The sequence below is a fragment of the Lipophrys pholis genome, assembly GCF_963383615.2.
Source record: "Lipophrys pholis genome assembly, chromosome: 18".
Taxonomy (NCBI): domain Eukaryota; kingdom Metazoa; phylum Chordata; class Actinopteri; order Blenniiformes; family Blenniidae; genus Lipophrys; species Lipophrys pholis.
Window position 1 is genome coordinate 18,918,492 of NC_137646.1, and position 72,089 is coordinate 18,990,580.

Genomic DNA, 72,089 nt, shown 5'->3' on the forward strand with positions numbered 1-72,089 from the left:
TCTTGTCAAGAATGCTTGAATGGAGCCATTATGAGACCCAGATCCAACTCGGACGGGACAGTTTAAATAACAAGAATAGAATTGAGATGGCTCGCCTTACGTTCCCTAAGTGATGGACTGGAACCTCATGAGAGGCCGCGAGGTTAAAAATGAGAGCGAATCTCTCAGAGAAAGTTTGTGGAATTTTAATAATCTATGTTCAGGTGAAAATGTTGTTGACGTGTGTCAATTAAACAAACCATCCGGTAATATTTACAAGGACAAACATGATTTAGATCTACTGATCAAAGAAGTAAACGTATTTAACAAGCTATGTACTCAAACAGAGCTGTAAGACACACAGGTCTTGTGCTATTTTTAGTTTGCACTGCTTGGTGTTGTTAATCCACTCTGCAACAGACTGTAAATGACCTATTTGTATGAAGGAAATAAGCATATTTGATTTGTCAGTATTTTGAATGAAGTCATTAAGTACTGAAGTCATGGAAATTATGCTAATTGTTATTGATGCTATTCCATGATTGCCAAATAATTACCGATGATATGCTGCTCACATCATCACATTTACATGCTGCTCTCTACATCGGCTCGTTAGCGGCAGCGTCGTGATGCCGGGCACATCAGGATCCACTCTCGGCACCTGCACACTCGGGAGTCTCGGAGCGATGGGGACGGAGTCTCCACAGGGGGCCGATGCAGCGCCGGCCCCAAAGCGCACCATTGCAGCCTTGTCACGTCCACTCAATCTGCCTCGTCTCTCTTCTGTCTCTATATTTCTTTCTTCTTTTTTTCTGGTCAGGTGATGGCGCACTGAAAAAGCCCTAACGCTCTCTGTCAGCTGGCTGTCCCCGCGGTCACACTGGAGATTCATCTTTCTGCTGACGTCCCTCCTGTGTGGCAGACAGTTGCCAGCCCTAGCAATTCTTAAAGGCCCGCCATGGCCTGGAGCCACGTGGAGGCAGGTAAACCCTGTGTGTCAAGGCTACACTGATCTGTTGGTATATGATCAAAAGGCCAAGTCACCAAATAATTGCTTTCGAACTTCTCCCCATGTGAATCCATCCTCGGAATCTATATGAACACCCACTCCTCATCACTGCCACTAAAACACTGGTTTCCCTTTTTTGTTTTTCTAATTAATACGCCACGTCTCGGGCACACTCGAGGTAATTAACATTGTTTTTTGCCAGCAACACACACCAGATGGTGATTGAAAATAGAGGGATGAGTCGCTCAATCAACCACCATTTGTCTGTAGCCATTAATTATCTAGCGAAGAATACATTCAGTCCCCAAAGTTGATAGTTTGGGGGGAAGAAGAATACTGTCCTTCTGTTCCTCATTACTCTTTAACAGCAAAAACTGCTGAAACTAGAATGCCGGATAGGGAGATTGCGATTTTAATAGCGCTGTCATTATCGTCTCCCATAAGGTGCCATACGATGGAAAGCTTGTAGGAAAAAAAACTGGTGCTAACAAAGATGCATTTCAATAATTGAAAGTCGAGCAACATCTTGTGGTTCATCGTGCTTAGATTCATCAAAGACCACTTTCAGAAATGATGGGAACAAAAGGGCTTTTTTATTTGCGACGATGGCTCCAGAGAAGGCTGCGGGAAATGTTTTTTCCTGATGATGAAATTAGAGCCAGTGGGTCACACGACTGCTGCACGAGAGCACCGCGGGCCATGTGACGGAACCTATCGCTCTGTTCGGTTCATACATGCGCCCTGACTGGAATGGAGGCCTCTTGCCAGCAGCTATTGCAGTCATGATATCATGACGTCTCAGAAAACAACTTCTCCTCCTACTTCTGGCAAAGTCTGGTCGACTTCTGCCTGGCAACTGATTAATATGACGCAGTCGGCTTTGAAATCCTCTAAAAATAATGATAATAAAAATAAAAAAAAAGGGGGGGGATGGAGAGAAAGAGGGCAGGGGCGGAACGCAGAGAGAGAAAAGAGGAGTTGGGGGGGGGGGGGGGGGGGGGGTTGAGCAAACCTTGAAGGGACTCTAGATGCAAAAACTCAGCGACACAGCAACACATCCAGGCGTCACATCTTTGATCTTTCTTTTTGCCAACAACTCCCTAATCCCATGTCTTTGGCACACTTTAATCTTGTTGTTATTCTCTCTGCCAGCTTTTTAGTCAGAGAGAATCAGTGTCAGCGAACTTTAATTATAGTGATGGAATCTTTGATAAATGTTGTTTCAATGTCACTTGTTGTGTATTCATACAGAAGGAAATGTGTTGCTCTTGATGTGGCTTGCAGAAGGCTTGAGAATGAAAAGAGAAAGACTTCTTAATAGTAAATTACCAGTAGGACCGCTCATGTTCCACCCCACAGGCTTTAATTAACTAGTCTCAGGTAGTCTAATCTTATAATCGAAGACTGCTTTTCCCACACCCAGACCTGCGTACATGATGCCGTGACAGAGCGGGGGAAGGAAAAATGACAGGAGGAGAAGGATATCCCCACAAAACCGTGCAGGGCTGTCTCTTTTTGAAAACACCACATAAAAGCACAAACCGTTTTCTCATTCTCGCCGCATTTGCTGGAGACAAAAAAGGGGGCTGTACAGCGAGTGCCATTTTCTAGATTTCAACAGCATCCGACACAGCAGCCGCAGCCAGATGCCAAATAAAATAGAGCTGCACAACTCAGCGGCAACATCCCAGTGTTTGTCCCACAGAGAGCCCAGCCCCATCAAACCCCATTATCTCAAAGGCTACCACTTACTTCCAACTGGAGCCGAGATAGCTGCTTATCTACTGGTTAATAATAAAAAAAGACACATAACAGATAAAAAAAAAAAAAGAAAAAAAAAAAGAGCCATCCTATCGTGATGGAAAGAGAGAGGTGGGGAAAGAAAAAAAAAAAAAAAAGGCCAACAGGGAGCGGAGAGATTTCCAGGGACAGTTTCATTCTGTGGAAAGGGCAAGCAGAAGGAGACCTCCCGCTGTAATGCGGCAGCCAAGCTGAAATGAAAGCCAGCCGCTCTCTTCTCCGGGGCTAAACAGCGGCCTTAATAAAAAACACAATCAGACCCCCAACCTTAAAGTTTAATGCACATTCTTCCCATATTTCTCTTTGCACCAGTAGAAAAAGGACATGGCGGAAGCTCCCGGTGTGATCCCAGCACTTCGGCTTGAGAGAGAGTGTGTGCGTGTGTGTGTGTGTGTGCGCTGGGAAAAAAAAAAAAGAGAGAGAGGGAGGTGGGGGCTGTTATAGTCATAATGAAGCCCCATTGAATATCAAGCACACCATCAACTCGCTATGGCTCTCCATCGTGTTAATGAAATTGTTCCCCCTAACTTTTTAATTAACTTGCATACTCGCGGTGTGGAGTCAAGTTGTGGACACAGACAAAGACGATAGTTTTCTCGCCAAGGTGATGTGAATTTCAAAGAGGAAAGCAACTCCGAAACAAGCAGAGTTTTCCTGATTAGGAGAGAAACTTCAGAGAGGCAGATGTGCCGAGGACGGGCTGGTGTCATTTCTCCCGTGACTCTCAGCTTTCATTTAATACTTTGATACGGAGGCACGTGAGCAACAGCGAGGAGGAAGGATGTGGGGTGGGGTGGGGGTACGTTTATTGTGAATCCATTGTTTTCAGAACTTTTTAAATATACCCCCCTTCAAAGAAAAGTCTGTGTCTCCTTGACGGCAATCAGAAGACCGCACAAATCATAATCATTCGTCAGCGGTCAGATGAAAGTAGTACAACAGCGCTTGATGAGGAGACATTCATCACAAAGAAGGGAAGATAATAGGTGAGCCACTAAAAGAATGAAAATTGTTTTTTTTTCAAACACATTTCCCTTTATTGGCATGGTGAGGCTGATGAGAATTGCACATAAAAAATAAAATTCACAACAAAGTCGTACAATAGGTAGAACCACAAAGGCATTGGTAAGGACTTGGCAGAAGGCAACGTGGATAGGACACAAACAGGTAACAACCCATAACGAACCCCACCCCACCCCAAGAGACACACACACGCACACACACACACACACACGCGCACACACACACACACGCACACACACACACACACACACCTGCCTAAATCCACAAACTCACACAGACATACGTACATTTGCCGATAAACATATTGTCCTTCCAAAAGAAACATGATTACCCAACAAACGTTTAAGCAGTGGCAAAGTCCTCAGTAGGTCATATTATTAAAAAGTCTGCCACAGTTGAAATTTGAACCATAAGGTGTTATAATATATTGCTACTCTAGGCAATTTACAAAGCATTTTTTTTCTCAGTATTATTACAATGATTAAAGCCACATCTATCAAATGGGACACGACACCATTACCCAAACGCTACACAGACAGCAAAAAAAAGAAAAAAAAAAAAGGTAAAAAAAAATGTCTCAAAACACAGGTAAAGGGCTTTTTTTTCATATCCTTCTCTCGACCAATTTTTGTCTCTTTGCATCATAAAAATTAGCCAATTCTTGTCTCCATAGTCAAACTCCATGAAAGGAAGCCTGTGATCAGCAAAGCTTTTCTACAAAAGATTTTTCCTTCCTGTGATGGAGGCTGGTTCTCTCATTACTTGGCTCGCGCTCGAAACGGGATATTAATTGAACCAGAAACCGCAAGGTTACCTTTTATGTCATGTCGACGGCGCTGTGATATCAGGGCTGTGAGTGGGGTTGGGGTAGAGTGGGGGGGGGGGCGGGGGGGGGGGGGGGGGGGGGAGTGGGGTTGGTGCCGGGTGTTGATGGAAAGTGGCGCGGCATGCGATACGTCGTTGAGTAGTTTTTCTCCGGGCTTAGAGAGAATGTCATTTAAAATCTGCCAAGTTAAGACAGCTGAGAGGCAGAGATCCAAAGTGGTGCACACTGTCGTCCCTGGAATAGCCATGCACTACACAACAAACAGTTTCAACTCGACACGTTTTTACACACACACGGGGTGGAGTTCGGAGTCGGCCACGTTTTGCACAGATGTCACAAGGTAATGCGTGCAGTACAATCACATAGACTCAATTACATCCTAAAGGGAGGAGCGGGTGGGGGCGGGGACGGGGACGGACATTCAAGTGGTTTTACTGCACGGGGGTCACGTCATGGTGATGAAATGCCAAGATACTGGAATGAAGTCATCCTAGCAACCAGCGACTGGGTAATGGGTCAAGTCCAAAAATCACACAACAATAGGAGCTAAAATACAACTCTGAAAAATAATTTATTGCTTTTTATATAGTTTTTTTTTCTCCTTTCATTTATATTATCATCATCATTATTAATAATCATCTTGTAATTATTGTGAATAATATTAGTAGTATATATATTTTGTACATCAAATACAAGATCTTTAAAAAATTCAGGAAAAGGAAATTGTAAACTTTTGTTTGGCATTCACATAATCAAGCGTGAGTGGAGCGGTGAGACAACATGTCGTGTTTACAGTGGTTACAACAAAATTCCTGCAAAAATCATTTTATTGCTTCATGTTCTGCTTTTGCATGGGGAAGAGCAAATGTTACTCGCTGCAGACGGGACAGATAGTGGAGACAAATTAGGAAAAAAAAAAAAAAGATGAGGGGCTGCTGGACTGATTAGCTGGATGTTTTGATTGTTTCGGAAAGGCATAGAAGGTAATATTATCCCCACCAAACCATATATTGTACACCCTGTCTAGTGATTGCAAGTTAAATAGCATCAAATCGAAGGACATAACATAAATAGCAAAGAAATTTCATGAGGTACGCCACGTGAAATGGAGCACATAAATATTTTGTTGATTGAGATATCAAAATAAATAGATAAATATGTGTTTGTCGTGATTGAAAAGATTCAAATGCAGTTTGCGCTCTCACAGAAGGTAATGAAAAAGCAAAAAAATTTGAGAGAATATATATATATATATATATATATATATATATATATATATATATATATATATATACATACACACACACAATGATTGCTTCAGAAAAAAAATCAATAAAAAAAAAATGGGGTAACTTTTTCACAATCATGAAAAACACGTTAAAAATGCATTTTACACTGGTTGTATAAGCAAAAACACTGATTGAGAAACTTTTTAAACCGAGAAAACTATACATGGTTTACTGCCCTCCCCCCCCTTAAAATAACTTAAAAAAAGACATTTGTTCACATGCTCCCTCAAAATGAGCAATCAGACACATCTTTTTTTCCTTTTTTACAATCATATCATGTCTTCTAAACATCATGTAGGTGTACAATATGCTTTACAGTATTGTAATTACTACAGATCGACATTCTGAATTAAGAAATTTTCTCCGCATTTTAAAAAAGGCTGCGTTTTACAGTGCATAGCTGTAACAAATAAAGAACTTCGATATGTACATAAAATAAAAATATTCCTTTTTATAGTATTTGTAAATACACGGCTACATTTCTCCTTAAAATGTAGACGATGATGTTACCTAGAGAATTTTATCTTCAAGATACAATTCCCTATACTATTGTTTGTAATGTAACACCAGATCCAAACACCAGATTTCAAAGAAAGAAGAGAGAAAATCAACAGCAAAAGAAGAAAAAAAAAATCTTGCTTGAACAAGCTGCATGTTTTCAGCCCCAAAGACTTGTGGGCATTGTAGTGCTTGGAGACCCCCCCACCCCACCCCATCCCTGCCCCTCCCAAAAAAAGATGAAAGTTTTTTTTTTTTTCTTCTTCTTCCTTCACTGATGGTTGTACAGCAGTAGTAGAGGTGCACCAAACTTGTGCACCAGATTCTGAGGGTTCACTGGCTTTCCCAGAATGCAATGTCTCTTCCCAGCTCTTCAGCAGCTATGTTCATGTAAACTTCATTTTTGATATATTCATTTATATTGATATAGGTCTATAGACTTAATCTTATATACTCTATGACAGAGTGTAAAACTTGTGGTAGTCTCGTCGTCAAAGGAGCGAGAAACAACAGTGAGGTATCAGAAGTCCCACTTTGCGGCGGACTGCGGGCGCCACTGAACTGGTTACCTTCTCAGGCTGCGCTGGGCCTCCCTCAGCAAGCTGTCAAAATCCAAGGAGTCATACTTGCTTTTTGTGGAGGCCGGGTCAAAGTCGTCCGAATGAGAGTCTGAAACGGGGACAAGCAGAATCGCGAGTTAGTGCCTTCGCATCAATACTGCACGGCCATATGTAGCTCCGGCGTTAATCCGACTTCTCTGCATTTCTCTGCATCTTGTTGAAAATGCAACATTTACACAAGACATCAAGAATAACTGGACATAATGTACAAGTTAATACAAAACCTGATGTATACCTTCACTCAGACGCAAGGTAAAGATTTACCAGGTGTGTTACATGCTACACTGCTTCACGGCCGCCTGCAGTAAACAGTTAACAAAAAAAACCCAACAATGTCTCAATCTATAACCACACGATCCAGTACCAAAGAATTTAAGCCTGAAAGGGACGAGCAATGTCTCCCCCCCCCCCCTCACAGAGGCAACAAGCCTGTCCATCTCTCGAACGTCCTGTTTTTCTCGATCAACCTGATAATACATAAAGACCATCTTATCTGTGCCGACAGACAGCTTCACAAATGGGGCCCCCAAAGGGCCCAGCAAGCACACTCCAAGAGCTTTGAGAAATGGGAATGACCGCGCCAGCTAAGAGACGGCGGTTGTGATCTAATGCAGTGGCCGAGGGCTGGATTGTGTCACGCTGCACACCTTGAGGGATGAAAAATACCCAGGTGTTCTACTTAAAACTAATGGAAAGTGTCTCTGGAAAAAAAAAAAAAAAAAAAAAGGAGTTGAAGAGAGTATGGGGGTTCGGATACCACACTATTAAAAGAATCCTCCGTCCTCTCCATCTCTTTATCCGCAGCTATCAATATAGGGACAATCAAAATAGCCCGTTTCTTGACAAAGAGGTGGTTGAATGAAGGCCTTTCCATTTCAGTAGACTGATTAGTCAATCTCAGTATAATGTCTGTCCTCAAGGCTTCAGGATTAGCAACTGTTTCTCTGTGTGACATGGACTCTTCTGAAAGGCCGATGGCTTCAAGCATGTGCTTTGAAATTGTAAAGTAACTGCTTCATTTACTAGGAAAAGTGCTCTTTTTCTCTAAAGTGACCCCTTGACCCTCGTGCAGCGGGAGTATTTTACATTCCCGACCTCAATCAATACCTATCTTACATGTCATCTTCAAAGAGAAGAGATGCTCCTTTGTGGATGTGCAGTATTTAACATAATGGGGCAGATCTCACTTATATTTCACCATGGGTGACTTGAATTGTTGTCGTCTTTATGATTGTGCAGCCAACAACGCAGAAGAAAGTGCCTTTTCTTTCCTGCATATGTCAAACGTAGGGCATCACGGCGAAAGTCGAGGCCTTGATTTCACTGATAACGTGAATTATTTATCATACGCGTCATTCAACCTTCGACTGTATCCATTCCTGTGTGAGATTTCTTCTTTAAGGGTTTTTGTATCGGACCGATACAGGAACTGCGCGCTCACTCCGAAGAGTCCCTTTTGTCAGATACATTTTGCTACACCGCATCTCCTCCGACTCCCTGCACACGCAGTCCAGACGCAGGACGTACGCGGCGGCAGAAGAATCCAGCTCGCAGATTGGCCGTTCCCCTTTATGTAAATGACTTGCTCCTAACCTGCCACATCAAGGCTGCGCCTTGTTTCAGCGCCACAACAGCTGGCAACAGATGGGCCAACTCTGGCGGGAGGAGGGAGGGTTGCTGGGACTTAACCTTGCTCCCACCTTCCTCTTTTTTAACTCATCTCTTTTCTTGTTTTTTTTCTTTCTTTTTCCTCCTCTCTCTTGGTAATGTCATCTCTACTCCTGCTTTTAAAAGGGATTCCCACACACCCCCGCACACGCACGCATCGGCACATGGAAGACACGCCAAGCGCACAGCTGCGCACATGCTTTTAAGGGCCATCATTCCTTCTAATGCCTTGCTTTTCATTTCAACAAAGTAGGAAGATACATCCCGAGTCTTTATGAGTAATGGAGTCTGCTGCGTTTCTTTTTCTTTTTTTTTCTTCTTAAGATACGGCAGCGACTCGCGGTGAGGGAATTCAAGCTCTATTCTTGGCATGTTCACAAACTGACCTCTGAACCCTTGTTCACCCTTTTGAGCCCAACGGACACATTCAAGGCTGCAGGAATTGTTATCAGGACAGAGATGGGGATGTTTTTGATCTGGTAGCATCACTCAAGGCTTTTTTCCCCCCCCTCCCATTGTTGTTGTCCCCCCCCCTTCTCTTCCCCTTTATTTCTTTTCACTGACAGTCTCCCAGCCACTCAAATATACTGCATGACTGCAGGGGGCTGATGGAGTGAACAACAAAACTGCACTTACCCAAGTCTGTGTAATGTGATTTGCAGAACTGCTTTTGTCCGCCGAAGCACAGCTCGAACTGGGGCTCGTTTGACCTGCGTAAGGTGTGTCCGTTTTCAAGGGCGGCAAAGGCGTCACAAGTGTAGCGGTACGTGATGAAGCCAAAATTGTCCCTGGTCAAGAATAGAAAATGATACGTCAAGAGTGTTGCTGTGGGGCAACAATTACTGAACAGGGGGGGCCTGTCTGAGATGACGATCATGCTATTTATATGCAAAAGAGAATCGATAGAAGTGCATCTTTGGGGGCTAGAAGTAGAAGAATCAGGGGACTGCCGGAGCTTTGACTTTTTTTTTTTTCCCCCTCTTTCCTTTGCTTAAAGTTTTGCAGCTACAGCAGGGGATTCATGTCCACAAACTGAAATCAGGAAAAGCCCCCCCCCCCCCATGTACTAATACCAGACCATGGTATAGGTGCACAGAGAGTCCTTGGGTCTTACCCGTCATCCCTCAAGTTCACTGCACATTCTTCAATTTCGCCAAAGACTTCAAAGCGGCGCTTCAACTCTGTCCGGGTGCAGTCGGACCTCAGTCGCCCCACGTATACCACCCGTCTCTCCTCCTGCTCGTTAAGAGGAAAGACAGAGCGGAGGAAAAGAGATTAAAAGGGGGAGTGTGTTTTTTTTTTCTCCTTTCCCCTCTCTTTCACAGAACTCTAATGAATTGGTCTTGATCACTCCTGTGGATACTGCCGCTGACTTTGGGCCCCCGCTTTTGTCCCTCTCCGCCGTCTGCCTGTTGTGTTCCTCTGTGATTGGTTCGGCTCGCTTCCCCTTATCTGATCGAATTGCCGTTTGGAAGCACCTTCAATCTACCTCGCCACCACAATTCCTCTTTCTCTCTGCAACTCATCAACCAGAGGCAGGGTGATTTTTATCAAATGATGCCATGTCTTAAGTTTGGGGCTTGTGTCGTCTTTTTCTGAAGTCTAAAAATAAAGCAGTGGGGGTGACTCAGCTATATGTCACAAAAGCCTGCTTCCTCGCCATGGCTCAGGAGTCGAGCTCACAATGCACATCCAACTTGGCATGGGCTGCTACATGAGAGGTGAGTTAATAATATAAGGAGATTCATATCCAAGGCAGAGCGAGTGTCAGAAGCAGCAGCAGTCAGCCACAGGGCAAAAAAAAAAGAAAAAACAGATTTCCTTGAACCTCAGAGGACAAGGGGGTCAAAGTGGAATAATTTAGGTACGCACTGCACTGGGCTGCAATTATGGCTTTAGAATAGTTTAATTGCATCTGCTAATCAAATAATACAATTAAAGCCGGGGGCTATAGCATATCACTACTATTATTTATTTATTCATTTTGCCACTGGAAGGGCAAGTCCACTGAGGCCCTGAGAAGTCCTGCATGCTGTCTGGAGGGCAGCAGTAACACACATGTAAATCAGCCGCCTGGTGCTCAACACAAAGTTGACCTTTGCTCGTTTGAATCATAACTGGAAAAAAATACAGATTAACTACAGATGACTGTTTTAGTTTTTTTTTTTCTCCCCCCAACTCTCTTTAATGCTTACGTTTGAGACAAAGACCAAAAAAAAAAAAAAAAAGGTTTTGCTGAATACAAGTTTTAGTTGCTGACAACTGATAAATAGGTGGTCTTTTCTTGATGGCACCCCGAGGGCTCGCCTGTGCGAGTGTGGATGCGAAGCAGAGAGACAGAGAGAGCGACAGACGGACAGACGCATGCGGAAACTGTCTCGCACGCCCGGCCTTCCAAACCCTGTTTGACAGCTTGAGCTTCGCCGCTCGTAATTGTTTGTCTCTCCATCTCTGAAAATATATGCACGCAGAGCCACGTCTGCATTACTGCATCATTTAATGTGTGCTTTATCAACGGGTGGTAGCAGCGTTGCCCTGCTGGAAACCTGAGTAATTTCACACTGAGACAAGGAGAGAGAGGAGATAAGAAAGCAATGCGATATTCACTGCATCTGACTGAATTCTGAAACAGATAGCAGAAGGAGGGGGAGATCTTAACGGCATCAGTGGCCATTTCCCTTTTTTTTTTTTTGTCGAATCCTTTTCCTCTTCTCGCTCCCCTAGTTTCTGTTTTTCACTATTTTAACATTTTACCCCTGTGGTGTGATTAATAAGAGTCGACAGTGTTTCCAGACGGCTGAGATGTTAAAAATACACAAACCAGAGATAAAGAGGAAGGGCCTGTCGCCTGAATCATTCAGGAACTCACTTTGTATGTATTCTTTCGGCAGAGAAACACTGTGGCACATGGCACTGGGCTGCTAGAGGCAGTCTCATCCTCAGTAATCTGTGTGTGTCTGTGGGAAGGACTCTGTGTGTGGTGCCACAGCAGTGATTACATGTTGTGTTTTATCAGTGTCGGTACAGAAAGACGCAAAGTCAAATATATATATTTTTATAAAAATGCACAACAGTGAAGGGAATATCATGTGTCAGTTGACTCACTATCGCTTTTTGCTTTTGCCTCTCTCTCTGCTCGGCCCTTTCGAACTCCCGCTTCTCGTAGTCCCGGCGGTACTCCTCCCTCTTCAGCCTCTCGTGCTGGTATTCCTCATAGCTGTCATACCTGGGAGAAAAAAAAGACACACAATATTACCATCCTCTGCCTCCCCTGAACCCACAATTCCTAGTTGACGCTTGATGAAGAGCAATTGCCAGTTTTCATCAAGAAGAAGACGCCTGTTTTTCTCACCCCTGACGGCTGAGGTGGAGAGAAAAGAAAAGAAACGATGGACATGTTAATAAGATGTATTTCCACCAATGCAATGATGACGGTGCTGGCGGGGAAGGCCCGCGGGAGCGCCGGCGAGCAGCGCGGTTGGGGAGCCGGGCAGCTGCAACTGTCAGCACAACTTCACATGTCATTACTTTCTGCTTAGTTAGGGCTTCATCAAGAAGGAAAGTGCAACTTTCTCCCCAACCCTCGACCGGCACAAGACGTGTCCGTTAAGTTTTCGACTGATGAGCGACTCTCGGGCTTGTCGGGTGTCATTAGGCACGTGGGTGCCAAATCAGCTCGGAGCACTGAGCTGGTGTCACTCTCTCTCACTCTCTCTCTGCCGTGCCAGTACTTCTCTGCATATGAAATGTTCCCCTCTGCACTGGCTCATGGAAAACTACAGAGGCACTGAGTTGAATAAGCATCTTCATACAGCTGGAACTCACGAGTGCAGTTTAAATGTGCATTAGTGCAATTTGGGATTGTTTTGACACTAGTCCGATGAAACATGATCAATTAAACATATTTGCCCTGAATGTTTGTCACAGGGACCCCAAGTAAATGGGACATGGCAGCAGTCTTGCTGTGAAAAAGGGGAATCACAAAGAACTCAAACAATGTCTGACTGGTGACAAGAACGACTTCCTATTCCCTGAGTGTCTGTAGTGACTTAAGTTTCTTTTTTCAATGATCCCTCCATATATGAAGTCCTCAGAACTTTATCAGACAGTTCCTAAGAACAAACATTTGTCCTAACCAGCAGAATGCGACTGAACCAAGGCTAATAACGCGTAACAAACTGCAAACTGGGTAAATAATTAATTGAAAACAATCACCTTGGCCTGCGGCTGAGAGGAGATCGAGGCAGAGGGTGGGGGCTCTTGTGAGTTCTGGTACGAAAAGCATTCGGATCCATGTTCTGACGAGACCTTCAGGGGAAAAAAAATACCGAATTTTAGTCTGGCAACATAGATGAATATAGTTCTTTGCTTTTACTGGCTAGTTGATAGTCATCTTTATGAATCCAATTGTTTCTTTTACATACGCTTGTAATGCACGACGTGTCGATCCTACCATGTATACACACACTGACCACATCATTACATACATCTGAAGAAGCCATAATGATCTGGTCCCACACCTGGATTATTAATCCAGCCATTTATTTTATTCAGTTAATTATTTCTTCCTTTGCAAAGATAAAGGTTAATTTTTGCTTTCGATCATCTTTGAGACTTAAATTTGGAAGCTGCGGAAAAATATTCCCGTTCGATTCTGGCCTCAGTGGCCTTTCTGTGTGGAGTTTGGATGTTCTCTCTGTGTATGAATGGATGTTTATGTAAACGCGTGGCGTGTGGTTGTCTGTCTCTTAATGTTTGCCCAGTGATGGACTGGTGACCCGTCCATGGTGTACCTGCATTTCACATGTTGTAAACTGGGACCGGCTCCAGCCACCCTGCGTTCCTGAGTGGAACAAACCAAGAGGAAGCTACACCATTATACTCTTAACTTATTTTTAAGCTTACCAAGTGATTCAGATTTTATGATGATAATTGATGTTTAGTTTTTCTCTGTATCACCAGAGAGGCTTTAGTTTAACTACATTTTAATTTTTAAGGCAGTATCTGCTGTGATCTTCAAATGACTTACAGGTGTGTCTTCAATATTTTGCCCCGTGTATGAACACTATATTAATGTCAATTCTCAAATTAAGTAGAAATATCTCCTCATGGGGCAACTCAAACAACTTCTTTTTCACGGTAATTTCTGAATGCAATTTTACAAGCTATAGATCTGACCTATTTAAATGTCAGATTCTGAGTGAATTACGCATAAAAGCCTCATGCATTTGTATCTGCCACAACATAATCCAACCCACTGCCACAGAAAATGTGCGTGATTTGCTGCAGAACTTCTTTTTTTTTTTTCACACACCTGAGGTAGCATATACATGCACCTGCTATCTATTTTGTATGAAGAAGTGGTCAATAGTTTAGGCCCTAGTGGCCTGACTGTAGAGCATGTACCCCCACACTCCTCCAGCTTCTGATGCTTAATTATTGAAGAACTGCTGAAGAAGGAAGACCTGAATAATGGAAGGAGAGAAGTTTTGGGAAGCTCAGTGAAGCAAAGGGACGCTAGTTTGGAGAGATCGAGGATCTTACGCTGTGAAACTTGAAACGGTGACGAGGGATTTTGAGAATTATTTTGCTGAGATTTTGTTTGTCTTTTCTTTCATGAAAATATAATGAGCTTCTTGTTCTGTCACTCTCAAAATTCAGTCCCTATCCAGCATTTTCAGAAAGCTTGTCAGTGTCAGGTTTTGATTGAACGCTTGCAAGAAGCTGTTACTGTATAATTTGTGAGCACAAGTTGGTGAGGAGTGAAGAACAAGAGCCTGCACAGAATAAAGTGACTGTGTTGGCTCTGCGGAGTAAACTGACCTTTCAGTAATCATGCAAACAAACTGAGGAGCTGCAGTGGGGTCCTACGCTGTGAGGCACTCCTGGATTACAGCTGCCAAACACCATTTATTCACATCCTTCTTCAGTAACTACACTTAGTCTCTGTTCAACCAAAACAGGAAAAAAAAAAACCCACAACAGAAACCCTCTCGTCTCTGATCAAAGGGAAGCATGGGAAATGTAGTTCTCACAGAGAGCTATGATGATAGGAGTCTTTTTTGAGAGGGGTTTTGAGACTACATTCCCACAGACTGGATTTGGCTTTCATCTCTGGGGATGTAAAAGAGGAGGGTTTGCCACTCAGTAAAAACAACAGCTGCCGCTTAAAACAATAGCCCCAGCATCAAACACAAAACGGGAGTGTGCAAAGGGAGTGAGCGAAGGGGGGGGGTAGTGTTAGAAAGACACTCAAATAAAGCTCTCTGTGTAGAGATGAAAACGTGCACTGTTCAAAAGTCTACTGCCTCTGGCACCTTTTATGTTTTCTTTTTTTTGGTCCAGTGTGTGTTGGTTTGGGGTCGACTGCACCGCTCACCCAATTTTTGTCCCCATCGTCAGTTCAAATCAAAGTGTCACCTGGTTTAAAAGAATAATTTGGTTAGTCTGACAAGTGATGTGCTCTGAATCCCTTTCAGCACAGATTATCAGGAGGCTGAGGGCTCATGTTAAAGGCCAGGTGGTGGCCTCTGAGAAGCGGCGCCGCAGATGTGCTTGTGTGACCACATTGCAAATGACTTGTATTCTGTAATCTTTCTCAATGACTGCACTAGAAGGCGAGTTAAAAGATTGCCATCACAAGAAGAGTGCTGATATTGTTTATAGATGAGGACAGTGGCATATTTTTTCAGACCAGACAGTGTGGAGTGGGTGTGAACGTCAGATCAAAAGCCTCAGACGCCGCAATATGATGTTGTAAAACTGTGGGGGAAAGGGGTTTCCGATGCTATGGGACCATCTGACATGCAGTTTGGACAGATCATAAATTTTGCTTAAGTGTCCACGTGGGCTATCCTGTTTAACACCAGCTCCGTCAACTGATCAGGCTGGTTTTGCACTTTTATGTCAGACCCCCCGCCAGCTTCAATCCCTGTTTAAACTGCAAGCATGGAGTGCCGCCCAGCTTCAGTAAAACCAAGTGTCTGCTCTATGTGTGTGTAAGATAGAGAGAGCACGAGTTAACTCACCAGGAGGAGGGGCGTCTGTCAGGTGAGCTGGAGAGAGAACGCCTACGATATCGTGAAGAGGAGCTGCGGGAACCAGAGTGGGAACGAGAACGGGAGCGGGACCCGCTGCTGGTCCAGCAGAATGGTCTGCTGGGTGACAGGAGGAGAGAGGAGGGTGGGGAGACAGAGCCTCGTGAAGGGGAGCAGCTGGATGGAGGGGAACAGGAGGGAGAGCAGGGGGCGCAGTCAAAAAGTAGGTCCAGGGGGGTTCCCTCCCACGGGTAGAGGAAACGACTTTCACGGCCTTCATCCAGCTCAAGCTCATCGTGGAAGGGCAGAAACCCGGGGTGCAGGTAGCTGGAGCCGGGCAGCCTCTGGGAGTCATCCTCTCTGCCCTCGAGGGACTGAGGGGCGGTAGCTTTGTTAGGTTTGCTGCATGGTTCTCGCTCTTGGCCACCCTTGGTATAGAGGGTTTTTATCGGGTGGCCAAAGTGCTTATTGAGTTCTTCTCGGATTTCCTGGTCACACAGGAGCTTCCGGCTGGTGGCAGATGGATGTTGTTGGTCCCTGTCAGTGATGGATTCTTGTGAAGGGATGTGAGTAGTGTGTGTGAGGGTGTGCTCTCCTGGCCCCTTTACCCGGCTAGCTTCTTCATCCACAGGGGCAAAATTCTCCTGTTTAGCCAAAGGACCAGGTGAGGTTGATGATGGAGAACAAGAAGATGATGAAGAGGATGGCGGCATGGCTGAGTCCTTACATTCGACATGCCTTTTCTCCACTTTGCCTGCAGTAGGCATGGGAGCAGCAGTGGCACCTGAGGTGAATGTCATTTCCACAGCTGTAGTCATGGTAACAGTGGCTGTGCCCCCATCCTTCTTAGTGCTGGCTGATGCCTGGCAATAGTCATGGTCACTGTAGCCACGAGATGTGGCTCGCTTGTTGCTGCCAACACTGCGATGCTCCTCAAGGCCGCCCCCCACTGCGTGTTGAGTGACGGAGTAAGGGAGGGCGGTGGACGCTTTGCTCAGCTGGGCATAAAGCTCAGTCTGTTCGGGACCCTTCCTGGTGGGGCCCCCGCCTGAGGCACCTGGGGCCGGGGCCAGAGCGCTGGGGCCCAACTCACTCAGCCTGGCTCTTTTGCATGTCAAGGCCGAGGAGGAACATGAAGACAACTTGGTTTTGAGAGATGCTTTGAAAGGATTCTCTTGACTGGCTTTGTGTGGGGGCGTGGTAGGTGGTGTCAGACCTGCATGGGGAGGAAGAGACAGAGGTTGGGTGGAGGTGATAAAGTGGAAAGCAGAAGCATAATGCAAACCTCCCTCTCCTCTCTCCTCACACTCATCTATAAACTCCCCAGTCAGTTTATGGACGGTGGACACAGATACATGCTTGATTAAAATATTCACTTTCACTTGGCCTAATCCTGATTCCTGTTTTATTGCAATCTTGACAGATTAATGTAATGCTTGATGTAACTTAATATGGCAGTGTTGTAATACGGATGACTTGCCATTCTTTTCCTATCTGACCTTGAAAAGATCCCTTTTCATGAAAACATACCACATAACTCTGCAGTGGGTGAGTGTAATGCATCCGATAGAAAAAAAAATAAAGTAAATGTATCATGTCTCACACAAACAGTACAGCAGACAATTCAATGAAGTTAAAGCTAATGGCTTTTTGTGAGGCGCTCTTAAAGAATTATTGCTCAGCATCTTCTGCACATAACATCTCAACTCTTGAGATACATGTTAGCAATGTCTGCCATGGCAAGGAAGCATTGGAGGTACTAGTGGATGCGTTGACAATCTCCTCAGATGGCATGTCCCTACTGCTCGCATCCCCCCACCCACCTCCCATCTCTTTCCCTCGCCTCCTACAGATTTACAACCAGACAGATGGCAGTTATATGGGAAGTCCTGAGATGAGCCCACTTTATAGCATTGTTAATGCACTCACACAAACAGCAGCCACCATTACTCTCATTCTCCCTTTCCTCATCTTCTTTTAGCCTTTGTTCTTTTGTTTAGTCTGGTATTCTCTACTCCTTCCTATTTTCCCGTCTGTCGTCTTTCCCTGATCAATCTCTCATCTCTTCCTATCTGTTGATCTGCATCTTTTCCCGTTTCTGTCTCGCACAGAACAAACGTGCCCACACACCCGGGCGCTAACAGTCTCTCACTGGAGTCAAGCTCTGGCACTTTGAAACACCTACGCTCTCCCCTTCTCTTTGCCATTCTTATAATGCACATCATTCTTCCCTTTCTGGTGAATTGCACCAAATGACAGCTATTAGTATCAAATCCAGTTAGAATATGTACCAGAACAACAGCCTGGGAACGAGACTGCAGGAGTCTGATACATAAATGTGCAAGTTTGGAAAATCGCAAGCTATATTTAGGATAACCCATCCATTTCCAGCTTATCATCCTATTTATTATCTGGATGCGCCTGTAAGTAGGAGTGCATTCGCCCACAACCCTCCATACCCCCTTTCCCTCTCTTCTGTCTCTTGGTTCTGATAGTACTCCAGACATGTGTGCAATAAGCCAATTAAAACACTTTTGAAAGGGAGAAAAGAAGGATGGGAGAGAGACAGAGTAGATGCTACACAATGCCTGAAGAACTTCTGTTTCACCAATGAAGCACCATCTGTCCAAAACAATGTGCGCACAGGGTCATAAACTAGAAGCCATTAGCAATGGAGGTGAAATAAATCAGAATTAGATATATTTGTGCCTCTCAGTCAAACTTGCTAGTGATTGATGATCTGCAGACACCATCACCAATCATGCAGACTCTGGAGAGAAAATGGTGAGAGTGAGCGAGACAGTAAAAAAGGACTAAAAAAAAAAAAAAAAAGGTAAATTGCGAGGAGGCCTCGGAGCGAATAACAACTCCAAGCTTAAAGAGTTGATCCGGCAGTAAGCTATGCAAATAGCAACACACAGACCACCCCTGTGTCATGAGATACAGTAATTAAAGACAACACAGCAGCACAGGGTAAATCTATTAGCTTGACAGAGATTAGGCTCGAACAGTCAGATCCCAGGGGACCTTCCTGCCTTTTGTAGCCTTCACTGTACCTCTCTGCGAAGGGTCAAATAAGCCGACAGCCAAACGTTTCAGTTATTTACTCTCCACCGTCATACGACTGATTACAAAATGATACTAACAATCAAGTGTATCTTTCTTTCAAACAGCGTTACAACTATCACTACGACTACGATTACGATTACTGGAATGATTACTGGAATCAATTCAACGAAAACGACCTCAGTGCATGGTTGTTCTGCGTTCAAAGTGGAAGGTGGTGCCACCCACCTGGCTGGTTTCCACCTGATTATCAGTAAGCTGCTATTATCTCTGCTGTAGTGGAATGTTACTCTATACCTGCAAAGGACACATGACTCAAACCTGCAATCTTACGCCACTGCTTTTACTAAGATCTGAATAGGTCCGTTTAATAGATCACAAGACACTAAAGCTAATCTCTAATCACAGAAGGCGGGCCTCAGTAACCCTTGAGCTTGCTAATATTCAATCCTTAATGCAGCTGAATTGCGCAGGATGTAAAAGTCAGGTGAAGGGCTGTGTTTGACCAGGCTTGTAAAACGGACGCGGTGGATCAGAACGGACTCACAGATTTGGCCACAGGTCAACAGACTCACCCACGTGCAGTAAAATAGGACCAAATATTAACTGTGCTTGATTGCCCCAGAGCTGAGGGAGTCCTGTTCTTTCCCTTCATTTGATCTTAACAAGCATCCCCTGACCCTGAAGGCTTATCTACAAATAAAGGGTTAAACAACACTTCAACAACTGTCACAAAAGTGGACACAAGCAAGGCCTCTTGGGGTTTTGAATTAAGTAAAAAAACGGTGGGAGCAGCAGACGTGGCGTGTTTGAGGATCATTTCCCCAGCTGGTAAATGAGTACCCAAAAGGGCCTGTGCCACATCACAAAGCACGGGAGGCTAAAGGGCAGCTATTTTGTTTTTTACCTGAGACGATTAGTCTTAACTGAATGTGGTGCCTTTACAAACATTGTAATTCCAATCTCTGATAACCCCCACGTTAATGTTGTAGCATTTGGTCACATTCTTTTCAATGTTGTCTTGTGAATGTCATCCACATATGGCTTTTTGCTGGTGTAGTTGATGACCACGTAATAACACGTCAGTATGAAGCATTTAATGATTCACAAAAAAACAGACACCGGAAGCATTTTCACCACAGCATCCTCTCACATGTCTGATCTGAATGCATGTATGTATCAGGACAAGAAATTAATACTCTGATCAAAGAAAATCTGCATCAAACAGCAAAAGCCATTAAAACACTAACACTGCCATTTCATTTTATTCCTGGGATGTGTCCACTAAGTAAGCTGTCTGTCAGAGATCTGATCGGGGGAAAAGGCATATTAACCCTTCAGTAACAAAGAAAGGGGGCTTGCTAATAAACTCTGAAGAGATTGGAAAGCCTAATCAATACATGGAAACATAAAAGTGATTTCCTATGGCTTCACCTTGAACCTTGTACTGTGATGGAATGATTACGATGTTAACCCATTACTGATGGCAAAAGGCCAGTGAGAATTAGTACGGCCAGTCATTTTTAATTATAATTGGAACAGCAAGCTTACCTGGGGTTCCAGCAATCTCCACGCTTAATGTGCGTTCAATGGTTTTGTTCTCAAACGGTGATCCCTTGTGGTCACTGGAAGACAAAAAATAAAGGTACAGAATTTTACCTTCCGCGTGAACCGAGCGTTTTGAAATGCTTTTGTGAATTAAGAAATGGAAATGAGTCACAAGAATGCCTCAACTTGGATTAAAGTCTATATAGTTTGCTCTGTCTTTGTCTCTGTCTTTAGTTTGCTTTTGCTTTTTGCCTAGAATAATGTGAAAAAACTCCACACACTTACTTTGGAGACTCTGGGGTCAAAGGAAGTGGCAAGGTGGTTGGTTTGGCTGCAGAACACAAAGGAGCACGGGTAATTATTGATCTAGGTATGACACTCATAGCAGAAGAGAGCAGGTCCACATTCTGCAACAATTAATCTCAAATTGGCTCAACAAATGCAATTATTACTACAAAAACACTCATTCCTGGTTAGAAGGTATGTCTGTTGACACTATTGTACAAAACATATGGTTTTGGATTGACCCCATTTTAACAATTTATTCTCTTAGGATAGACTGTTCACTCTGTGAGGCAGGATGAAGTGATGGTACGTGTTTCACAGGTGTCTAGACACAGACAGACCGAGCTCAAGACAACAACAAACAGATCGAAATGGAATAAGGACACACAGAGACGATGCCACAAACAAGACACATGACAGTGGTTGAGCCCCTCCCTCGACAATAAAGTCATAATTGCATGCACCAACAGCAGAGGAGGGGAAAAAAAAAAAACAGAAAGGAAGAAAGGAGAGTCAAGGAAGCTTGTGCAGTTGCCCGAGGCTCTGGCCGACTTGTGCTCCAGCTAAGAGAATGTGGCTTTAGTAGCGCGACGCTAAAGAGCAGCATCCGGGCTCTGGGTCTAAATGTACAGATTCAGCACATTCAGCTCAATCAGCCAAAGATGGTTCAAGGGTTGACTTTGTGAATACAAGATGTACAGTAGCAAGACAAGGCTTGCCCCTTTTCCCACCCCCTCCTTTTTTTTTTGGTTTATTAAAAAATTGAAAATTTTGTCTCTTTTAAATTGAAAAAAATGCCTCTGGGTCTAGCAAAAAGCAATGGCGAGCAGGCTGTTTGCTGTCACTGTTTAAGCTCTCAAAATGACGGTTAGATTCAAATTAGAGTAGTGGTTAGTTGTGAAATCAAACTTGGAAGTGGTTAGAGCAGGAGAGGGAGAAAAGAGAGCAGTGATAAGGCCAGTGGGGGGGATGCAGTCATGATTACCTAACAACGGGTGGCCCTGGTCATCGGGGTGCTCGCTGAGTGCCTGCATGTGTGGGTGCCCTTTCCCATGTATGATGCAGGGAGGGTTGGGCTCTGCAATGCTAGTATCTGGGAGGAGCGGGCTCGGTGGGCCCTGTGAGAGCACCGCTGTGGGGCTGCTCATGACATGGTCATCATCATCGTCAACAACACCGTCGTCATCATCATCATCATCATGGTCAACATCCTCCCCAATGCACCACTGGTTTGGCCACCCCAGCTCTAGTCCAAAGCCCAGGTCTAGCCCTGGATCTGAGTGGTTAACCCAGCTGTCCAGGTCTAAGGTGAAAGGTGACAACAGGGGCTCTGAGTCAAGCGGTTCAGCCTGACTTACTCCCTGGTTTTTGTGATCAGTGGTCACTTTGAACTCGTCCTCTTCGACCTCAGCCTGGACTGGCTTTTCAGATCTCTTACCTGCTAATTTGCTCTTAGTGCTGCGTAAAGGGGTAATCTTGGGTAGGAGCAGTTGGGCTCGATACTGAGCGGGCCTCTGTTTGGAGGTGAGCAGCTGGCTAAGTAAAGGGTGCCCCGGCTTCTCGTCTCTTTTCTTTATAGTCACTGTGATGTGTCTATGTGGTGTACGGCTGGCACCACTGCTGTTACTGCGGCCTTGCCTGCCAAAGCCCTCACTAGCCTGAGTGGCGCCCGCAGCCTCTCGGCAATGCTCACAGCTGTGACTCACCTCTCTGGGAGGGAGGGAATAAGAATGCATATACCTAATAAACCTAGCGGCGGCCAGGCGGCCCACATCGCCTGGCGGCCTTCCTTCTTCACTGGGCAGCCCGTGCTCCAGTTTGGGGCGGGCATGGCCGCACGTGGAGCTTCTGTGGCCAACAGGGATAGAAGCACCCTCCGAGTCCTCAACCCCGTCATCGAGAGTGCAACGCTGCCACTTCCCAGCCCCAACACCAGCCATAATACACTCGCCTGCAGCCCGGCTCTCACCTCGCTGGTGATGCTGCGGCGGTGGCTGCTGTTGTTGTTGTTGTTGTTGTTGTTGTTGTTGTTGTTGCTGCTGTTGTTGTTGCTGTTGGTGAGATGGCACGGCTGACTTCTTCTTGGAGGTGGTAGAGGAGGAGGAGGAGGTAGAGGAAAGGGAGGAGAACGAGGAGGTGGATGACGAGGATGGTGAAGAAGAGGAGGAAGAGGCACCGAGACCCAAGCCACTCTTGTCCCTGGTGCTGGTGCCCCCCCAGGCGCTCTTGGCTTCACTGGCTTTGGTGTGGAGAAGGATGTCATCGGTGGCTGTTAGATATTTCAGCAGCTCAGTGCAAGGCCGCCTCACCGGGCGGTTCTGTTGGCTGGAGCCCCCTCTTGATTTGCCATTCCAGGGGCTCTCCGTCTGTTTAAAAAAATAATGGAGAGAGAGAGAATTACAGAGTTTGTTGGAATAAAAAGTTTCACTGACTGTTGTAGCACAGTACAGCTGATCCAGTTGTGAGAAATATCAAGTACTTTATTTGGCAAAAAAAACTAAAGCAAGAATAGTCGGAGCCTCGGAGAGGCTAAGAGACTCAAACAGCCTGAGCACAGTAGTTGCCCAACTGTCTGGGAGGCGATGGTGGGAGTGCCGTCCGCCCATCATCTTAATTGTGTGGCCCCCCCCGAGCACCACCGCTCCACTCTGTACGCACACCATGTCCTCCGGGAGTCCTCATTCGCTCTGCTCCAGAAATGGATGACTCAAATGCACAGTATGAAAATAGACTCCGTGAGGAAGGTTGACGCACTGCATGTGCAAACATTGTACGGTGGGCCCACACAAATCTGTCTGTGTTGTGTTTACCCTACAACACGATCAGATGCAAACACTTTTTACATATCGTGGATTTTAAGCAGCGGACAAATCAGAGTCAACAGATTCTTCATCTATGAGTGTAAATTGTTTATGACACTGACACTGGTCCTGCGGTATTCCACAATCTGACATGTAAGAGGAATCACATATTTAATTTGGTCACATTCACAAACTTATGATACTCGCATGGAGAGATTATTAAATCCTAATCAACCCTTCCCTTGCTGAAGAAAAATTTGTCTCAGAGTGTTGAAATGAGAACATCAAGTCTGATATTTTGATATTGTCGTCTCAAGGCATCAAGAGCGCCTTGGTTTTTTTTTTCCTTCTTCTTTTTTTTGGTTTTTTTTTCAAAAGACACCATACCAAGGCGGATAAGTGGTGGAGCTAATGAGACAACGGTGCAGACGCCTCGCCTGGAAAGCCCAACAGCAATCAGCCTGTTTTCATTACGAGATGGCCCCCTGGGATTGTAGACTGCTAGAGCAGTAGTCTAACATCTTCTAAAGGCGGCCACCAAAACAAGAAAAATGTGAGAAGTCGGCAGAGAGAGAGAGAGAGAGAGAGAGAGAGAGAGAGAGAGAGAGAGAAGCAGAGCGACGAGAGCGAGAGAGAAGACTGAGTAAGAACGAAGTGAGAGAGATAAACAAACGCTCAAAAAAAAAAAAAGTGTGTGTACAGGAACAAAATAAGTTCCAAGGTAATGCGTGTACTCAGTGAGTGCGTATGTGTGTCCCTACCTTGACGACGGCAGGTGGTGGTCTGATCCGGTGGTTGCTGCTGGCTGCATGGTTCTGTGCCTTGCCACCTGTGTATTGATTATAGCTGAGCTGGGAGTTTGCGGGTGCCAGAAGGAGCTTCTTCAGCTGCGAACAGACCCAAACAGAACCGGAGAGGTGAGAGAGGGAGAAGCGGGGAGTGAGCGCGGGTTAAGCCAATAACTGCTTTCTTTCAATTAAACAGTCGGTGTTTCAAAAATGTTCCCTCAAAAGAGATTGATTCTGTGTAAGAGAGAAATATTGCTGACATTTATAAAGATTAAACATTTTTAAGCAGGTTATAACAGGTGACACAAAGAGTTGAAGTTTTCTTTTCCTACTTCTGCAGGTGTTTTTGTGTACACACAGCCTGCCTTTTACTAATGTGGTTGAATAAACACACGGGTATTTAGCTAAAGGTCATTTGGAAGGGACCGGCATGGAATAAAATGGACTATAATGTCACATAACATAACATTTAGGTCAGTGCTGTCAAAAACACTCAGACGATATGGTTATGTGTATTAAAAAAAGATGAGGCGCCATCAAGAAGTACGCCTTTCTTGGTTATAAGATGACTTTAGCAGAGGGAGATTAGTTTAAACCCACAAAGAGCATACAAGATGAGATGGATTTTAGTTTTTTGCACTTTCATTACGTGTCGACTTGATTGCAGGGCCTGTGGCACTGTGTCAACCATAGTTGGCCCCACTGCAGCACTTATATCATTGAATTGGCGCCACAATAGCTTTGATAGTTTTTATTTATAATTAGCACTACACACTGATCCCTTCCGGATACTTCTATCCCCAAAGCATCTGTACGTCTGTATGTTCTTGCAATACATTAGCATATTGTGGCAGAAAAAAAAACGTTGTAGAACTTGAGCATGGCCAACTGAGAAGGCTAACAGACAAAAGGCCACTTCTGGAGCTCAGTCATGCCTAAGTGTCTCATGCACGGTTTCCACAAACTGGCATAACCACGACATTGTACTCTGGGACCAGAAGTCATATCTGAGGGATAACATGTTTTGATTCTGGTGGTGGGAGTGGTGGTTGAGAATAGTGAGGAAAAAAAGAGTCGTTGATGTTACCAAGGAAGGCTCCTCAGGCTCTGGGGTGCGTGGTGAGCCGTCAGGAGAAGAGGGACAGCTCTGGTCACTGGCATTGGTCACGTCCCCATCTGCCAGGGCCTCAAACGAAGGCAATCCGTCCTCATCCACCGGGATGCTGTCCAGGGTCTCTGTAAGCACTGCCAGCAAGTTGGCCTCATTTTCTTCATCTATCTTCTTAGAGAGGACAAGAGGGGGAAGACAGACAAAAAAAATAAAAAATCGAGAGACAAGAAAAATAGGACATTTTAGTCAGAGGAAGTTGCTTCTTTCTTATTCCTTTGACTTTCACAGAAGTAAAGGTGGTGGGTGGATGTTTGCATGCTTTCATGGTGAAGATAGTGGGAAGATTTTCCTCAATTTTTGGAACCGCAGAGCTCACTCTATTTTGGCAACCTTTTAGAAAACAAAATTTTCCTCATGTGCATGTGAGTCAGGCCTGTCAGTCATATTTTAAGCATGCAGCTTACTGGACCAAAATAATATCTCCCTTCTAAAAACCCATTACCAGGGCTGACAAGTAGCAAGTATCGAGGGAGATGGCAGTTGTGGGTGGGCTGTGGTATGGAGGAGATTTGTGGGGGTAAAAGGAAACAATTGGAGGAGTTTGTCTTTACTCTCTCTTCACCCACAGAACTGAGAGACGATTGGTTTGCCTACTACAAGATGTGTTTGCTCACAATTCTTAGATAAGGAGAATTACAAGCCACTAATACTGAATACATGAGATATATTTAAAAACGTTGGTGTGACAAATGATGTTAGGGAAGTTACCATCAACGTTTTCTGATAAATAATGCTGGTTCTCTCCAATCGGCTCCTCTTTGATGCACTAGTGACGCTGTATGCTTGCTGCAGCTGGCTGTTTAATGGTGAAGATTATAACTATGTGCGAGAAATGAAGAGACGGAGAGCTGAGTATATAGAAATGGATGGAGCAGGCGAGCGAGGGATGAGCGCTGCCAGCTATCAACACTGGAGGTTTACTGGGGACAATAACTGTGTGTGTATGTCAAGAAAAACAACAAGAAAAGAGAGAATGTATATAAATAGATATTATGAGTGAGAGGAATGCAGCTTACTCGACTAAAGAGCGCGTGTGTGTGTGTATATGTGTTTGCATGTGTATGCCGCTGTGCCGTTTAGTATTGACAACTGACAATAGGAACTGCAAGTTCCCGGGCCATAAAAGCCCAGGGGACTTTCAGACAGCGGAAAGATAAACAGTATCGTCACCCTGGGACGTTCTTCAGCCAGTCCAACATGAACAAATCCCTTTATGCACACAGCAGGATTATCATTGTGCGGCGACGGTGTGTGGCCATGAGGGGGGGGGGGCATCAAAGTCTGGAATACGAGCTCTGCACCTCACAAAACTCCTAATCCCACTTGTGTTTGTCTACCGCTCTGATTTACACATAATTATGCACCCACCATTGATGGCACTTTTGGAGAAGCTTTGGATTCACCAATGCGATAGCAGTCATTTTAGCGGTTCTGCCATCCAATTCTCATTTATAGATGACACAGATATCTTGGACGTTCGGTTAGCTAGCTAACAGTGAGGAAAACGATAATCTGATGCTCATTGAGTAGATTTTCTCCTAACAACATGAACACTCAGTCATTATTAAAAAATGATAAAGGGGACATATTTCACAGAGATAACGCAGCATAGATTGGGGCCATGCCGCACTGGAAAGCAAATGCCTTGCAGGAAATTGCTCTGTATGAGGTGGCATGCTGTTTAATTACTTGCATGGAGCTTCAAATCCACTGTGCTGGAACCCTGTGCTATTGAAACGCTCACCGTCTTCCAGCATCCCGAGTTATTACATGAGCATTAAGCAGGTAGGTATTAACGGCCGATAAAGCCAGAGCCTTGGCTTAGCCCAAACATACATCCTAGCATGAGAAATTGAAATTTAGCATCATTTTAGATGATCACAAATGGGTCTCTAATGAGCCAGCCATCTGTTCAGCTCCATGCTCATCAACTATCCAATCATCGCTGTACTTAGGCATTGCTTTATTCACCTCACTTCTCTTCAAGCCTATGAATCTAGATTCTGTAGAAATTGCTGGTTTCCACCTTTATGCGGGACGGGTGCCATTAAATGCTGTCAGGACCATGCAGGCTTGTAATGGTTTGGAGGGGATTGGGAAATTATTGAGGCCGTGAAAAACTCAAATGCAGTGATTTCAATCCTGTTTCAAAAACCGCCAATTGGTGAGTTTCCACAGGCACATTGCATTCTCAAAAGATAACCCAGAAGGGACTCTCATATTCTGAAAGAGACACTTGTAAAACCCTGAGTTGTGACGATCACACCGCAGTCGCTGCTGCGGCTCGGGAGGAGGCACTCATAGGCCAAGTAGGGATTTGAGAAACTGGGGTAAAGAGCAGACCTCAGTGATCATTTCAACCCGCGAGAGAGAATGATCTAATACCCCTGTCCAGGAGGGCAAGCTTTTTTATGCCAGTTAAAGGAACACACGTTACGGGGTTCCTGCACCAAAGTCAATGTAACTCCAATAACTCTCTCGCCTCTTGTATACTGATAAACAAAACCTCTTTGAGAGTGGACTTGGGAGCTATGGCACCCAGAGGGCCTGCCACCAGAATAACCTGGCAACCTACTGCTGACCATGTTCACTTATATTGATTACTACAGCAGCTGCTGAGAGGAAAAGAGGACAGGAAGAACAAAGAGAGAGGAGAAAAATTGTCTCGGCGGGAGCACTTTCTTGCCCATCCCGCTTAATGGACCTCACCGAATTAAAGAGATCTTAACAATCCTGGGCTAATTGTGGGATCACAATATATTAACCCCGCTCCAATTCTAAAGGGTGCCATTTTGCTGCAGTTTTATTCCAAATGCTTCAATTAGCCATAAAACATGCTGGCAAGTGCTGGCAGAGCTTCTCTGCCCCCCTCCTTCAACTCAGCCTCCCCACATTGGAAAAAAGAAAGCCAACTCCAGTTGTTCATTATTAGGTGAGGCCCTTTTGTTATCAGGCAGGCTGTCTTTGAGATTGTCCTTGCCTTTAACTCTTTTATTGAGTTCTACAGAGCAACATTGTGTTCCAGGAGATACTATTCACACGGCTGATAACGGAAGGTGAAGGTGCTGTTTTAAACAAACACACACTTCTGAACACCGGGGCAAATAGCCAAATTAAATCTGCTAATTGCTTCTTGAGGATTCCAAGCTCCCGAGCAAATTTGCCAGAGATCAAATTTTAACGAGCTTTTTTTTTTTTTTTTTATTCTCAGCGCAATGCATCATTTACATGTTAAAAAGAACCAAATGTGTTGCGAGCGTGCCAGAACGATAGACCTGATCACTGAATAACACCAAGATGACGTTTCAGCAGGCTGAACAGCCCTGCTGTTACCCTCCACTGAGAGGCAGAACATGCAACAGACACTCTGGATGTGGGAAGATAAAATATTTCCTACTAAATGGGTCATCTGGCTCTTAAAGTACTGTTTATTCTCAGTGACTCTTATTTTTGCACATTCTCGCCACAAATAGAGGAATGGTGGCCAGTTAGCTCGTGCTGAAAACGCTTAATATATTGGCCTCGAAATTGTGCGGTGGGATTAAATCTGTGGCTTGACAATTTAATTGCTTTACTTCATCTCAATCTTTTTTTTCTTCTTTTTTGCTTCTGTTCCCTGTTCTGTCAACATTTCAAAAGCATTCCCCCAGATGAGGTTAAACGACTCGCCAGACTTTCTAATCATGGCACAATCAAAAACTGTAGAGGGGGTGTACGTGCGTGTGGCAAGAAGGGTGGTGGTATCAAGTCATCACATCTTGACTCTGCCAAGAAAAGCAGTCTTGGATTTGATAAACAAATAATGTCATTCTGTGTTATTACCCCCGGCCCCCAGATTTCAGAGGAAATAAATCAAAGTCAGCCTTGCCGTTAAGGCGTTAGTCAGGCCTGACACGTCGGCCGGTCACACAGGCACAACATATGGCAGCGGGGAAGGAGGGAGGAAAGAAAGGCAGGGAGGGTGAGGTATGGCACAATGCATGGCGGGGAGACAAATCATGGCAGCCACCAGAGACGTCTGGTCATTTAGCATGAGCTTACTGAGATGGAGAGAGGGTGATTATGGCCCATACGACGCGATGAAACCATACATAACACCGTTAAGTTCCTCTCCGTGTCTCTGCAAGTGAGGCAGCGGCCGGCACAGTCTGATGGTGTTCCAAATCATAAAACTAAATGTTAAACCTCCATTGTGGTCAGGCCTGTGAATGGCTCACAACATGTAGCAGTGAACTGAAGGCTCTTGTCATTTTCCATGTGACTACAGAGTCAATAGAGCGTCTCGTTATTCTGAAACAATTTCCCTAGTAAATGATCCTGTGGAACAGATATTGAGGATCTGCAAGTTGGGGACACAAAATTCTCAGTATGAACGGCCACGGTTGCACTTTTATACACCAACAACAGGATGCATGGCCTTTCAGTAATCGATAGTCAGCATCAAAGACGCAACAAACATTACATATTTAAGTGTATTTCTGGGTTTATCATAATGGTTGGACATGGTAGTTGCTCATTCTTCCACTCTCTGAATGCAAGCAAGGTTTTGAAGTCTATGCACCGGACAGCTGAGTTTAGGCTTGTTCATCCTACTAAACTAAAATACTATAACTGGACTGGGTGTGAATTCGCAGTGCCTCAAGTTAAAAAATAAAAATGGCAGCTCTTTGAAGGAAACAGAAAAGCTGTTGCATGAGTTGACTCTTTAGATTCCAGATGCCTGCCTCAGTTTTGAAGGCTTTGTGGGTTATAAATCAGAGAGGAAATGGTTCGTTCGGCCCATGAACGAGGCAGAGAGAGAGAGAGAGAGAGAGAGAGAGAGAGAGAGAGAGAGAGAGAGTTGAGATGATGCATCTCCTGGGAACCATTTTAGACTGTTACAGCACTATCAGATGAGTTGATGGGGAATAGGGAGAAGAAAAGAGATAGAAGAAAAGAGATAGCGAAAAGAGGATATATCTGGGTGTATGTGTGTTTGAGAGAAGGAGTGAGACAAAGAGAAACAGAACTGTTGTTACACTTTCTGACACAAGCCAGATCCATTTCAGACACCTACCCAAGGCATGTAACCAGGGTCGTTCTTCCTACTGCTCTTCAAAAAAACTAAACCCTGTCACGCATCTGCTCAGACTCATCATGACGTTTCACATAAAGTAAGATTTGCACGCTGTAGAAATGACCAAGTTGTGGAAATATAAACCTAAAACTTCTAAACAAACGGCTAAAAATGCAACCACTTGTCTTCATATCAGCTCCCACACATTCTCTCACAGCTATCCAAATACAGAGAGGATCACAGGAGGTTTTTGGGGGTGTCCTGGTGGAGCCCCCCTCCCCGTCTATCGTCATGCCCTGAGCTGCTGTTGTTTTCCTATTCCAGCCGTCCAACAGATGGTCCAAGCAACCATTTGCTAACACCACCAAATCACACACCATCATAATGATTGGACACTCGCTCTTTTGTTTTGGCAGCTACTTCCCAATCGGCCTGGCACGAGGCAACACTGATTGCTGTGATTGCTCTGACTGTGCCTTGCTCTGACAGTCACAGCAGGAGGGGGAGAAACACAGAGATTTGGAGGCTCAAATAAGGAATATTCAGCGAGATGCAGAGATGGGATGAAGAATGGTGCCTCCCTCGGCTTTTTTTCTCCTAATGGCATGCAAATAGCTATTTGCTTAAGTCGGCAGCTCTGAATGTGCAGTTCTAAGCAAGGGGCCTTTGAACCCACTGTTACACTGCTGATAATGTGCCGGAGGAACACAGAGAGGGGGACCGGCTGACTGCAGAACAGCACTGAGAGCGTTTCCACTGTCCATCTTGGTGTCATATTTCCTGGCCGGAATATTCGTCTGTCATCAGCAGTCAAGTGTCCTTATCAATGAAAGAATTACACACAGAGAGAAGCCTGGTCACTCTGATTTTGGCATTTCCATAGATTTTGAAGGGGAGCAGAACGGGCGAGGATTTCTTGTTTTTCGCACAGAGGACTCAATGTTATTGTCTGCTGCTGACACTACCTTTACACACACGCACACACACACACATCTGCACTATGCAGCTCCTGACCTTTCAGGTCCTGCCAAGCCCATCGAAGGGTTTGTGGCGTTTCATTTGTCATAGTAATGTCTTCCTCGGAGTGATGCCAGCGCGAGGAGAGCCAGGAGAGGGTGGACCAGATAGAGTGGTCCACAGCGTTTCAAACAATAGACACCTCCAGGTATGTTTTTGTGTCACTCTACTGCTGAACATCTCTGCGTGCATTTTTTTCCACGTATGACAGGGGAGCCAATATCACAAATTTATGGTAATTGAAATGGCAGAATCTTTTGGGGGGGAATGCAGTCAATTTGATTCTGCAGCAAAAAAGGTCACCCTATTCAATTTGCACTCAATGCCATACGTGGTGCGACAGGGAAACACCTGAAAGCAAATGATCTTATCGAGGCCTCACAGGCCTCACCACTTACCCGCTGCATAAAAGCTATTTGCTGATTACTAAATAAACGCATTATCTTTTACCTTGATTTTTCAGTATGCGTTGTGGACCCAGGTAGAAGGCAGCACATTGCAGTGTGCATGCCTCTTATCCGTGATGTGACTTTGCGAGTGTTATCTGCGCGTTTTCTTTTCAATCGCCGTATGTGTATGGGCCTCACGTGTGCAAGATGTGGTTGAACATAGAGGACTTCACAGGTCTTCGCTTGTACTAACAATGTGGGGTTGCACCTATCTTTGCAAGTGAAGAAATGAAAAACACATCAAAGGACCCGTGCACCAAAGTCGATACAATTCCAACTCTTCAACGTGAGGCAGGCATACTATGAGAACTGGTGAGTGGGGCCATGAAAGCCTAAAGAATCTTTCTTTGTAGAAGCAACATTGGCTGTTGAGGTGAATTTCATCCTAATCTCGGGGTCTACTCCCTGTGGAATACTGATCATGTTGCCTTTAGCCATGATAGGCTCGCCTTTTGACAGCTTACATTCAGCTGAGCATACCCACCACACCTGCACACACTCGCAGACCGTGCAATGTCTGCCAAATGAGCGATGATCAATGCACAGTTGACCACTTGATGACAAGCGTCCGACACTTGAAATCCCCTCTCTGTCTGCCCATCAAGTTATTACACAACAAAGCCCACGGCAATGTGAAAAGAGGTTTGGCGAGGCACATTGTCTGAAAATGGCCTTCTGGAAAGAGCTGATCAACAGGCGGACAATTTTAGAGCTGTTGACTCCCGGAGGTCGACAGCGCTATCATGGCAGACACATGCAGCAGATTTATCCCAGATACTCTACTTCAGATTTTTTTTCAAAATACAACTCATCAAAAGCACGGCTGCTTTGTCTGTGTCCATGCCAAATACTCATGCTTACGTGATTAACACGGTTTCCCCACTAAGAATTTGCATGAGCTGATAACAACAAGGTAGGAGAGTCTCAATATAGTATTCCTAATAGGAATACTATATTGAGACTCTTTCGTTTTTCATCTCGGAAACAAGACAATATTTTCATATAAACAACTTCTTATTTTTAGCGAAACAGTAACATACCCTCCTGGGTGACAAAATGCCTGTAAAAAGCCTCTGCTTTCCCTTCAGACTCAGGAGCTACTGATTGGGCAGTGAGTGAGTCATCCAAGCATCAAGTCACTCATGCAGCCTTAGAGCCTCAGAGAGCCTCTTGAACTATTTGAGGCCTGTGCAGACTTAAATGCTTTGGGGGGGAATAAGCTGAAGCTGTAAGCATGCAGTGCACATCATACAGCTTATTTCGAGTAGGAAGGTTTTTTTCTGCATGGATGACAATGCTCTTAAAAACTGCCTCCTAACCAGGTGAAACTAGTCCTTCACAAGTTGGAGGCAAGGGCAAAAATGAAAAAGATCTTTTTTTTTTCTTGGAACAATTTTGTTCCTCCAGTTGAATCGTGATTTCTAAAATCCAAACTCTTTCAACTGGCCACCTACATATGACCGTCGGTGACATAATTATTGGGTTATTTGTTAATATTCATTAACTCCTCTGAAAAAAAAAAAAAAAACTCTCTGCAGAAAGTAGTTTATGCATTACTAATAGATGTCATATTGGCTCTAATTTACTTCAATGTTTGGCTCTAAAAAGTTGTGTTTCAAACAGACTGAGAAAATATAGCAAACAACCAGAGCAGGAGGACTGGCTGCTGCTGCTGCTGGGTGTGTGGTGCACGCGCACACACACACACACACACACACACACACACACACACACACACACACACACACACACACACACACACACACACACACACACACACACACACACACACACACACACACACACACACACACACACACACACACACACACACACACACACACACACACACACCTGAGATCGATTGGCCTTTGCTGGAGAGGGGAAACAGCCCATCGTCCAAGACTGACAGGGCTTCACCATGAATCACGCCACGCGCTGACTGAAGGTTTCCCTCCGTCCTGTTTCCCTCTCCCGCTGTCTCGCCCCACCACACCACCCCCCCCCTGTCTGGTCTCTGATTCGTGCCATTTTCTCACGACTGGGCTATTGCTTTCACGGTTTCCTTTGCACACCTCTACATGTCACTCTTTGATCAGTTCATTTCATCTGCGTGCTCGCAACCCCCTGCGCTGTCCGCTCCTCTTATTTTTTTTATTGCATTTAGGTAGCGAGTTTAAAAGCATTCGAGGATTCCTCAGTTTATATCTTCCTCCCACAGTAAAGTGTACGCTATTAAATAATAGAAAGGAAGCTGGTCTTATCGCATGGCATCATTGCAACATGTGGCTATGTGTGTGAGAGTATGAGTTTGGGGTGGGTGGGTGTAGGGGAGTAAAAGGGGTGGATTATTGGCTTAGTGTTTTGGCCAGGTTAAAGTGAAACAGCCCTGAAAGGCTCTTAGTAGAGATTACCCCAGGTACTAAAAAATAGTCCTTTCCACCCAATACACACACTAGAGCACACAAAACAGAAAGAAAAAGAAAAAGAAAAAAAAAGAAAAAAAAAAGAAAAGAGTGTCTGGCCAAAAACGATCCGCTATCTGATTTTTGTGTGGGCCGTCTCGATTACATGAAGACACACACACACTCTCGTGCACACGGACGCATCAGTGGCTCTGATGTGATGAGAAGGATGGGTATTCACTGGAGGCTTGGGATCAGCTGGGGCAGGAACACCAAACTATGCCTCAATCAGCAGCAGTGGCCCACTGGGAGCATGCATTGTGTCTGTGTGTGTGTGTGCGTGCGTGTGTGTGTGCGTGCGCATGAGAGAGAGCGAGAGAGAGAGAGAGAGAGAGAGAGCAAGAGAGCGAAAGAGAGAGAGAGGCAGAGACACAGAAAGCCAAGCAACCACCATCAGACCAAAAGATGTTCCCTTGCTCTTTTTCCAAACATTCCCTGAGGGGACATTTTTTTTTGGCCATATCCACCCCCTCTGCTTACTACCCTTTTATTTTTTCCACCCTCGCTCCCTCCTTCCTTCCAGCCTTTCTTTCCAGAAGCGACTGTTGGAGGCCAGAATATATTTGTTTAGCCACTGCTGCTCCAGCCTCCCATCATCCAGGAACAAATGCTTTGCCTTGGGAGTGAAAAAGACAGAGGGAGGAAGGGAGAAGGGAGCCCACAGTGTTATAGGGCAGCGGGGCTGAGAGCTCTTGTTGTGGAGTGGATCTGACAGACGCTCCAAGATGACACAGGCTTGGACAGCCTGTGTCTGCATCTCTCTACTATATATGTTCGCCTATTTGTCCGCACTCCCTCTCATTTGTGCATCTTGAAAAGGCCTAGCCGCAGGTCTGAAGGCGCAGTTTGCCTTCGGTTTGACAGTGATGGAGGATTTCTTCTATCAGACGGCGCAAACTATCAGCACAGGAAAACTGACTAGAACTTGAGATGAGGAAAGTATGGTGTATTCTAATAAGACGCACTTGAAAATTTTTTTTTATATTATACAGTGGAGTATGATAATTCATACACCCTTTGCTGGAGCAGTGAACTGGTGCGGGTGGTGTACTCTCAAATGTCAGCATAAATTTGCAAAATAAACGCAACCGGCATTCAGCAGGGAGTGGGAACAGGGACAATAAGGGTCTCTGCTGTTGTGTGTGCGTTTGTGTGTTTGTGTGTGTGTGGTAGACAGAAGCTTTATGACTTTGTGTTCATTCCTGTTTAAGCTCACAGGAACTATATTGCCAACAAGTGTGTGAGGTAATCTACGCTTATATGTGTTTGAGGGGAAAACGCAGGGCTGCTCGAGGCAAACATTGCAGCGCAGCATGTTTTATCAAAGCCTGCTAAAGATGACCCAATCAATCTAATCTGCCTTTACTTAGGAATAAGCGTCGGAGCATCTGTCAAATAAGGCACAAACAAGCAAGACAAAGCACCATAATGCCTCCTGAAGGCTGATGCCATCCCAAACCACATCCTGTTGGGAGTGATATATTCTCATGAATGACACGACGCATATATGTGTGCTCACATGCATCCACTTACAGCATGTCCCTGTACAATATCACAGTAATGCTTTAAGCCATGGCATCTTATTTTACTACCTACTAAGCCCACAACCTTTTACTTCCAATCCGTGGGCTTTGGTTTGGGATGGCTCGTGTCCAAGCTGCACCGGGGTCTATATGTTTGTCTATTTCACCATACATCTGTCCCTGCGTGTGTCTGTCAGTCTTGTCATGTGCTGGCCTTTTTTGTCTCTGCACACCCCCTCCCTTTGTTTCGCTTTTCACCGCCTGCCCTTGTCCCATTGTCCCACCTGTCCATCCATCACCAGTATATCTCACAACGCGACAGGTATAACAACGAAAGCATGTCAGACGGTAAACTCTACCGATATTCCGTTCACAATCATGCAGAGCGACTCTCAGCCTGCACTCGATAGAAATGACCGTATCTGTCTGTGAGGAGGCCAAACCACGTCCCTGCGTGACCACCACCTGGACGGTCAAATTGGTATCTGGAAAATCCAAAACCGAAAAGACACATTTCCATCAATCAAACGATTGAAGCCTGACTTGAAATCTGAGCGGAGACCCGTGGTTAAAAAGACACTGGGTCCCACTATTCTATGGCGTTATCTTTGGCAGTACATTGGGAACTTATTGGAGTAGCTACCCCTTAACAACTGCTGCTCAAAATAGACCCTGGACTTTCACGGTCGGCCCGTTTTGAAGAGGTGTCAAACACGGTGCGCCAGGAGCGATCGCTATGTGTGAGTGTGTGTGTGTGTGTGTGTGTGTGTGTGTGTGTGTGTGTGTGCGCTACAAGAGGGGGTGTGGTGTGGTGTGGTGTATCATTCTCCACATTTTGTGTCAGGGACAGTTGGGACAGTGGCAGGGAATGGAGCAGAAGGCCAGCCAGGGGACAGCTTGTGATAGAAGGCGGTATGCTGCTCACAAAACAGGACACACACACACACATGCACAGATAGGAACATTGACAAATGCACATCCATACACCGTCTCACATTGCTCACATGAGGGGTTGAACAACTTCCATCTGCCCCCGCTAATAATCAAATAGGACTTCCCTTGATGTGGGAGCAATATTTTTGGCCTCGGCTGTACTGCATAAACAAGGTGAAACCTGCATACTCATTTGTGACTGTGAAGCGCAACCTCAACAAAAGACTCAATGCGAGCGGCACAGCGGGTGTTTGTCTTTCTGTCAGAGCTGCAAATCACTCCAACAGTTGACTTACTCAACTAATAAACGCAGGTTCAAACTTCCAGGGAGCGAGTTGTTTGATGAGGACATTTAAAAGGGGGGCCTCAGCATGACAGCTGCACCCAGCTGTTACACATGTTACCAAAGACAGCCTTGATAATCCGCTACCTGCTTATTTCTCACAACACTCGCACACTGATTTGCTAAGTGGACGTAAGCGAGCACGGAACAAACTTGAGACAAAGAAAGAGAACACTGGCAGGCTTTAAATCTGGGCAGTTATTAACACTTTCTCTAATCTTCAACTTCTGAATGGATGTTTTTTTTTTTTTTTTCCTTTCCAAATTCTGTGTGGAGGCCAATCAAGGGGGCACAGGAAGTACAGCTGCAGTCCCAGTCTTCTGATCCTTGCCGAGCAGCAAACTTTCCTCTGTCAGATTAAGTAGGATTAACTGGGTCCTGCTGTATGATGAACTGAGAACTTCATATGTTGACTAGAAACTTTCCAAAGATGAAAAAAAAAAAAAAACCTGGTCAGGAAAATGTATTACTTGCTTTGAAACGCCAGTTTTCACAGCTTAATCAGAAACCTTTCAACTTCCTCAGCATAATACAATAGCTGCTGGCGTGTTGGGAGTGTGAAAACGTCACCTGCTTACTGCAATGTACAGTATTTTGCGCGGAGACAAACACGTGCTCTGCTGTATGGGCGCATGTGCACGCGCAGGCAAACAGATACGAGCTCTATCCCACATTGGAAGTCACACGCGGTTCCCTTGCTCAGAGCCAGTTCCCTCATCAGGGTCCTCAGTGGGTGCTAAGTTCCATTGTGTTTTAAAATGACACACATGCACATGCAGACACTCTCTTTGGTATTTTTATCCATCCCCAGAGCCACTTGGTGGCTGCAAGCCATATCACTCTCAGACGACAGAGGAGCCACACTCACACCAGCTCGTACTTAAGCCCCCCCACCCCCACCCCACCCCCACCCCCGTGCGTGTGTGTGTTGGGGTGGCCCACAGAGGTAGAATGTGTGGTGATATAAAGAGAATCTGAAAAGGTGGGAGGTCAAACGTGGAAAGAATTTCCTCTGTTATCAACGGTTGCCTGTAAGACCACTAACGACAAGCACGCACGCGCACACACACACACACACACACACACACACACACAACAGAACCGCCTGAAAATGTGACTACATGACAGAGCTACAGGCGCACACATGGACTGCTTTCTCAGACAGGGTTTTTCCTCCTGAGGCGAGGCTAAAGCATCCAATCTCAGTCTTTCTTGTCTATCTCTGGCACTGATAAAGGCCTATAATGAACTGGGGACTGGAACTCAGTCCCAAGACCGATGGCTTTATGGCCCTGGCCAGATCATCACCCTCTGTGGACTTCGTTTGTCACCAAGCGAGAACAGAAGGAGAGATTCAGATGGAAAGAAATGGATAGGAGAGAGAGAGAGAGAGAGAGAGAGAGAGAGAGAGAGAGAGAGAGAGAGAGAGAGAGAGAGAGAGAGAGAGAGAGAGAGATGAGGGAAGGGTGCGGGCAAAGATTAAGGTTTTACACTTCAACCTTTGAAAAGCATTTTGCAACACAGCCGCTGTATCCTGAGTTTACTACGGATACGCTCTTTCAGATGTGTGCCGCATTCACAACTCTGGGCTGAAATAAACGCTCAAAGTTTTGATAAGACATCCTACTGTCGCGGCCAGGATCCAAACAAGAGGACAAAGGTCCCCGCGGGCTTATCGGTCTTCACTTTATCTCTTCTTTTGTACTTCGGAGCAGCGTAAAAGCATGTTTGTAAACCGGTGATGGTTGTACATTTTCTTTGGCTCGCATTCAAGAACGAGATAGCGTGTTGTGTTTACTGTGGCATGTTTTTATTCCAGCTCACTGCTGACCCCTCGGACAGCACAACAGAAAAATCGCAGCAGCAGCACACCGTGTTATGAGAAAACAAAAAGTGATGAATGTTAATAGTTAATAATTTCTTTTTTTAATGACCATAAGCTTTACTTACCTCAAAAAGATTGGATGCTTCATTCCCATACTGCGTGGAAATGATCTCTGATTGGTCGCTGTACCATTTGAGGCCACCCAGGAAGCTGTCTGCGTCTAAGTCACTGACGTCCAGCTCGGAGAGGTCAAGTTCAGGTAGGTCTGGGCAGAGGGGCTGGTCTTCACCAACCAAGGCAGCACACTGGAGGGGGAAAAAAACAAAAAAAACGAGAGAAACAGTCAGAGAAAAACAAACACGTCTCTTTTATATGCAAATCAGACAATGAATTATCTGAGCCAAGCTGGAGAACAATGTGGGACTGAAAGTCTGGACACCAGTCAAAAGTCTTCTCCAACCTGTAGCTGAATCTTAAAGAAAGGGAATTCACACAGCTTCCAGCGCCACATTAATTTCGGTCATTTTGAAAATGTCTTCCTCATTCCTGTGACGCACCTTCTATCTGAGATTAATTTATCACTCACCTCACTACGGCTCTATAGATTATTCACAGAGAGTTTTTGACAGACGGCAAGTCAGCTCATTTTGCACGACAATGTGCAAACCTGAAACCTGTTTCCACTTCGCGTCGGTTCAACCTTTGGTACACTGCGCACACAACGAGTGGTATGGCCTCCCTGTTAGTAAATGCAGCCTGTTGACATTTTGTTATTCACTGGCCACTTTTATGTAATCTAGCCAATGTGTACTGTATGTAGCAGCTGTTCCTGCTTCCTCCACACACAAGTCATCAGCTCTGTTCTGGCTGCCAGCGAGGGTTGCAGAGTGGAACTGAAAAAAAATAAAAAAAATAAAAAAAATAGGTGCCTTGATGGATGGGAAAGGAGGCAACAAGTCTACAGCTGTTTTAGCAGATTACGTAGAAACTCTTTTCTTCACATTGCACAGTGTGAAGTACCTCACATTAGGAGTAATATGCCCATTTTCAGTATGCAGCCCCACAGGCAGGAAAACAACAGCTGAAATGAGCAAAAGTCAGAGAAAAAAAAACTAACATTGTGCTCCCTCTTTGCAAGGTGGGCAAACTTTGAGCTCTATAGTCAGCTGGTCATTAAAAACCCAAAACACCCCAGACCTGAGGCGTGTTTACACTCTGTGACTGTGAAAATGCAAATCCAAGCCCGGGAAAACGGCTTTGTGGCAGCTGTCTAATAGGCCACATGCTCCTAAATTAGTTGACAACACGTCAGCCGATATATGAACGCCACGGGGCGGCCTTAAGAAAGATATAAGGTAGATCTCCTCCGGCGCAGCCGAGGGGGGTATTTGGCCTGCAGACTGAGGAGGGGTGAGAGCTTGAGTTCGGCTCAGGGCAAAGCTGAGAAACGGATGCTGTGCCAAGTAGGAAAAACCGCCCAGACACCGGTGTCACAGTTCATCTGTCCTCGGAATCGCACCAACACGAATACACGATGACTTAAGACTGTGATGAGACAAATCCGTTCTGTTGCAATCGCAGCAGCGGCGGAGGGGACAGATTCACTGCGTCTCAGGCTTCCCCCTGAGATGATCCACTCAGACAAGGCACGGCATGGGAATGAAAAAAAAAAAAGGCAAAAAAAAAAAAAAAGAAAAGCTGTTTGGATTTGGATCAGGGCTTGACGTCCTATGCTCAATTATCTTATGGACTTCTTTGGTGAACTAAAGAAATAGCGCCGCCAGACAGACGATCAGGGTGCACCACAGCGCTCCACTGATTTACGCACGCGTCGCACATAAAAGCACCTGCTATAGCAGGGTCATTAGAAGATGATCTGTGGTGCTGAACGACACTTGTTTTATTTGCAAAGCATGGATTTCATGCATTTTTTTTTTCCGACAAAGAACTGACCGACAAAGAAACTGCGCGCATTTGTCGGTTTGGCATCGCACAAACTAAACGCGACGACACTCCAAACGGCTAAGTCTGCCTAGATTAAAGTGCGAAGAAAGGTGTATGAATGGAAAAAAACAATACGGAAATCAGTCTGAGGTATCAAATCTGCACTTTTTACTGATGAAATGCAAGCTTCTTTGGTGGCGTCTCACCACGCAGCGACATAATCACAAGTGTACAGGCAGACTGCAGTCATATCATGGACTAGTTAGTGTGGGAAAGCATCAAGAAGCACATGTATACAGAGGAGTACCTATACATAGACAGGTAGCCTCTAAGAAGCTGCATGAACTTTTGGGTAAAATTGGACGATTCAGTATCCTTTTGATGTGCGTTATTATCTGCGTGGACTTTATAGCAGGTAAGATACGCGACCGGAGCCAAAGAGAGCTAAATAAACGAAGGTTGATGTAACAATTATATTGGGAAGAAACAACAAAACAGAACACGGGCGTGTTGTCACATCATAGTTTCACCAATCGACTCTCGCCGGGCGCGATATAGCTTCTCCAGGCCGGGGCGCAACGTCCCCCCTGGCCGGGATGTTGGCACGCAGACGCGGCCGGTGCACCGTTAATATTATGATGCTCCTGCGCAACGCCAGATAGCGGCGGTGCCTGAGTGTGGACAACCTTTGCTCTCGTATCTGGGAAAAAAAATAAATAACATGCGCTATCCCGACACTGCACATCAAAGGGATCTTTTATCGCCAGCGGACTTCATGCGTCAGCGAAATACCTGACTTTGAGACATTTCAGTCATTTCGCCATGAAACCCCTTCTCTCGGCACCGGAGCGCGTACACAGTCAGTCCGCGTTTGGGAAGATATCCGCCAGCTTGCGAAGCGCTCGCTCCGACTGAACAGAGATCCTATGAGGGAAGCAAATGGTCCTGTGCGCGCGTTACAACAACTACATCTTAAACCGGGATGGAAAGGGAGACTCCGCACATTCCCTCCACTTGTCATATATCCTCCGTGTTGTATATCCCTCGCATCCTCCAACTGTGTCCAGACGCGCATAACGCCGGCATGCACCGGCACTGGAGGAGGAGGAGGAGGAGGAGGAGGAGGAAGAGAAGGAGGAGAGACTTATGTGCAAATCACCATCTCGGGTTGTCAGCGCTGTCCATCGTTCCGGGGAATAAAAAAAAGAAAGTCCACAGGGCTAGAAAGATGAAAGAAGTCGGATTTTTTTTTTTTTTTTTTTTTAATGATGCGCTCACCTCTAATTCTCTCCACACCGAGTCCTGGTTACACCTGTCCCACGCCATCCAGCCACTGAATGACGGTCCGAAAAAGAAACAAAAAAAAAAAAAAAAGAAAAAGAAAAAAAAAAAGAAAGAAATCAAGTAAAAAAGAAATCCACACACGCTTCCCAGTCGCTCTCACACAGGCAACTGCTGCCCCTCGCCGCGAATGAACCGAGGGCACCTGTCTTACAACTGCTTTCCATCACATGACAAAGCTATTAAAAGTAGGCAGGGGAGTGACTCCGCGTCCACGCTACTCGCCAGTGACGCGCGGTGAGCAGGCGGGGTCTGGCTGCGCACATAGTAAAATCCTCTCTGTGCACTGCAAAAAATGTCCATCTACCTCCAAACCACACCAGCAGCTATCCACATAGGATAGATCTTTTTTCTTTTTTTTTAGTGGGGGGGGGGGAGGAAAACGCATTTGTTTAATAATTTAGAAAACGTGTTTGTGGGATAGACTGGCAGCATGCAGTGAAGGGAGAATTGCTCCTGATTTGATCTGTGCTCAAGTATGCGAACAGAAATTACTGTTTAAAATCACTGTAGATCTAATTTCATTACTATCAATCTGGATCTGATCGCTGAAATTTTTGGTTCGAACTTGCAAAGCCAGCACTTTTACTGATCCCAGGCCGGCGCGCACAAAAAGAAGAGAAAAAGTATCATCGCGACCTGTCACACGTTAAGCTTCAGCTGTGTAATTGCAGGCAGACACAAAATATGTCATTTTCCGTTTAATTGCGCTATTGCTCATCCAGGGATCAAGTAACCCCCCCGCTGTTTTCTTTTCTTTCTTTTTTTTCAGTCGTTCCTATTTTATCTCGAGATTGGAGTGTAACCTAAAATGCCCGAGTCTGGCAGTGTAGGATATCAAAGAATGTAATTCAGCCTTTTGGAGAGTGTTTCTTTGTCCATTCAGAGGCAGTAAAGAGGACAGGTGGCAGTATCAACCCTGTATACAGTATCAACAGGACGTGTATAGGCAACACTACCTCACAGTGAAATCACAACAGAAGCCTTGTGGACATTTCAAACACAGCAGTTGGGGGAGACTGACAGGCGTGCTGCAGGAGGAATTGACTCTCACTGGTGTATTATCTTCTATTGATCATACCTTCATGTTTTCGCAGAAGTACAAACATTAGTGTAAAAAAAAAAAAAATAATCATTAAATTCAACTTCTTCACTGAGCACTGTATCTAACAAGTTACCATCTATGGTAACTTCCACATTTCCTCCCAACTAAAGATAATATGGTAATGCTAACTTACACATGCTCAAAATATGTACTCAGTCCAGTAAGTCTTGTTTTGTTAAGATTTTTAATGTGCATTTTATATTTATGAGATAAGGAGGATGCAACAGTCTGATTGTATAAACCCCTTCCCATTAAGGAGCGTTTATATGCTATAAATGACGGAAAACATGTGGTTGTAGTCCGTTATCGGCAGAGAAATATATAAATATCAACTGTCGCTATATAATTCTGTATATCCTAACATTGTTGTTTTTTTTATTGATAACATATACTTTCAATTATTAAATACTCTGTTAACTCCCAAAACTGCAGTTGCCCAGTAATCATCATGACTTACTTCCATTGAGGTTTTTCTGTGTACATCCTGAGAAAACAACACTGCTGCATAACATCTGAAGCAAGCATTGATTGTAAAAAAACAGGGTTATTTTTCCCGTTTGAACATTAAATTCAAGAAAAACACAAGTTAACTTCTACAATACATTTATGTAATAAGAAACTCACTCCATGGAATTTTCTAACCCCAATCCAATTTTTAGGCTTGTAAGCCTATTAAATCCACCTGAGCATGCAAGGAGCAATTGTCTCTCTAAATTAGTGAATCGCATACAATAAGTCTCATTAAGCACAAAATTGCACAGAAACCCGTAAAAAGGTTCAGGGACTAGAGATGTAAATTGTACAGATTGCATGCGAGTGCGCCAGTGTACACCCAGTGTGTGTAGTAAGGTATTATGCGAGTGTGTGCTATGTTTATGGGTATCCGAGGGCATTTGTACCACTAAATCTATACATCTGCCTCGCCACGCGTGCCCAGAGATGCCACGCAGAAGCCATAGCGAAATGGGATTGGAGCAGGTGGCGTGTGCAGTGACCTCACAGAGCCCAGATGGACCAGCACCGCGCAGACAGTAATACAGGGACAATGCGGGAAGTGACACCGGGCTCAAAGGTAGGTGGCTCTGGTGACGGCAGCGGATATAAAACACTCAAGCACAGGGATTTAAGTCCTTCGCTGATGAAAAAAATCCAGTAAGTCAAGTAAGCGCTCCATCGTTACATGGTAAAAATGTGTCCAACAAATGTGGATAATTGCTGGTACAGGAGCTGTTGGTCAAATATAGACTTCACAATTTGAGTAATAGCCCCATGATGAACGCAGACTTGCCAAAAGAAGAAAAGAAAAAAAGTCTTGGCAGGGGATACACGCAGGTAATGGGTATATCTTTCTCTCCTGCAGCTGCATGTGAGTCACAGTCAAATGGCTTATCTGATTGTTCGCTTCATGCCAATTAAGACAACAGAAGCTAAATATAGATATAACGTTATGGTTTCCTTTCTTGAACGGCCTTTGATTCTTTTTTTTTCTGCACACTTTCTTGCTGGAGGCCGGATATTTATGTATGCAGTGGCAGGGATTTGCAGAGATAGGAATCATTTCAAAAAGGAGAAAAAAAAAGGGGGTGGTGGGGGGTGTTCTACAGCCCTACTGAAGTACAGGTACTCTTTGTAATGTTGCAGCTTTTGTTTCAGTCACAAGGAGATGATAATGAATGAGTCAGTACTGTATGTGGAGACTTGTCACAGGCTGGGTGCAAAATGAGGAATCCGTAATATTCCGGAGCGCGCACATCAGATGGAGACAGTGAGGCCAAAGCACTGCAAGCTACAAGACCAACATCACTGCATGTTCAATCATTCCGCTCCCAAGAATGGCCCGGGGTCTTGCTTTCACACCGTCCTTGCATTTAGCCACTCTTATAGATATCACCTCTCGGGGGGGGGGGGGGGGGGGGGGGGGGGGACTGAATCTATAGGATGGAGTGTGAAAAGTTGTTCGCACCCATTTGATGCATAACATGTTGTCATATGATGGACTCAACTTCTTCTGCTTGCTCTGAGGCTTCACATGTGTCTGCAGAGCATGAGTCTGAAAAGAAGATGCAGAAAATGATTCAAAATTGAAAGAAAAAGCAACGTGAGAATGATTATGTGAGGAATTTACATGATTTTGCAAATTATACACAAACTATAGTGTCTCACATCGGTTTTTATACAAATGACAAAAGTACACACATTATGCTATGTCAATGTAGACAGTCTGAGGGTCGACTAATGGTAAAACCATTCCTCCCAAGAGTCACTCCACCAGTATGTTCACACCCAAATTAAGTTAATCCACATCCACAGATAATGATATTTGCTTGAATATTCAAGAAGTCCCCGTTTGTGTGCCAGGTCTCCAGCTGAGTCTGATATTAATATTTCTATGGCAAATGGGAGTTCGACTCCTATATTTACAATGGTTCGGTGTTGAATTCCAATACAGTCTTTATGTAGAGTGGTGTCTGTTTGGACAGTCGATCCGTATTTAAGAAGACGAGTCTTGTTTTGCTTTTACCAGTAAATTGTGTCACCGTCCCTCCGAGAACCTTCTGCAGTAGTGCGTGTATGTGGGCGTGCGTGCATGCGTTCGTGTGTGTGTGTGTGTGTGTGTGTGTGTGTGTGCTGGGGGGGAACGGTTGAGTAGAGGAGGGGGGGGGGTTGGTGGGTAGGGGGGTGATTCATATCACTTTGTTGCATGTCATTGCTCCCAACAGAATCCATCCTAGCATCTGGCCAGTTTAATACATGGAGGCTGGATTCATACGAATTAATTGAGGGCAGAGGTAAAACTGAGTGCTACATCTATTCACGTTTTACGCGGGACAGTAATAAGACAGCTTATGCTCCATTCTCAGAGTTTGAGTTGTCCAATGTGCTTCCAGATCTAGGGTGCACGGGTGCACGGGCGCACGGGTCCCCCCCCCCCCACCCGCTTAATTAGTCATATTGTTTTCTAGTTATTTGGGGACAGCGGAAGAAAGCGGTCACATTTCGCAATACTCAAATCCTCTACAATAACATAGGGTGTAATGCCATACACAGCTGGCCACAGGAAATGAAAATGGATACAGCGCGCGAGAGCGGGGTTCTAATGTGGTGTCAAATTATCACACAGGGCTGCTGTGAAAATACCCTTTATCAAACTATTATGTTCGCTGTCTCGTCTATTTGATAAAAAGTTCTGACATTTTTTAAAGTGTTTCTGCGGGTTGCTCCCGTGATGAGAGAATCAGATGCTGCAGACAACTCCATCGGGCTTCTGATCTCTTTTCAGCTCTCCTCCACAAGTCATCCTGCTTGCAGATTCTGTGTTCCGAAGATGGAAAGTCCCAACCAGGTGAGGAGTGAACCACCACGTCATATGTGAAATTGTAAACTTCTGTCATGGTTTCAAAAATCAGGATTACTGGGTAAAATGATTGGTGCTTTGTTAAATTCTCAATTCAGTGGACCAGGAAGTATTGCTTCCAAAGGCTTCTCCTCTCCCTTGACTTTAAACAGGGATGTGAGGTCCCTTTATCCGTTTCCTCGCTGGTCATCCAAGGTGGTTCCAATAACAGTATGCCAAACTAAAATAGGCGGCGCTGCAGTGAGTGGTCAGCAATGTTGCTTCATAGGTCCAGATTTCAATCTTAGTTGGAACCTTTTCTTTGTGGAGTTTTGTGTCCTTCCTTTGTGGGGCCTCTTCTCCGAATACTTCCCCCTCACAAACTGCCTGAAAGTGTGAATTTACACATGCGTGGTCGTCTGTGATACACCAGCAGCCTCTCCAGGTTAAGGATTGTCTTCTTCTGACAACCATGCATTCACTGGTCCTCTGTAGGCTCTTAAGTCATGCAAGATAACCAGTGTGACGCCACAAATTATGCCTGCTCTCACCCTTTGACATACAGTAACAGAAGTGCATTCTCCCCCTGTGAAGATTTTACATCACTTTCTTTGTAGTGCCCTGCAGAGACCCCGTTGCCTCTCTGCCCTGCATGCAGGCGTGTAATCCTTTCCATCAATGAACTCCACTGTGTCATTTAGCCACTCTCAGAATGGTGGCGACTCTCCCCGCGGAGAGTCCAGCCCACGTTATTAAGGCAAATGGCATAAAAAAGAAAGAAAAAAAAAAGAGACTCGGGCCAGTTAGCCATGGCAAAGCCTTGAAATTGAAAATAACATCAGCCCCACGCAGGGACTGGTAAACACAAAAAAACGGAGCCTGGGGTGCGACACAGGACCACACTCCTTCTCCGTACTCCACCTCGCTCTGTTTCGGAAGCGCTGGGGAGAAGCGGCTCCCTCCCCTACTACAGTAGAATAATATCATGGTCACATGGCGACATGAGTTGCGGTCTCCCGTCGGAGGCCCAGTGTTGCAGGGCTGTTATTGGGCTTGTTTAAAACCGCCAGTGAGTCATGCAAGATGCATGCGGGAAAGTGGCGGCAGAAAGAAGGTGAACCGTGAGCGCCAGGCCTGGTGTGTAATGCGTCAAGGAGGAGAACTGTGCTAAACTAGTGCTTTGGGCAGGGACTTGTGAGGCACTTTGTGTTTTTGCTTGGGTATAGCACTCACAAGGAATATTAAAATTTATGGACCATGAGGGTTTTGGATGCTAAGACACATACATAAACAAGGCTTGCGCACTCCCTGTGTTCTAAATGCTACAAACCCAAAACTTTGCAATTGCTGTTTAAATTCCAACAGATGCCACATGCCCGGCGATGTAACTAGAGGAAATGAGACGCACTTGTATGGAGGAGATGCAGTTAAATCTTTTTGGACACAGAAAAATAGTGCTTGTTGTCATGTTGAATATCAAGTCAGGCTTTGAAGTTCGATAAAAAGACAAAACTCGGTGAGTAAAAATCCATAGCTGGGGAAAGAAATGCTCTTTGCAACAGAGTAGTCAAGGTAAAAGCAAAAGAATAAGGGGGGAATTACCATTTTTACTGCGTGCAAGATCATGTTTGAACTGCATGTGAACTGCATGTTTAAAGCTTTAATGAAATTCATCGTTTTTATTATGATTTTTCTTTTTTTTTAAAGAGAACAATGGAAGAAATCAAACTAAACTGTGGAATTTAAAAAAATACATTAATGACATCTCAGCACTGGCCACAGGCAAAATCAGGTGTATTTTTCTGCAAACTGCAGAAAAGTCCTGCGAGTCACGCAGAGGGCCCAGAGCACAACAGATGTTGCTTGATTTCTAAAATAATAGAAAAGGCAATGCTGAATACCTTGACAGCCGAGTCCTGATGTACTCTTAGCGCTGGATGAGTGCCAGGAAAGAATTAGGTCAGGTAAAGTGAATTGTGCCTACTGGAACTCCAACTTAAACAGCATCTGGGGAGTGACGGAGGTGGCGGATGTTCGGTGACACACAGGTAGAAATTTCTGGAGCAGCACAACCAGTTTCTTTTGTTATTTATTTTTTTTATTTTTTTCCATTCCTATGGTCTTGTATCATGGAAACGTGAGCAGAAACATTACACCCCCGAGTCCAGACTGCAGCCTAATTATTTTCAGCAATGAAAAGTGAAGGGAAAAAAAGGGGGAGAATGAGAGAGAGAGAGAGAGGGAAAAATGCATGTGAATTGCAATTCTTTCATACAGCCTGCATACGGGGTGTATAACCACAAGCCTGAAAAAAAATCCTTACAGCACAATAAAACTGATTGTATCATCACCTTTTTTCCCCTTACAGGGTGCATTTCTACTACTCTTCACATCACCTCCAAAAAGGAGCATGTACTGCTGGAGTACACAGCAATGGAGGGAGAAGAAGAAGAAGAAGAAGAAAAAAAAAAAGCCGAGCAGGGATGAGAGGAAAGAGAAGGCACAGTCAATACCCATTTTTGCCAAGGCATCCGAGTGAAAAAGAGCAAAGAGACAAAAGGAGCAGATGGATGGAGATGGAGCTAATGCTGAAAGAGAGTGTGACAGGGAGTAACAAAAGCAAGAGGGAGCTGCTGTGAGTGATAGAAAGAGTTGGACAAAGACGGGGCATGAATTAGTGGCAGATATGGAAGGAGGGGAAGGAAGATGGAGGCTAAGTACAGGAAGAAGTGATTGGGGACAGGAAGTGTCAACGCTAACAAAGGGTCACGACAAGGGGAGGCTTGCAACCACCTCGCCGCGCCATCACTCATGAGAAGATAAACCGCCTCGCCGTCCCCCTCGCCGGGGGATGACCAGCGTGCCCGCTGAACTCCCAGCACTGGTCCGACGTGCGTCCACTACCTTCGCGCTAATCTAATAGTTACTACCGTCCCATCCCCCGCATATTCCGGTCACGGTGTGGGATCTGCCTGCTTACGATGGGTATCTGGTTCACATGTGCCACGTATTCATTTCCAGGAAAGTCTGGATTTTCACACACAGTCTCCTTCACTGCCAGCGTGACCTCATTGCCCCCTTCACGACGATCACATTTTGGAAAATAAAATCCAAGTTGCTGATCTCCCTCTTCTACCTCTCTCGCTCGCTCTCTCTCTCTCTCGCTCTCGTTAGCAATAACAACTGTGAAAGATAATGAGATGCAGATTTGAAGATGACAGAAAGTAATTGGTTTTGATGTGTGTAAAATCGTGATTTTAACTGGACATGATAGTCAAATGAGTTGGCAGCCGTCCATCAGCGCGAAAGCGTGTGTAAGCATATTGCAGATTGTGCTGAGCAATAATGCTGGCTTTTCCTTGTGAGCAGGCAACCTCAGTGTTTTTGGCAACTGAAGCTTTTTTTTTTTTTTTTTTTTTTTTTTAAACCCAGTCAGACATTGTTACGCCTCAAGCCATTTCCACTGTCTGGAAATAAAATGATTTTCATCACTTATTTTCAAGATATCTGATCATCAGTGGTTGAAATCAAGAGCAAGATTAACTGTCAGGCAGTCATTCAATCAGGCGACCCTTTTGCCCCTGCTCCTCTTGTCCCCGCAGCCTTTCTCCAAGTCCCTTTCATAATCCCTTGCTGTGTGTTTTGTGGTGCTCCGCGTCCACCGGGACTGTCATCACTGCCACAATAAACAGGATTAATCAGTGCTGGCATTGGGCACTTTGGTCCAGATGACGCGTGTAATTAAGGAGTAATTGGCATGTCATCGGTACATGAGGAAATATGACATGCGCGAGCCAGATGTACTCGTCGTGTCGCCCCGCAACGAGTGGCGAGTGAACAACTGTGTCCTCGAAAGGCTTTTTGAAGAGCGATAACTTCCTTTGCGGCGCGCCGACACTCCCCGCTTCCTTTAACGTCTTTATTCAGCCTGGAAACTCTCCGCCATTGTAATTCACTCGCTTATTCATTTATTTACATGCTAACACACTTAAACACTAATTTGCTAACTTATTCATTTATTTACATGCTAACCCACTTACCGCTGCCTGCATTCAGCAACTTATTCATTTATCCACATCCGGGATGACACAGTTACTTTCTTGAGTATTCATTTATGCACGCAGGAAGTCACTTACATTCTCGCGCGCTTAATTAAGAGGCCGCTCTCTTTTCACTTCACACAAAGGGATGGGTTTATTCAGCTCAATGTATACTGTAGCGGCACACAATGGTAGATGGCCAAGATGCCCTTTCATGTTTAGGGTCACCGTGGCTGCAACAATAGGTCTGAACTGCTCTTATCTCGCCTTGTAAACGCGAAGCTCCGGGATAAGTCAGAGCCCCATTTCATGGCTCACGTGGGAGATGTTAGGATGAGCGTAACTGAGGGGAACTTTTTTTTTTTTTTTTTTCCACTTACCAATGCACCTTATGTTTTCCCCTGTGAAAAGAAAAGAGGCAGTAATGAAAAGAAGAAAAAAAAAAACAACACCACAGGCATTAGGATGATGCTCTGTCTGAGCTCCTATGAAACGCGGCGGAGACGCACACCTATTTATTATTATTCCATTCTTACTCAGAGTATCCGCAGCCATTTGTCAGTGTAAATGCAATTTTGCATAGAATTAACATATGAAGTGACGTTACGTATCCTAAAGTCTCACTGCATCCTCTCTGTAGATTCAATTGCTGTGGGATTATTAAACACGTGCCAAAGCAAATGAATCTTAGGTGTCTGTGACAGGATCCTTACAGGCGGGAGAGAGAGCGAGAGACCAGCACCAACTAAACAAAGTTTGAGCACTGAAGCTGGTTACAGGAGGGAGGAAGGTCAGCCATGCATTTGGCTGGTAACCTCAGATAGCTGTTGGCTAATTTGCAGTATGCCCTCAATTGCAACAGAAAGCCTCGAGCCACTCGGAGGGCGAGAGAGGGGTGGCCATCACGGCAAAGCAAATGGCTCATAGAGATATCCCAGTTGTTTTTCATCACATCAATTTCACGGCTGGGCCGCCCGTTTTTCAGAAATGTGACAAGATGGAGACGGGGGAAGGAAAAAGAAAGAAAAAAAAAACAAAAAAAAAAACCCCAAGACTAAGGGGGTGGAAAAGGGGATGGAGAAGATAGTGAAGAGGAAGAAAACAATGAGCTTGGAGATGCAGAGAGCTGGCAATGGTAATCTGGACGCCTGTTCTGAGTGCAAGTGATTGCTGTCAAGAGCTGTCTCGTGAACAAACGAGTGAAAACATCTCTAATGCTAATATCTTCGCTGGCAATATTGTGATACAAGAAGGGTTTCATGGCAATTCACTATACCCAGCCTGCTATGATGCTGATTATTTCAATGAAGCGCTTAAAAACTTTGGTACATCATTACAATGCAGCTGATCACCAGTGAGATCGGTTCTCTATACAGAACTCACGCCAATACCCTCTTTCACCTGTGAAACATTAAATGACCTCTTTGTGATGTGGTGCAATACAACTCTGTTCCATTTCGCTGTTGTTATGACCTCCTTGTTCAAAGTACCGTGTGTCAAAGGAAAAGTACTCACTCAACCCCTCCAAAGAATTCCACAAAATCCCAATTGGTAATTCAGGTAGACATAAATGTCTGTTGTGCACACACGTCTGTTTATACAAACGAAGATAGCAGATATTTAACCTGGGAATTACTTTATGGCCTCTTGACCAAACACATTTTTTATAGTAGTTTGCATAATACCCGTCTCTCATGTGTCCGAACCTGAAACAGGCCGCGTTACGACACAACAGTAAAACACCAAGTGACGCTGCGGCACATTGAGGGTCAATCTAACTGCTGGTAGTAAAAATGACAAAAGTGAACATGTTATCTGCTTCAAATATACAGTACAGTGGGAGCAATATCAGCTTCACGTGTATCGGGCTTGATAAAAGCTCAGTGAGACACTGATGGAGATCGGGCTTGGAAAGGGAAGAGTCAACAAACCTCCAACTCAGTGGACAATCTTCCATCCAATATAATTAATGGCAGTGCATTTTTAATTACCCCTGTGCGGCACTAGGCGCTACAGCTTTTGTTTATTGAGCCCCACTGATACCCATATTAACAAAGTTAGGTTAATGATAGAGGTATTTTACTTAATAGCATTTTTATTACTCCCGCTAAGAATGAAGCAATTAATTAACAATGGGCGAATTAAGTTCCTCTCCTGTAATGGCCTACCAACACAGGACATCATTACCAATCGTCAAAATAATTCATAAAGCGATGACTCAGGTGGCAGGACGGTGATGGGAAAAATGAATATTCCCCAGCATACGTTGGATTTTTCATTTTAGAATGGAATAAATTATGGATACAGTCTGTCGGTGGACATGTTGGTGGTACTGCATGCAGAGTGAACCACAGGATCAAAGATGCAGTGCATAAAGTCCCTGATGTGACATAGATTTACTTGGGGAGGAAAGGTGAAAAGAAATGAAGAAAGTCCTGGCGCCCAATTTTAGCAGGTGAGTATTATTTGAATAGATAAAGTGGTGAATTAAAGATACACATAACAACCACAAAGAAGGAAGAGATGGGGAAAGTGAGGGAGAGCACTGAACATTCAAGAAATGACATCGAATAATGGACCTCAAAGACATATATGAAAGCGCATAATCTTTTAAGCTTGCATTTGAAGGTAATCTCCCATTAAGGAACACTAGCTATTTCTTTGTGGAGAAATGCAAAGACAGCAGAACTGATGGGGAATATTGGTGTGACTTTGAATAGAGGAAAGACTGAAACGGCAAAAGGTGCAATTTTTCAGGCGCCGGACTTCTGTGGTAAATTCTCTCATTCCGAAAGAAACTACTAAAACAGTGGCTGCTGAGAAATATAATCCCTCCGCCCCACCCCACCCAAACCACTCCAACGCATGCACACAAACACACAGTGAGCCCAAGTACACATGCAACAAAGCGGGAGAGATTAAAGCATTAATTCAGTGAGAGGGAATAGGATCCTGGCATAAATTTAGAGTGAATGTTTTGGGGTTATCTTCTCTGCTGACTGCCGTTTTTACTCTCTGTACTCCATTGCGCTGCACATACAAATGTAAATCAGGGTCACACCCTGTATCCTGTAACATATAGGGCTGTACACTCTTGTTTTCCTTTGATAAGCTCGGCATTTTTGTGTGTGTGTGTGTGTGTGTGTGTGTGTGTGTGTGTGTGTGTGTGTGTGTGTGTGTGTGTGTGTGTGTGTGTGTGTGTGTGTGTGTGTGTGTGTGTGTGTGTGTGTGTGTGTGTGTGTGTGTGTGTGTGTGTGTGTGTGTGTCAGTGTGTGCGCGTGATGACAACAGGTGCACTCTTGTGTATGAACACGGAAAATTACCAAACCGTGCATGTGAATGTGTGTGTGTGTGTGTGTGCATGAGGCCGAGTGCCGGTGAGAGTGTGTGTCTACGTCTCAGATGGTGCATTTCAAGCTGCACTGCTCACCTCACAGAAAGTGCACCAAACAGGGAGCTTTGTTTGTTTGCCTGTCATTGCAGGGTGGGATGCGCCTCTCCCAGGCAGACCCCGCTCTCCTGGCGTCACTCTGGATACCAGCTGGCAGGTACCGGGGCGCCGCCGTGTAATCGTGCCAGTGTCACAAACCAAGGGGAAAGTGCGCCTCATCATATAGACAACTATTCTGGCAGCCTCCAGTCCTCATTAAAAATGCACTAATGCTGAACGCTCCCATTAATTTGAGCATGCTGTATTTAGCAAGACTAGTCTCATGTACAGTCTATAAAACACAGCAATTAAAGAAGGCATTTTTGGCTTCATCAAGACCCAGTCGGGCATAATGGATAAGAAATGTGAAAAAATTCCTCCGGCAGCCAAAGCTCGGAGTGAGAAAAGCCAGGATGCTGCCCATAGCACAAAGATAGATATGGAAATGGAAGATGACATGATTTAATCTTGCTCCTGGCCGATAATAGAAAGAAAATCTGTTAATGTTCCAGCTACGGTGTTGTAGATAATCATCTCTGAGGTATCAATTCTTATTTCAAGACATCAGTCATCCTAATGCAGGACAGAAAATGAGGTGCAAGGGTATCATGGTGAAAGCGATGTGTGGGAGCAGGCGCTGCTGCAATCCTGTGTGTTTAGCTAATTTTACAACGTGGCTTTTTAAAGGTATTTGTGTAGGTAGCATGGTTGTCGGTGCAGTACAAGGTGGAAGACATTTGATAGCAGCATCTGTTATGACATCATTATGACTGTTTCATGAAGTCGTGTGTGTGTGTGTGTGTGTGTGTGTGTGTGTGTGTGTGTGTGTGTGTGTGTGTGTGTGTGTGTGTGTGTGTGTGTGTGTGTGTGTGTGTGTGTGTGTGTGTGTGTGTGTGTGTGTGAGAGAGGGGTGGGTTCAAGGAGAAGTGCTAAGATGCAGGCCGTCGAAGCATGCTTTCAACTGCAACATGAGTAGGTTACAATGTGGAGAGATCACATGCGTAGACTCTTTAAGACTTTGATGATTGCTCAAAGGGACGGTCGGAATAACTCACATCGCTTACTGTCCCATAGCAACAACTTGACTTTTTTTTTTTTTTTGCCTTCACAGGTCAAAGAAAAATGCACAGACAATCTTGGACCCAGGGCATTGTCTGCAGAGCCCCTTGTGAGATGCACGTACATGAGAAAAACATGGTTAAATTTATGTCTTTCGGCATTTCTTGGTTTCAAAAAGCGAGCTAAGCATTACAGAGTACCGATACGAGCATTTAATATTGCAATTACAGTTTATGAAATTACTTAAGAAATGTTTAATTTCCATTAGATGCTTTTCATTTACAGACAGTAACACATTTTTTTGAATGAAACTTGAACGTTCATTGTTTTCCTCAACATGACATCATCAACTACTTCACATACCGTTGATTTGTGCTCTTGTGCTTGTGACTACTTGTCTGTTGCAACAATATATGACAAAAACTTTAATGAATGAAGTGAGATACCATCTGTCCTCATGGTATTTTATTCGTGGAATTGTAGGAATTACTATGTGTTTACTATGTGTTTACTATGTGTCTACTATGTGTTTACTAGGACGTGGGACTTGATCTCATCCAACTATACACAGCTTCAACAACAGATGAACTGTGGGGCCGAAGTACAGAACAGCTTCAGGTTGGTGCATTCTTAAGAATGGTCGGCGATCACATGGGAGTATGATGGTGCAGCCACACCTCGCGTGAATTACGGGGTAATTGTGTATTGCAAAATGCAACACTAGTTTTCCTCAAATTGTTGTTTATCCGTTCAATAAATAATACACAATGGTTCTCCAATTTGTACCAGCTGGGGCATAAGTCGCAGTCAGTTTTACATTCAATGCCGGTGTTTATCCCCAATTGTCAAACATTGCTCCTTCACTGATTAGCTGCTGAGAATTAGATTTATTAATTTCTTTTTGCTTTCCAGGTACTGGTTGCTTCCTTCAAAAGGACTAGAAAAATGTAAATATGTATACAACTAGTTACTTGAGGCTCCTGCATTGCATTTGCCCTGCTGAGTTTGGCCCGGCTGCACAAATTGTGCAGAGCGGTATTGCTACGGTTTTGCAGTGATCCTATGTGACACTATGTGGTTCCGTCGTCGTGGGGAAGAAATGGCTGAATGACAGCTGAGATGAGCGAGCCCCATTTTATAAAAGCATTTATTGAGGGCGAAGAATGGATTACAGGTACTGTGGATTATATGGAAAACAGTCATCCTTCACGTTGGTAAAGACAACCGTTACATCTGTTACCACGTGTGACAAGAGCAATGAGGCCAGAGAAACTATAACTGCCTCTTATGTTCATAATCCGTTACCAGTATCTTAGTAATGACATGATTGTAATATGTTACTTTATAGCGCAGTGACTTTATAATGCAGTTCAGCTGGTGTGATTTCTTATCACTGACTAAGTGACGGCATTTAAAAGTATCATTATCATTATAGCATTTAATGGTTAAGCCAAGAGGTCTTCAGCCACACGAGCGGTTGAAAAATATTCAAACTAAAGCAGTGCTTAGAGTTGGAGGGGATCGATATTGGCAAAGCACTGTTGTAGCACATAAAAGTGGTCACATCACAATTACTTGTAAGCAATTACTTTTTCATGCACATGCCAAGTCGCAAGGGACAACATTAGCCATATAAATGGATAATGAGACTGTGTTTACAAAGAACATATACATCGCCGACAAAGTGGAAGTGCAGCCCAAAGAGGAGAAGGAACAGATGTTAAAGGAAGACAGATCTTCCAAAACAGTAAAACACGCACACACACAAAAACAAAAACAAACCAAGCCTCCATGCTGGAGTGACTCCCACATAAACAAGTGTGGGTTACTGTGTCACTTTGTGCTCTTGTGAGTCCTCTTGCAAGCCAGGCAGGCTCTGCAATATGAAGCCGTCCGCATTTCCATACCCTAATAATAATTACCCTCAATTTACCCTCTGCCCCACAGGCATCAGGAGTAAACAGGCCAAGAATATAACCACATCCATGCTAAAATGTGATTTCACATTAGGAGGTGGCCACATGGTATGGGAGATAAATTATTTTCTATATGTATGTGTGCTGCCAAGTGAAAGATAAAAAGCCAACTTGGACCACCGTTGTTTACAAGCCTCCTTTTTTTATGGATTTTATTTATAGGGGATCATGACCTTGAATAAGATTAGCGACTCAATAACACAAATTCACTAAATTGCAGCCGCTGATAAGACCACGCTCGCCGAATTGTTTCATAAGAAATACTTCCCGTGGATAATGAAACTAGGGCGTGATTATGTTTAACAGTAAAGCTGTAATGTCTAACTACTGTATAATGACTAATAGCAGTGTGATTTTAATGACTGCTCCTGCTGCTGCCATGCACTAATTCAAAAATGATTAGTTAGTTCCTTCTCTTTCCTGCATAGAAATGTGTGCCATCAAATGTGGGAGCCTGACAGTGCAGCGCGGGATCCGAAGTGGCCAGTGTGATGGACTCTCTCCGAGGCGGTGCTGATGGTAAAACAGTTCCCCTGACTTATTATCGACTGCCAGTTCAACGTCTTTTGTGGTTCAAGCATCAATTGATACTTCATTTGCTTTTCAGCTCTTAAACGTCAGCTGTTGGACAGTTGAATTTCCCCACAGAGCTGAAACTTGAGACTAATCTTTTAAATGCTTACAGCATTTGCACTACACAGACACTTCAAACCATTTCATTGCCTCAACTTCAACTGGCACTTCAACGACTTTAAGTGGTTCACCTCACTCCCATTTAGCATCTCACTTTTAGGACTTTTAATTTTCATACTTAAAGAGTTGTGTGCATGTTGGTTCTGTTAGAGGGAGGCACACAGAACTGCTATTTATCAACGCTCAATGGAGCTGGACCTAAACGTACTTGTGATGTGAATGTGTGACTTAAATATGTGAAGCTCGTTCTTTCTGCATCAGAGTATGTTGCAGTGCTTTACTCTGACTTGCAATTATAATTATTATGTCCTGTCTGGTCTGCTTGTGAAAATAAGCAGTATCACTAGAAATATAAACAGTATGTATATAAACCTATGAAACAATTGATTTTAAGATGTAAGAAATGCCGGGGCGCCAACTCCCTCCCAACGAGAGTTAAAGTCACACAATTATCTGGCGACTGGACTTCACTAAGATGCTCATTTTCACCACTCCGGTAGTCTCAAAATACTTTATACTGTTAGCCACCTACACATACACGCTCACGCCAATGGTGACGACTGCCAAGGTGCTTGACCTACATTGAGAACAAGTTGGGATTCAGTGTGTCGCTCAAGGACGCCAACATTTGGAATAGAAGAAAACTGAGTCCCATTATGAACTGAGTTATGGACACAATGTTTTTGGGATCCATTTGCAATGGAATTATTTAAGTATGATGAGTTCTTATATATAGTTTGTAATCATAGCACACTTGTACTTTCACATTACATGCATTTGATATATATATATATATATATATATATATATATATATATGAGGGCAGTCAAATTGAACACATTAACACAGATGAAGCCATCATAATGATTGATCTGCTAAAATTCTTTTACAGCAATTGACCCATCTGCAGGGTAGAAATCCCCGAAACGTCTCTGGCAACGTATTTCAGGCAGTTTGTCCAAGTGCATCTACCGTCTTTGATGCCATCGCGCATGCACAAATAGCCAATTGTTCTGGTACTGCCAGAACCAACTCAATATGGAAGACACAAAACAGCACGTTGGCTCTTTTGATGGGAAACTTGAGGACAAAAGACTGACTAAGCATCATACACACTCTGGAGGAAGGAGTTTTCTTTTCACCAAAGAACTTCCAACTTAAAATACCACATTAACTTCAAACACACGTTGGTCGGGGATTCTGCTGGCTGTTCTTATCGTAAATAAGAAGCGGTCTGTTAAAGGTGTTTAACACGTTAAGCACATATACATTCACTTCTTGACTCTGTTCATGCGAAATGAAACGTGATTAATATAGTTTAAAAATGAACAACATTTATTGGTGATTAATCGAAATTAATCCCTATACTCCTTCATTCGTCACTATCTAAAAATCAAATGCAGTTGCTTGAAGGAAAATGTCCATACATCTTGACCGCCTGCATCTTTGTCCTGTCGGCGAGCCAAATCTTTGCACAAATGAGAAATGATTGTGTGCTGCTCTGCTATGTTACAAGTTCTGAGTTTGGGAATTGAGGTCTGGAAGCATTTGTTGAGGTATAACAAAAGACAATACATCTGTGTTATGTGTTTTTCAGTTCTGTTCTCCAGCACTACCTCTCCTTCGGGACTGCCAAGCTCAAACCACGACTGTTCCTCCACCATTTTCGCATTCAGTTGGCCCAGACTGGGGCAAGGCAATTTGGCTCTCGGGCCATCTATACAGTGCCTTGTCTGGGAATGGATTTAGTGATTCTGATCTTTTTTTTGTGCCCATGCTCTTTGTCTCCATTGTGAAGACTCAGGGAAAGAGAGGGAGAGAGAGAGGGGGAAAAAACAAGTTTGACCGAAGCCCAGTCAATTATCTCCCAGGTGTTTGACTGAAGTGATTGTAAGCGATCGCGGCGGTTCCCACGAGCCCTGGACTGAGACGGGCTGGAATTAGCCAGGAACAAAACCCAATTCAGCAGAAGTGAAGAAACAGCAGTTTTGAATAAAACCAGGCAGAGAATGCAATAGAAAAGGTTCCCTGCAGAAGATAAAGTCGAATCTTGGCTCCTTTTTTCCCCCCTCTTCCTCCATTCCCCTGTTACACACAGCCTATCATATAGCCCAGTCTTTTAAACAAACTGCGGGTCTGGAATTGTGTCTGTGGAGCTTCCAATACCTTATTGTGTGGAGGTTAATTACTGGCAAGCCATGAGAAAATTACATTCTCAAAATAAAGTATTATGATTGGCCCTTCTGCTGGCTATTTTAAGTCATGCGTAGTCTTCATACAAGATAGCTGGGAAACCAGATTTTTAGACTTGTTCGATATCAAGTAACCTCGTTTCAAGTCCTCTATTAAAGCGACTATTCTGACTTGCAAATTACTGTTCTTTCCCAGGCCCCAAACACCATTTCCTCACGAAGATTAAGTTATAGCCTGTACATGAGTGCACACAGTGTTGTAATAACACAAGACAATTTTCCATTGATAGTAGAGAATTTCCCTGTGTCTTCTCACATCTCTCCCTGAGAGAATTCAGTCATGCTGAAGGGCAGCATTTCTGTACAGGGAAGATACTGCCGAGATTGACATTTAGAAAGGGAACGGAGGGAAGGGGTTGGATTTCTCAATCACAACCTGCGGTGGTGTAAGCCAACGTATGCACCTCCAGCCTGGGCTCGCTCAGGCAGGAGCTCAGGCACATTCCTCAAGTCAATTCTTAACTACAGAAGAATGGTTAACAGGGCAGTGACTTTAACACGGACTCAGTGAAGACTCTAAGTGGGAACCTGCTTAGGTTTGCATGAATCTCATGATGGGAGGCAATGATTGTGCATTTTCCTCCCTGCTGGAATCTTATTTACTCTCGCCTTCCACATGAGATGGCCGCGTCAAGCATGGTTTGCGTCCGCTGCGCTTTCGCTCGGCTGCTCATGCTGCACGCCAGCTCACACACATCAGGGCTAATAAATATGAAGCCTGGGGAAACTGGCTTCTCCTGGTGCAGCAGTGCTGGAGGTATCTGCTGAACTGGCAACCCGGAGTCAAAGTTCAGATCACGTGCAAGTCCGAGCTGCTTTGAACTGTGATGAGCGTGTGCTATAATCAGAGATTACAACTCCGTGGGCTACAACGCATTTTCTATTGCAAAGCACACACACCCATGACCAGAAAATATCGTTCAGATTTTCTTTGTAAATAATAGATGAGCAAGTCATCAGTTTGATCTGCCATTGATTAGGCTCACATACTAGCTGCAAGTCGAGGTTTCCTTTTCATTTTATCCCTGTTCATGGATCATGTATGCCATCAGCCAGCCTGGCATGTATCCGCTTTGCCAATTAAATTAGTAGGGAATAGCGAACCCCAAAACAGCCGTTTTCTTCCTCCTCAATTAGGATTCAAGGTGCTCTCACACTGAGCTGTGGAGAATCCTCGAAAAAAAGGGTGAGAGAGGTGATGAAAGGTCCATATGTCCCAGGCAAACGCCTTCATAGGATAAATGTGGTTTCAGAAGCTCCCTTGAACAGTGATTGCCCAGGACAGGCAACACCTAAAGTTGTTGATGGAGTGTGACATCCTGCAAGAAATTAAGCTCCTTCTTTCCTAATGACCGTCTCATATTTAAACTACTCTCTTTCATCAAGCTTATTTGTAGTGTCACCTCCTGCTTTCAGTAGTATCAACCCCTGCCCACAGTTTTCACACCTTAGATACCCCAATACCACGGGCGTGGTAATGTTTACACATTTCAATTCTATTGCTTGTATTTTTTTTTTGTCCACACTGGCTTTAACTCCTTTTAATGGCTGTAACAAGCCTGGAATGTTGTGGTGATGATTCACTTTTCCTAGAGATAATTGGCAAAAACAATTAGCATCTTTCTGGCAGTTCCACAAAAAACTGCCTCAACCAAATGACTGGACGCTACTTTCCACATCGAGAGGGGGACAAATAAAAAGTGCTGTGTTGCTGCAATATTTGGTTTAACTAACTAAATCTATAGTGGTAAAGCCAGGTTGACCACATCACAAGTAAACATATGGTGGTGCTAATTTTTCACCAATAATTTCAGAACACATTGCAATGAGATGAAAAAGATTCAGTATTGGCACAAGCCCCTCAAAAGTAACACAAAAAACAATACAGAAAATATTGTAATTATTCCACAGAATATTTAGAATTACTTCAGAAATAGCTAAATATATAGAGCTGCTTAACCAGACCACAGGGGTTATGAATCATATGAAAATGAATGTCCATGATGCATGCAACCCACCTCCTTTCCTTTATTGTATGTGGATGACAGCCCTTTTTCATAGTGAGCAGAGTTCCTCTTTTGTGTAGAGCTTTACCCATCAAAAATACCGACACTTTACAGATGCAGAGCCGAGACAAAACATTGAAACGTACTGCTTTTTAACTCATATGAAATAAAACTGAACTCTGCCCTCAACAGCCTGCAAAGTAATTCTTGTTTTTCATGTGGTCTCTTCAGTTGAATGGAATTCACTTCAACCAGCAACGTCATGTGAGATCACGCAACACCCACACATTGGTGTAAGTTGGACCCGACCTTCAACTAAATCTCTCAGATGAAACATGAGCAATTGCAGCAATATCTTTGCTCGTGGCCTAAAATCAGTCATTGAAAGCGCCACAGGTGGTCGATTGTGTGACCAAAGACAGCCTACGATTATACTGTTATGAGTGACAACTACTGACCACCAATGGAAAGGCAGTGAAGAACTACGTGACGATTATAGGTCACAGCAGTGCTGCGGAAAAAAAAAATGGCTATGAGATTCTCAAAGAGCTAAAATGCTAAACCATGACTGCACTTAAATATGTCATACCCAAATTTATAAAGTTTACATGGCACAACATTGCAGGAATCAATCTTATAAAACTGCTGAAATCGGTAGGAACTTTTAGAGAAACAATTTCAAAATAATCTGGAAGGCTGAATACCCAAAGGCTGCGCAGGAAAAGAACAGTAAGGAACGAGGTTTAATGAGGTTTCTAATTCAAAATGAAAGAAATCTCACAGCAAAAATCAGTCGGCACAAACAGTGTGCTGAGATCTAATGTTCATACACTTTGATATTCCAAGAGAACAAGCCATTATTTGTGTACGCTGTCGCAGGTAATGATAATCCATGAGAGCAGCACCCTTTGTAATGAGCATCCATTGCCGCTGCGTTAAGCACGGCATCTGCCAGCGATTACTATAGAACAGTGTTGCCAGTTCCTTGACATCAATGAACTGACAGCAACTCCCAGATCCCCAGCAAACAAGCTGGAGATGATGTGCTGAGGCCTGCGATTCGAGCACAAAAGACAAAGCAACAGACTTTCATTCGATGCCTTTGAGTGACCGTGTCAGCAGTAAGAGTGTATAAATGCAGGGCGGAAAACGCATCTCTCTTGATAATGATGTTGTAACTGGAGATACTGAAAGGCCCCAGCAAATACAGCACTGATAACGGTTGCAATGAAAAAAACGCTTTTATGAACAATAACAGGTATGGATCTACAGTCACATGCCTGAAAATGTTCTTTCTTGATATTTTAGGTGTCAAATAGTGGATGTAAAATTACAACAGAGTATAAAGTATCCTATACAATAGTCAGCTCCAGACAAGCCGTTGTCACAACAAATGGTCAGACTGATCAAGACCCAAATGAATCTGTTTGCTGTAGGTTTGTTAGAAAGGTTGAACGGGTGCCATGTGAGAAGAAGACTGAAAACAGAACTAATAAACAGAGACAGTGTATGGTTTTATCCACGAGGGAGTTTAAAAAAAAAAAAGAAAAAAAAGAGAGAGGCAGCGATATGTCATCAAGCAAGATAGATTGATAAAGTCGTCGCTGGGTGAAACTCTGAGCTTTCACAGCCCTACTGAAAACCTGTTTGTAACATCTTATTTCCAGCTTGTACCCAGGGGCCACTTGTGTGTGCCTCAGAAAACTGTGCTTTGCAGCCACAGTAGCGTGAACCCCCTGATGGCTGGCAGAGCCCTCTGATCTGGCTGCTCACACTCTAGTCCACACTCTGGGGATCGGGGATAAAGGACCCTTTTCTCTTCTCAACCCCACTTTTTTCTCTTCTCTCTTTCATTCTTTCCTTCCTATCACTCGTCCAATGACATTTGTTTTAACTGCCTGCCTCCATCCCTCACTCCTTTTCTTTTTTTCTTTTTTTTTTTAACTCCTTCCTTCTCACATTCCCTCCCTTTTTTTCCCCCTCACTGTTGCGAGGCGTTGAGTGCAGCCAAGGCTTTTGTGTGCAGAGTGGCTCTTTATTGAGTGTCACGCTGGCCGATAATCTCTGTTTAGTGGTTATCGCCCCTCCACACCAGGCCCATTAATTAGGATTAATAGTTGAAGAAGCAACTTTTAAGGATGCACTTGTACGGCGCCGAGGCCACGGGTATGAGCCGCCACTTGTTTGCGAGTGACTTCTGAATGCGTCTTTATCAATGGATTTGTTCACGGTTATTATTTGCGTGTTTGTCATCTGGGCTAATCGAGGGGGAGCCGGTTGTAAGTGACATGTCTGTGGTTTATCTAGTCAATGGTGTGGCGGTGGAACAATGGTGCCAGAAAACAATGAACGGGGGAGCGGTGTCAACCAAGATTACAAACATCTTGGAGCAGCAGAGCCCTCGGGGATGTCAGATCACCATATTGTGGGGCTAATGAGATGGCGACACACTGTACACACAAAGGGTGTAAGATCGTTTCTGTGTGACGGCTCGCTCGCTGTGACATTTCAGCGGAGGTCACATTATCGTGACGCACAAGTTAACCTGCCTCCTAAAGAATACGCGGCTGCATCGGAGTTTGACACAAATGCAACAGACACATTTTTGAACGTGACCAAGATAGCAAAACAACATTGTCAAGTTTAGTGACACAATATGTCTGTTTTCTTTCTATTTCCAGTCGGTATAATCTTGGCGTAAACATGTCAGCTTTTCAACATACACAAATAAACGTGTTCTTTTAAATTCCCATGCCCATTGAAGGCCACAGATTCATTTTCTGCAGAGAAGCCCCAGTGAAATAAACTCCAAATATTTGTGCACGGCATCAAAAGGGGCTTACATCGCAGACAGCACGTCCTCAAACAAATATTGGCGAAAATGTTGGGGAGGGATTTTGTTAATTGATGCTGTCCTCTTCCCCTTTTAATCACATAAGCCCTGGATGAATCTTAGTTTAATTCGCTGATAGAATGCCTCTTTTTCCAGCCTTCCTCCAGCTTGTGCTGAAAGCTGAAGGGATCAGGTCTAATCCAAACTACCCCCCCTCCCTCTCCGGTCCCTCCCTAACGGTCCCATGGCTGGTCAAGTCCGGGCTGCTCAGGAGAACCAGGGGAAGAACAGGGAAACTGGCAGGCGGAGGTGGGGGACTGTTTGTCGGACCTGGTTATTCCGCTCGGTGGATCCCATCAGGCGAGTCGTGACATGTCTCGTCCGAGGCCACGTCCCACCTGAGCACCGTGAAGGGGGTTGGACTCGACGGAGGGGAAGAGTGTTATAACTGTCTCATCTGGTCACATTCAGTTTGGATCTCAGGAGTAGGTTGATACATGAAGTGCGGCTCTGCCACAACCTGGCTTTGTAAGTGGTCAGCCTACCTCTGCAATATCTTATCAAATATTCTTTTTGTTTGCTTGGACTGTTAAATTAAAATGGCTCAAACCAAGATAAGCTTTATCACCCCAAAGGCTTACAGCTGCAGCTCAATTTCCCGTACTCTTCCAATTTCCATATTTTTTCATCATCTTTCAACATTTTTTTTTTCCGTTCTCTTCCTCTCCATTTAATAAACTGTGTACCTTTTCCATTTAGCCAGCATATAAAGATGTCAAACTTTGCAGAATGTTTACAGCAGCCATAACCTCTCATCTGAACCTTTTTCCTGCCGTCCTCAAAGCTCTCCTGGAGCTCTGGCTGTGACATAAGTGGGGAAGCGGCATTAGCTGCTCCATGATTAACGCTTCCATGATTAGCCTGGAGAGCAGTAGGTGGTGAAAACGTCCATCCTTTGCAATGCCCCTCCCCTGACCAGTGAGTGTGCTTTGAACACTCTGACCCGGCTGATCGTGGTAACTCCAGATCCCTGAGGAAAAAAGAAATCCATCCCACTGACAAGCTTTATGTGCTCAGTATCTGAAGCCAATGAGTTTTTTTGTATGTCAGCAAAAAAAGAAAAAAGAAAAAAAAAGTAGATAAATCATTTATTGCTTTATCAAGGGAAGAGCAGGAGTGCATCACATTGAAATTAAAAAGTGAATAGAGATGAATCCACGGTGTCACGGTAGTATGCACGCTCCAACAATCATGTGTACAACTGGGCACACCTGACAGTGTACATGAATCCGTTCTGTCAAACATGCTTGCTTGTGTGTTTTCCAGTGTGTGGTCACGTGGGCTCATATTTAAGCCTTTATTTGTATTTATATTCATTTGTCTCTCCTGTGACATCCGGACCCTTGCACGAGTGCAGCTGATTACAGCTGGTGTCAAACCACCATCTTGCCTGAGTTCCGAACACAAGGCCGGTTGCTCACTGTGTGTCGCATTCTCTGAACCCCTGAGTTTGACCTCAGTACAGCTGTCTGCCTCATAAACTATCTTTCACAGCAGTGCTGTTGTCCATGTTGCTATGGGTTGAGCTTTCTTCAAGATTGCAGGGAACCTATTTTTAAATTTACTTTGGAAGACAATTTTTGGTCCAATGGTGGCCATAAATACGATCACTATGTAAAGGGAAATAAAGGTTACTGTGATAAAACAACAATCTAGTTCAATCACAACATCTCTGAAGCTGTTGCTTTATTAAAATCAAGAGGGATAAATGACCAAACTTGGAGCTAAAAAAAGATTGAACCCTGCAGTTTTATCGAGTCAAGATCACATAAAGACCAAGGGCAGCAACTGCAGTACAGATCATTCTCCATGATGCAACACATATTTGAACTGCAAATGACTATTTAAAGTAATAAGCCAGAGTCGTCGTGACAAGAACAGCTGTGTGGATGAAGCTTGTCTAAAACAGATTAAGTCCAGTTTTATTTGTGTAACATTAGAACACAGTTTAATGGAACTTGGCCTGGTAAAGCCAAGTTTATGTTAATAATTGGTAAAATGTCTTGAGATTTTGTTTCAAGTATAATCAAGGCAGGTTTTGATGGGATAATAAAAATGATCTCATGTGAGTATCAAACCAATCATCAGACGCAAACTGCAAGCGTGAGAACGCATGAGAGGGGCTGTTGGGTGTGGTGGTGAGTGAACAGAAAGATTGGAGGTGGATGTTACACTTGACATCTTGTAAGTCAAACTTCTTCCATCCATCTTTAATACCAGTGTTTCCCAAGTTTGGAATAGAGGTGGGGGATTTTGGGTAATGGAAAAGAAGTAACCTGTAAGCAGAAACCGGAGTACCTGTGAAAACTGATACACAGTGAACACATGCAAACCCCAAACAGGAAAGACCACAATCAATTCAGCACAATGTCAAATTTAAAGTACAGCCTCAAGTCTGAGTACTTTTGTCAGTTTGTGCTTATTTGTGTGTTGATATGGTTGCAAAGGGAACTGTGTGACAGTTCATCACTTGGCCACAGCAAGCAAGTCTTCGCGTGACTATATGTGCACATTGTTTAGCGACATGTGCGAGTGTCGGGAGGCGGGTGAGCATTTTGTGACTTTGATACGGCAATCACTAAGTCCATATTCGTTTGGCCACATGACTTCGCAGACAAATCGAGGCAGGCATGTGACAGTATGTGTGTTCCATATTTAAAGGATACGTCTGAGTTAGTGTGTGTGTGTGTGTGTGTGTGTGTGTGTGTGTGTGTGTGTGTGTGTGTGTGTGTGTGTGTGTGTGTGTGTGTGTGTGTGTGTGTGTGTGTGTGTGTGTGTGTGTGTGGGTGTGTGTGTGTGTGTGTGTGTGTGTGTGTGTGTGTGTGTGTGTGTGTGTGTGTGCGTGCAAATGTGTTAGAATAGAAAAGGTTCAAGTTGACAAACTGCAGACGCCAACACTACAAGAGTGAAAAAGCCAGAGGGGGGGCTGTGGGGTTGGTGATGGTGGTGCGTGAACAGAAAGGGTGGAGGGGAGGAGAAAGTGGGGTTGAGGCGGAGGGGAGGGGTCTAAATCTGTGAGAAAACGTCTAATCCCTGGATTGCTGAAGCTTCGGAAATCCTGGAAATAGATTAGGAGCTTCGCTGGCCCAGCCGCCTTTAATAAGAGGGCCCGTTTGGCTCCAAAGTCATGGCACAGCACTTGCATAATGTGCAGAGCCGCCACTTCTTGTAATTATCGCTCCCCCTATTTGGAAAATGATTCAATAAACACTGATCCACGGTGTTCCGCGCATACTGACAAGCTGCGGATGGAACACGCAGAAGCCTTGGTACATGTGCAGCACCGGCTCTGGTCCGGCCACTAATCCAAATACGGCAGGAGGATGAGGGCCGCACTAATCGAATGAGAACTGACCGTATCGACAGAAGAATCTTTGTGCAGTTTCTCTCGCGCCGGACAGCCACCGAGCCGAGGAGGCTCCTGATACATTTAGAAAGGTCCGCTATCAGATAAGAGAAAGTTGCAACGCTACTCCCGACTTTATCTGCTTTCACACATCAGCAAACTTTGCTCCCTTTTTCTTTCTCCTTTTGGCATTCTCTGCCACCAGCGTTGTCTCTGATATCTTTTTTTGGAACCAGCGAGTGCTGAGGGCTGGTGGTGGGCGGTGGGTGGGGTCATCTTCATCTATTTGCCCAGAATGAGTTTCATTTCCCCCTCCACTGGCTGTGGTGTAAGAGACCATGGAGTCCTCCTCCTCAGCTGGAAAGACGGCCATTTCTGTGGCAAACGTGTACCATTCCATCTGGTGTTCCAAACCAAAGAAGCAAATTTTCAATTGTGAATTGTGCCGGTAACTATAGTAACCTACAGAGTGCAGACGTCAATGCAACAAAACCGAGGCTGGCCAATAGATTTAGCATGTCGTCATAATAGACACTTTTGAAATAGACATGACCCGAGGTCCTGGTGAACTTGGACAAATGCCATTTTCAGCTAGCCTTCAAAGAGTCGTGAGCCAATAAATAACTTCACCTTTCTGTCATCTTTGACATGGGCTCTTGAGTGATTGTTTTGAACTCACCCATAAGGTCAGGAAACATACAAGAAAAATGGCTCTTATTTGCAACTCAGTCATGTAGCCCAAAGAGGGGCAGAATTTGCAATAAACAGGTTGGGTATTTTAACCCTTTTTCCAGACACTCGGCCATCAGATGCCTGTCAGCCAAGAGGTCCCTATCACTTACAATTTATTCTCATCTATTGACACATCTGAAGCTCCAGTGAACAAGCTTGATTGCCATAATGGACATGTCAAAATGACAAATATTAGCCCTCTCTTCCCTCAGTCAATTAAGAAAGCTAGTCAGTGACAAACTATCAATGACAGGATCCATGATGTGGGGTGCTTTAAAGAAATAAGAGATTTCACTCCAGTATAAATAACTGCCTCCCTTCTGTTTTTGCTCTCCTGGCTTTGTGCTGCCTTTCTCTTTTTTGCCAAAATGAGGGTAATGTGCTATGAAAGGTATCCCAGATTTCACACCTTCTGGGGCCCTTGGAGATGGAGCGACCAGCTGTCCATATCACAGCACCCGTGTTCCTGGCTACCCCCGGCCAGAGAGAGCCACGGGCAGCCAGGGAGGGAGATACGGGCTGAGCAAGGGACGGGAAGGGGATAGCGCGCCAAGAGGAATAGAAGGAGCCAAACAGATTATACCTAGTAAAATTACAATCTTTCAAACGTACATGAATATTTGTGCCATTTGATTGCAAAGATATGCTGCGTGTGTGTTTATGTGTGCGGTTTACTGCCAAGGCACCTCACTGAGTCATGAGAAGTCAAACTCTCTTGCTTTGCTCTTTCACTCACACACTTGAGGGACCCGAGATGAGCCAGATTCTCAAAGTGCCAGCAAAGAAAAAAACTGTGACCTAAGCATCCTGGAAATAGCGTTAAATCTGGCAATATCATGGATCAGAACGACTTGTGCCCAGCTTGCAACCATTCTGTGACATTACCTTCGCTCAAAAAGCTGTCTAAAGTAAGATATCTTTCACTTTCTTTGTGAAACTGCCCATAAAGCTCTCCCCCACCCGCACCCAAACACCAATCGCAAATGCGGGTGCCATAACACAAGTGTGGTGTACTGCTCTAGGGCGCAATTTTCCATAGACCAGCTCTATATTGCCATCTGAGGGAGTTGGATCAAAATGGTATGGCTTCAGCTGGGAAGCCAGAACATTATTGTAGAAATAATCATAGCAGGGGTGTGAAAAATGCCAATGACAAGATATGCAAGGCAGAGACTTGATTAGCAAATAATTACAAAAGGCGGCTCACAAAAGTGCTATTTCAACTGAAATTCACTTTTGCGTGCAGGGGTCCTATTGCCAGAGCAGAAATCTAGATTTATTCCTTGAATTTGACCACTGGAACCGTCCTTTGAGCATAAATAATCACACATTACTTTCAATATGCTGGTTTCTGAGAGGGTTACCCACTTGAAATGGTGGTGAGGTCACTGGAGGTAGTAGCCCTAAAAGTTTTCACCTGAAGGGAGCAGGGCCATTTATTGATTGAGGAGTGCTCATTGGACTATATCAGCGAATGATGGACTGCATGCTAATCCCGCCCATGAGTGTGGTTCAGTAGCTTCATTTTACCCCTCGCTGCTTTCTGGTGGTGATCATTTATGCTTCATTTCTGACAACACATTTTCTATGTGAGAAAATGAGAAAAAAGAAGGAGAAAAACCTATTTTCTGCACTTTAAATCATGAGGATTAAGTGTGTTAGCGAGTGAGAGAGTAAAGGAGAGATAGAAAGAGAGAGAGAGAGAGAGAGAGAGAGAGAGAGAGAGAGAGTACAATACTATTCCAATCACAAGTGCCAGAAATACTGAGCAAATAAGCCACAGCAATTTATTCCAAAACAACACAAATCTTGTTCTTTTGTTCGAACGAGCGTTGTGGTTTTCAGGCTTGTGAAAAAGAAGACTATAGAACAAACACAGTTTGAAGACAAGGAAGCAATGCCAACATCCCTAATTATATGCTATTCATGTTCCCTCTCATCACTTTGCGACGAAAACGAGAGCTGATGTAGCCGTTTTGCAGACGGCTAATTGTGTGAGCAACAGTGCCCGCTGCCAATGCGTGAGTAACTCTCCGAGGCAACTGCTCTGTGTCTGGAAAGAAAAATAAAATTCAGCGCAAGGATTAAGAGGCCTGGAAATCATTTACCAGTGCTGCTAGTGTAGCTCATTAACGCCCGCTTCGCAGCACATCAGTTGCTATACGCATGGAGTGCCTGTTTGTTTCGATCACCTGGGGTGCTTCCCTTTAAAGGCCGGCGGTCGCAGCGGCTTGCCTTTCATATTTGCACTGATTGTGAGGGCTATTTTGATTCCCTTGTTGCTCAGGGCAGACGACCTGCTGCTCATTCCAGGCACACACTCACCCCGAGCCTGATAGGAGAGGAAGCCATTTTAAAAAGGAGTGGTCAGTCTCAGTGGAATGAAAAGTGTCTGGTGACTCAGAAAAAAAAAAAAAAAAAAAAAAAAAGAACTACAATAACATTAAAAATCCATTTTCTAATATTCATGTTCTTTTCTTGCCCTTGTCCAATTCAGTTTCTTCTTGTTGTTTAAGAATTTGCTCCATCAAAGTTCTTTGCCTGAGGTTAAGTTAGATGTGAACCCTCCAGGAGAAAATGCCTCTGTGAAGTCAATGTGATCCTCAGGCTCTCTCAGTACCCCCGCAGTGTGATGGGGCACCGGGTCCTGGATCCTAACCCACGACTGCCAGAGTCTTTAAGTGGCTTTGAGATGGGAGAAGTGATAGAGACTAAGCCCTTAATAGCCATTTCTCTGTAATCTTTCCTATGAAAGGCTAAACTATGGGGGTATTGATTTGTTTGAAGAGGGAGGGGAAAAAAAATGGAGGCGCGGGTGAGAAAAGTACTCCATCAGGACGGGACATCTTGAAATGTGACAAAGCTGTTCAGCGGCCGAGGAGATAAGCTCAGATTGAGCCCATTTTATCCGATAAACGC

General features: G+C 44.4%; 1 protein-coding gene across 1 annotated transcript; it reads right to left on the reverse strand.

Annotated features, from left to right (window-relative positions):
- Positions 1-6,692: 6,692 nt before the first annotated feature.
- Positions 6,693-42,474, reverse strand: ppargc1a (peroxisome proliferator-activated receptor gamma, coactivator 1 alpha). The gene is made up of 13 exons (XM_080486005.1): positions 42,242-42,474; positions 39,145-39,324; positions 25,325-25,519; positions 24,211-24,336; positions 22,618-23,014; positions 20,649-20,694; positions 20,367-20,440; positions 15,741-16,965; positions 12,928-13,020; positions 11,818-11,938; positions 9,827-9,948; positions 9,349-9,500; positions 6,693-7,093 (listed from the first exon to the last, which is right to left on the reverse strand). The coding sequence occupies exons 1-13, from the start codon at positions 42,287-42,289 to the stop codon at positions 6,990-6,992; spliced, it is 2,883 nt and encodes a 960-aa protein (XP_080342131.1). The 5' UTR covers positions 42,290-42,474; the 3' UTR covers positions 6,693-6,989.
- Positions 42,475-72,089: the final 29,615 nt, after the last annotated feature.

Bases quoted from the DNA above. Each gene is read 5' to 3' on its own strand.
- ppargc1a (XM_080486005.1), bottom strand. From the start codon at position 42,289: ATGGCGTGGGACAGGTGTAACCAGGACTCGGTGTGGAGAGAATTAGAG. The intron at 39,325-42,241 runs GTGAGCGCATCA...TTCCCCCTCCAG, and splicing joins CGGTGTGGAGAGAATTAGAG to TGTGCTGCCTTGGTTGGTGA. The intron at 11,939-12,927 runs GTGATTGTTTTC...TTTTTCTCCCAG, and splicing joins CCTCTCAGCCGCAGGCCAAG to GTATGACAGCTATGAGGAAT.